Source organism: Calliopsis andreniformis, unplaced genomic scaffold (assembly GCF_051401765.1).
Source record: "Calliopsis andreniformis isolate RMS-2024a unplaced genomic scaffold, iyCalAndr_principal scaffold0015, whole genome shotgun sequence".
In the NCBI taxonomy this organism is placed as follows: domain Eukaryota; kingdom Metazoa; phylum Arthropoda; class Insecta; order Hymenoptera; family Andrenidae; genus Calliopsis; species Calliopsis andreniformis.
In genome coordinates this window covers 865606-937694 of record NW_027480428.1, presented here as the reverse complement: position 1 = coordinate 937694, position 72089 = coordinate 865606, and positions in this window count along the sequence as shown.

Here is a 72089-nt window from a genome sequence, read left to right as displayed (position 1 = left end):
GTTAGGGCCTTAGAAGTCAACGCCCGAAGCATAAAATACAAAATAAATAGTACAGTTTTTCCATTGTATAAAACATATAATTGCTACCGGTGTGAAAGTTATGGTCATTTCTACGTTCCGGGCAACCTAGGCTTCACCCTAGGTCGTTGTTCCACCAGATGGAATTGTTAGTGCCTTAGAAGTCAACGCCCGAAGTATAAAATACAAAATAAATAGAACAGTTTTTCCATCGTATGAAACTAGTAATTTCAACCAGTGTGAAAGTAATGGGCATTTCTACGTTCCGGAAAACCTAGGCTTCACCCTAGGGCGTTGCTCCAACAGATTGAATAGGTAGGGCCTTAGAAGTCAACGCCCGATGCATAAAATACAAAATAAATAGAACAGCTTTTCCATCGTGTAAAACGAATAATTGCTACCGGTGTGAAAATTATGGTCATTTCTACTTTCCGGTCAACCTAGGCTTCACCATAGGGCGTTACTCCACCAGGTCAAACAGTTAGGGCCTTAGAAGTCAACGCCAGAATCATAAAATACAATGAAGATGCAACAGCTTTTCCATCGTATTAAACGAATAATTTCAACCAGTGTGAATGTTATGGTCATTTCTACATTCCGAGCAACCTAGGCTTCACTCTAGGGCGTTGATCCAACAGATTGAATAGTTAGGGCCTTAGCTGTCAACGCCCGAAGCATAAAATACAATATAAATACAACAGCTTTTCCATCGTATAACAGGAATAATTGCAACCAGTTTGAAAGTGATGGTCATTTCTACGTTCCGGACAACCTAGGCTTCACTCTAGGGCGTTGCTCCACCAGATCGAATAGTTAGTGCCTTAGAAGTCAACGCCAGAAGCATAAAATACAATATAAATACAGCAGTTTTTCCAACGTATAAAACGAATAATTGCAACCAGTATGAAAGTTATGGTCATTTCTACGTTCGGGGCAACCTAGGCTTCACTCTATGGCGTCCTTCCACTACATCGAATAGCAACGGCCTCAGAAGTCAACGCCTGAAGCATAAAATACAATAAAAATACAACAGTCTTTCCGTCCTATAACAGGAATAATTGCAACCCGTGTGAAAGTGATGGTCATTTGGACGTTCCAGGCAACCTAATCTTCACTCTAGGGCGTTGTTCCACCAGATCGAATTTTTAGGGCCCAAGAAGTCAACGCCAGAAGCATAAGATACAATATAAAGGTAACAGATTTTCCATCGTATAGAACGAATAATAGCAACCAGTGTGAAAGTTATGGTCACTTCTACGTTCCGGGCAACCTAGGCTTCACTCTAGGGCGTTGCTCCACCAGATCAAACAGTTAGGGCCTTAGCAGTCAACGACCGAAGCATAAAATACAAAATAAATAGAACAGTTTTTCCATTGTATAAAACGAATAATAGCAACCAGTGTGAAAGTTATGGTCATTTCTACGTTCGGGCAACCTGGGCTTCAGTCTAGGGCGTTGCTCCACCAGATCAAACAGCTACGGCCTTAGAAGTCAACGCCCGAAGCATAAAATACAATATAAATATAACAGTTTTTCCATCGTATAGAACGAATAATAGCAACCAGTGTGAAAGTTAACGTCATTTCTACTTTCCGGGCAACCTAGGCTTCACCGTAGGGCGTTACTCCAACAGATTGAATAGTTAAGGCGTTAGAAGTCAACGCCCGATGCATAAAATACAAAATAAATAGAACAGTTTTTCCATCGTGTAAAACGAATAATTGCTACCGGTGTGAAAATTATGGTCATTTCTACGTTCCGGTCAACCTAGGCTTCACCATAGGGCGTTACTCCACCAGTTCGAATAGTTAGGGCCTAAGATGTGAACCCCAGAAGCATAAAATACAATATAAATACAACAGTTTTTCCATCATACAAAACGAATAATTGCAACCAGTATGAAAGCTAGGGTCATTTCTACTTTACGGGCAACCTAGGCTACACCCTAGGGCGTTGCTCTTACAGTTTGAATAGTTAGGGCCTTAGAAGTTAATGCCCGAAGCATAAAATGCAATAAAAATACAACAGTTTTTCCATCGTATAAAAGGAATAATTGCAACCAGTTTGAAAGTGATGGTCATTTCTACGTTCCGGGCAACCTAGCCTTCACTCTAGGGCGTTGCTCCACCAGATCGAATAGCTAGGGCCTTAGAAGTCAACGCCCGAAGCATAAAATACAAAATAAGGAGTACAGTTTTTCCATTGTATAAAACGTATAATTGCTACCGGTGTGAAAGTTATGGTCATTTCTACGTTCCGGGCAACCTAGGCTTCACCCTAGGTCCTTGTTCCTCCAGATGGAATAGTTAGGGCCATAGAAGTCAACGCCCGAAGTATAAAATACAAAATAAATAGAACAGTTTTTCCATCGTATAAAACTAATAATTTCAACCAGTGAAAAAGTAATGGGCATTTCTACGTTCCGGACAACCTAGGCTTCACTCTAGGGCGTTGCTCCACCACATCGAATAGCTACGGCCTTAGAAGTCAACGCCAGAAGCATAAAATACAATAAATATACAAGAGTTTTTCCATCGTATATCAGGAATAATTGCAACCAGTGTGAAAGTGATGGTCATTTCTACGTTCCGGGCAACGTAGGCTTCACACTAGGGCGTTGTTCCAACAGATCGAGCACTTAGGGCCTTAGAAGTCAACGCCCGACGCATAAAATGCAATAAAAGTGCAACAGCTTTTCCATCGTATAAAACGAATAATTGCTACCGGTGTGAAAATTATGGTCATTTCTACGTTCCGGTCAACCTAGGCTTCACCATAGGGCGTTACTCCACCAGATCGAATAGTTAGGGCCTAAGAAGTGGACCCCAGAAGCATAAAATACAATATAAATACAACAGTTTTTCCATCATACAAAACGAATAATTGCAACCAGTATGAAAGCTAGGGTCATTTCTACTTTACGGGCAACCTAGGCTACACCATAGGGCGTTGCTCTTACAGATTGAATAGTTAGGGCCTTAGAAGTTATTGCCCGAAGCATAAAATGCAATAAAAATACAACAGTTTTTCCATCGTATAAAAGGATTAATTGCAACCAGTTTGAAAGTTAACGTCATTTCTACTTTCCGGGCAACCTAGGCTTCACTCTACGGCGTTGTTCCACCAGATCGAATAGTTAGGGCCTAAGAAGTCAGCGCCAGAAGCATAAAATACAATATAAATATAACAGTTTTTCAATCGTATAAAACGGGTAATCGCAACCAGTACGAAAGTTAACGTCATTTCTACGTTCCGGACAACCTAGGCTTCAGCCTAGGGCGTTGTCCCAACAGATTGAATAGTTAGTGCCTTAGAAGTCAACGGCCGAAGCATAAAATACAAAATAAATAGAACTGTTTTTCCATCGTATAAAACGAATAATTGCTAACGGTGTGAAAGTTATTTCCATTTCTACGTTCCGGGCAACCTAGGCTTCACCCTAGGGCGTTGTTCCACCAGATGGAATAGTTAGGGCATAAGAAGTCAACGCCAGAAGCATAAAAGACGATATAAGTACAACAGTTTATCCATCGTATAAAATGTATAATTGCAAACATTGCGAAAGTAATGGTCATTCCTACGTTCCGGGCAGCCTAGGTGTCACTCTAGTGCGTTGCTCCACCACATCTAATAGCTACGGCCTTAGACGTCAACGACAGAAGCATAAAATACAATATAAATACAACAGTTTTTCCATCATATAAAACGAATAATTGCAACCAGTATGAAAGATAACGTCATTTCTACTTTCCGGGCAACCTAGGCGTCACCTAGGGCGTTGCTCCAACAGATTGAATAGTTAGGGCCTTAGAAGTCAACGCCAGAAGCATAAAATACAATATAAATACAACAGTTTTTCCATCGTATAAAAGGATTAATTGCAAACAGTTTGAAAGTGATGGTCACTTCTACGTTCCGGGCAACCTAGGCTTTACTCTAGGGCGTTGCTCCACCAGATCGAATAGTTAGTGCCTTAGAAGTCAACGCCAGAAGCATAAAATACAATATAAACACAACAGTTTTTCCATCGTATAAAACGAATAATTGCTACCAGTATGGAAGTGATGGTCATTTCTACGTTCCGGGCAACCTAGGCCTCACTCTAGGGCGTTGTTCCACCAGGTCGAATTGTTAGGGCCTAAGAAGTCAACGCCAGAAGCATAAGATACAATATAAATATAACAGTTTTTCCATCGTATAAAACGAATAATTGCTACCAGTATGGAAGTGATGGTCATTTCTACGTTCCGGGCAACCTAGGCTTCACTCTAGGGCGTTGCTCCACCAGATCGAATAGTTAGGGACTTAGAAGTCAACGCCATAATCATAAAATACAATGAAGATGCAACAGCTTTTCCATCGTATTAAACGAATAATTTCAACCAGTGTGAATGTTATGGTCATTTCTACATTCCGAGCAACCTAGGCTTCACTCTAGGGCGTTGATCCAACAGATTGAATAGTTAGGGCCTTAGCAGTCAACGCCCGAAGCATAAAATACAGTATAAATACAACAGTTTTTCCATCATATAGCAGGAATAATTGCAACCAGTTTGAAAGTGATGGTCATTTCTACGTTCCGGGCAACCTAGGCTTCACTCTAGGGCGTTGCTCCACCAGATCGAATAGTTAGTGCCTCAGAAGTCAACGCCAGAAGCATAAAATACGATAAAAATACAACAGTCTTTCCATCCTATAACAGGAATAATTGCAACCCGTGTGGAAGTGATGGTCATTTGTACGTTCCAGGCAACTTAGGCTTCACTCTGGGGCGTTGTTCCACCAGATTGAATTGTTAGGGCCTAAGAAGTCAACGCCAGAAGCATAAGATACAATATAAATATAGCAGTTTTTCCATCGTATAGGACGAATAATAGCATCCAGTGTGAAAGTTATGGTCATTTCTACGTTCCGGGCAACATAGGCTTCACTCTAGGGCGTTGCTCCACCAGATCAAACAGTTAGTTCCTTAGAAGTCAACGCCCGAAGCATAAAATACAAAATAAATAGAACAGTTTTTCCATCGTATAAAACGAATAATAGCAACCAGTGTGAAAGTTATGGTCATTTCTACGTTCCGGGCAACCTAGGGTTCACCACAGGGCGTTGTTCCACCAGATCGAATAGTTAGGGCCTAAGAAGTGAACGCCAGCAGCATAAAATGCAATATAAATACAACAGTTTTTCCATCATATAAAACGAATAATTGCAACCAGTATGAAAGTTATGGTCATTTCTACTTTCCGGGCAACCTAGGCTACACCATAGGGCGTTGCTCCAGCAGTTTGATTAGTTAGGGCCTTAGAAGTCAAGGCCCGAAGCATAAAATGCAATAAAAATACAACAGTTTTTCCATCGTATAAAAGGATTAATTGCAACCAGTTTGAAAGTGATGGTCATTTCTACGTTCCGGGCAACCTAGGCTTCTCTCTAGGGCGTTGCTCCACCAGATCGAATAGTTGGGGCCTTAGAAGTCAACGCCAGAAGCATAAAATACAATAAAGATGCAACAGCTTTTCCATCGTATTAAACGAATAATTTCAACCAGTGTGAATGTTATTGTCATTTCTACATTCCGAGCAACCTAGGCTTCACTCTAGGGCGTTGATCCAACAGATTGAATAGTTAGGGCCTTAGGAGTCAACGCCCGAAGCATAAAATACAATATAAATATAACAGTTTTTCCATCATATAACAGGAATAATTGCAACCAGTTTGAAAGTGATGGTCATTTCTACGTTCCGGGAAACCTCGGCTTCACTCTAGGGCGTTGCTCCGCAAGATCGAATAGTTAGTGCATTAGAAGTCAACGCCAGAAGCATAAAATACAATATAAATACAACAGTTTTTCCATCGTATAAAACGAATAATTGCAACCAGTATGAAAGTTAACGTCATTTCTACTTTCCGGGCAACCTAGGCTTCACACTTGCGCGTTGCTCCAACAGATTGAATAGTTAGGGTCTTAGAAGTCAACGCCGGAAGCATAAAATGCAATAAAAATACAACAGTTTTTCCATCGTATAAAAGGATTAATTGCAACCAGTTTGAAAGTGATGGTCATTTCTACGTTCCGGGCAACCTAGGCTACTCTCTAGGGCGTTGCTCCACCAGATCGAATAGTTGGGGCCTTAGAAGTCAACGCCAGAAGCATAAAATACAATAAAGATGCAACAGCTTTTCCATCGTATTAAACGAACAATTTCAACCAGTGTGAATGTTATTGTCATTTCTACATTCCGAGCAACATAGGCTTCACTCTAGGGCGTTGATCCAACAGATTGAATAGTTAGGGCCTTAGGAGTCAACGCCCGAAGCATAAAATACAATATAAATATAACAGTTTTTCCATCATATAACAGGAATAATTGCAACCAGTTTGAAAGTGATGCTCATTTCTACGTTCCGGGCAACCTAGGCCTCACTCTAGGGCGTTGTTCCTCCAGATTGAATTGTTAGGGCCTAAGAAATCAACGGCAGAAGCATAAAATACAATATAAATATAACTGTTTTTCCATCGTGTAAAACGAATAATTTCAACCAGTGTGAATGTTATGGTCATTTCTACTTTCCGAGCAACCTAGGCCTCACTCTAGGTCGTTGATCCACCAGATAGAATAGTGAGGGCCTTAGAAGTCAACGCCAGAAGCATAAAATTCAATAAAGATGCAACAGTTTTTCCATCATATAAAACGAATATTTGCAACCAGTTTGAAAGTGATGGTCACTTCTACGTTCCGGGCAACCTAGGCTTCACTCTAGGGCGTTGCTCCACCAGATCGAATAGCTAGGGCCTTAGAAGTCAACGCCCGAAGCATAAAATACAAAATAAATAGTACAGTTTTTCCATTGTATAAAACGTATAATTGCTACCGGTGTGAAAGTTATGGTCATTTCTACGTTCCGGGCAACCTAGGCTTCACCCTAGGTCGTTGTTCCACCAGATGGAATAGATAGGGCCTTAGAAGTCGACGCCCGAAGTATAAAATACAAAATAAATAGAATTGTTTTTCCATCGTATAAAACTAATAATTTCAACCAGTGTGAAAGTAATGGGCATTTCTACGTTCCGGACAACCTAGGCTTCACTCTAGGGCGCTGCTCCACCACATCGAATAGCTACGGCCTTAGAAGTCAACGCCAGAAGCATAAAATACAACATAAATACAACAGTTTTTCTATCATATAAAACGAGTAATTGCCACCAGTATGAAGGTTGTGGTCATTTCTACTTTCCGGGCAACCTAGGCTACACCCTAGGGCGTTGCTCCAACAGATTGAATAGTTAGGGCCTTAGAAGTCAACGCCAGAAGCATAAAGTACAATATAAATACAACAGTTTTTCGATCATATAAAACGAGTAAATGCAACCAGTATGAAGGCTGTGGTCATTTCTACCTTCCGGGCAACCTAGGCTACACCCTAGGGCGTTGCTCCAACAGATTGAATAGTTAGGGCCTTAGAAGTGAATGGCCGAAGCATAAAATGCGATAAAAATGCAACAGTTTTTCCATCGTATAAAAGGATTAGTTGCAACCAGCTTGAAAGTGATGGTCATTTCTACGTACCGGGCAACCTAGACTTCACTCTAGGGCGTTGCTCCACCAGATCGAATAGTTAGGGCCTTAGGAGTCAACGCCAGAATCATAAAATACAATGAAGATGCAACAGCTTTTCCATCGTATAAAACGAATAATAGCAATCAGTGTGAAAGTTATGGTCATTTCTAAGTTCCGGGCAACCTAGGCTTCACCCTAGGGCGTCGATCCAACAGATTGAATAGTTAGGGCCTTAGAAGTCAACGCCCGACGCATACAATGCAATAAAAATGCAACAGTTTTTACATCATATAACAGGAGTATTTGCAACCAGTTTGAAAGTGATGGTATTTGCTACGTTCCGGGCAACCTAGGCTTCACTCTAGGGCGTTGCTCCACCAGATCGAATAGTTAATGCCTCAGAAGTCAACGCCAGAAGCATAAAATACAATATAAATACAACAGTTTTTCCAACGTATAAAACGAATAATTGCAACCAGTATGAAAGTTATGGTCATTTCTACGTTCCGAGCAACCTAGGCCTCACTCTAGGGCGTTGTTCCACCAGATTGAATAGTTAGGGCCTTAGAAGTCAACGCCGGAAGCATAAAATGCAATAAAAATACATCAGTTTTTACATCGTATAAAAGGATTAATTGCAAACAGTTTGAAAGTGATGGTCACTTCTACGTTCCGGACAACCTAGGCTTCACCCCAGGGCGCTGTTCCAACAGATTGAATAGTTAGGGCCTTAGAAGTCAACGCCAGAAGCATAAAATACAATATAAATACAACAGTTTTTCTATCATATAAAACGAGTAATTGCAACCAGTATGAAGGTTGTGGTCATTTCTACTTTCTGGGCAACCTATGCTACACCCTAGGGCGTTGCTCCAACAGATTGAATAGTTAGGGCCTTAGAAGTGAATGGCCGAAGCATAAAATGCAATAAAAATGCAACAGTTTTTCCATCGTATAAAAGGATTAGTTGCAACCAGCTTGAAAGTGATGGTCATTTCTACGTTCCGGGCAACCTAGGCTTCACTCTAGGGCGTTGCTCCACCAGATCGAATAGTTAGGGCCTTAGAAGTCAACGCCATAATCATAAAATACAATGAAGATGCAACAGTTTTTCCATCATATAAAACGAATAATTGCAACCAGTATGAAAGCTATGGTCATTTCTACTTTACGGGCAACCTAGGCTACACGCTAGGGCGCTGTTCCTACAGATTGAATAGTTAGGGCCTTAGAAGTCAATGCCCGAAGCATCAAATGCAATAAAAATACAACAGTTTTTCCATCATTTAACAGGAATATTTGCAACCAGTTTGAAGGTGATGGTCACTTCTACGTTCCGGGCAACCTAGGCTTCACTCTAGGGCGTTGCTCCACCAGATCGAATAGCTAGGGCCTTAGAAGTCGACGCCCGAAGTATAAAATACAAAATAAATAGAATTGTTTTTCCATCGTATAAAACTAATAATTTCAACCAGTGTGAAAGTAATGGGCATTTCTACGTTCCGGACAACCTAGGCTTCACTCTAGGGCGCTGCTCCACCACATCGAATAGCTACGGCCTTAGAAGTCAGCGCCAGAAGCATAAAATACAATATAAGTACAACAGTTTTTCCATCGTATAAAATGAATAATTGCAAACATTGCGAAAGTAATGGTCATTCCACGTTCCGGGCAACCTAGGCGTCACTCGAGTGCGTTGCTCCACAACATCTAACAGCTACGGCCTTAGACGTCAACGACAGAAGCATAAAATACAATAAAGATGCAACAGCTTTTCCATCGTATAAAACGAATAATTGCACCCAGTGTGAAAGTTATTGTCATTTCTACTTTCCGCGCAACCTAGGCTTCACCCTAGGGCGTTGCTCCAACAGATTGAATAGTTAGGGCCTTAGAAGTCAACGCCGGAAGCATAAAATGCAATAATAATACATCAGTTTTTCCATCGTATAAAAGGATTAATTGCAAACAGTTTGAAAGTGATGGTCACTTCTACGTTCCGGGCAACCTAGGCTTTACTCTAGGGCGTTGCTCCACCAGATCGAATAGTTAGTGCCTTAGAAGTCAACGCCAGAAGCATAAAATACAATATAAACACAACAGTTTTTCCATCGTATAAAACGAATAATTGCTACCAGTATGGAAGTGATGGTCATTTCTACGTTCCGGGCAACCTAGGCCTCACTCTAGGGCGTTGTTCCACCAGATGGAATAGTTAGGGCCTAATAAATCAACGCCAGAAGCATAAAATACAATATAAATATAACAGTTTTTCCATCGTATAAAACGAATAATTTCAACCAGTGTGAATGTTATGGTCATTTCTACATTCCGAGCAACCTAGGCTACACTCTAGGGCGTTGATCGTCCAGAGAGAATAGTTAGGGCCTTAGAAGTCAACGCCAGAAGCATAAAATTCAATAAAGATGCAACAGTTTTTCCATCGTATAGCAGGAATAATTGCAAGCAGTGTGAAAGTACTGGTCATTTCTACGTTCCGGGTAACCCAGGCTTCACTCTAGGGCGTTGTTCCACCAGATCGAACAGTTAGGGCATACGAAGGCAACGCCAGAAGCATAAAATGCAATATAAATACAACAGTTTTTCCATCATATAAAACGAATAATTGCAACCGGTATGAAAGTTATGGTCATTTCTACGTTCCGGGCAACCTAGGCTTCACTCTATGGCGTTCTTCCACCACATCGAATAGCTACGGCCTCAGAACTCAACGCCTGAAGCATAATATACGATAAAGATACAACAGTCTTTCCATCCTATAACAGGAATAGTTGCAACCCGTGTGGAAGTGATGGTCATTTGTACGTTCCAGGCAACCTAGGCTTCACTCTAGGGCGTTGTTCCACCAGATAGAATTGTTAGGGCCTAAGAAGTCAACGCCAGAAGCATAAGATACAATATAAATATAACAATTTTTCCATCGTATAGAACGAATAATAGCATCCAGTGTGAAAGTTATGGTCATTTCTACGTTCCGGGCAACCTAGGCTTCACTCTAGGGCGTTGCTCCACCAGATCAAACAGTTAGTTCCTTAGAAGTCAACGCCCGAAGCATAAAATACAAAATAAATATAACAGTTTTTCCATCGTATAAAACGAATAATAGCAACCAGTGTGAAAGTTATGGCCATTTCTACGTTCCGGGCAACCTAGGTTTCACCACAGGGCGTTGTTCCACCAGATCGAATAGTTAGGGCCTAAGAAGTGAACGCCAGCAGCATAAAATGCAATATAGATACAACAGTTTTTCCATCATATAAAACGAATAATTGCAAACAGTATGAAAGTTATGGTCATTTCTACTTTCCGGGCAACCTAGGCTACATCACAGGGCGTTGCTCCAGCAGTTTGAATTGTTAGGGCCTTAGAAGTCAATGCCCGAAGCATAAAATGCAATAAAAATACAACAGTTTTTCCATCATATAACAGGAATAATTGCAACCAGTTCGAAAGTGATGGTCATTTCTACGTTCCGGGAAACCTCGGCTTCACTCTAGGGCGTTGCTCCGCCAGATCGAATAGCTAGTGCATTAGAAGTCAACGCCAGAAGCATAAAATACAATATAAATACAACAGTTTTTCCATCGTATAAAACGAATAATTGCAACCAGTATGAAAGTTAACGTCCTTTCTACTTTCCGGGCAACCTAGGCTTCACCCTTGCGCGTTGCTCCAACAGATTGAATAGTTAGGGCCTTAGAAGTCAACGCCGGTAGCATAAAATGCAATAAAAATACAACAGTTTTTCCATCGTACAAAAGGATTACTTGCAACCAGTTTGAAAGTGATGGTCATTTGTACGTTCCAGGCAACCTAGGCTTCACTCTAGGGCGTTGCTCCACCAGATCGAATAGTTGGGGCCTTAGAAGTCAACGCCAGAAGCATAAAATACAATAAAGATGCAACAGCTTTTCCATCGTATTAAACGAATAATTTCAACCAGTGTGAATGTTATTGTCATTTCTACATTCCGAGCAACCTAGGCTTCACTCTAGGGCGTTGATCCAACAGATTGAATAGTTAGGGCCTTAGGAGTCAACGCCCGAAGCATAAAATACAATATAAATGTAACAGTTTTTCCATCATATAGCAGGAATAATTGCACCCAGTTTGAAAGTGATGGTCATTTCTACGTTCCGGGCCACCTAGGCTTCACCCTAGGGCGTTGCTCGACGAGATCGAATAGTTAGTGCCTTAGAAGTCAACGCCAGAAGCATAAAATACAATATAAATACAACAGTTTTTCCATCGTATAAAACGAATAATTGCTTCCAGTATGGAAGTGATGCTCATTTCTACGTTCCGGGCAACCTAGGCCTCACTCTAGGGCGTTGTTCCTCCAGATTGAATAGTTAGGGCCTAAGAAATCAACGGCAGAAGCATAAAATACAATATAAATATAACTGTTTTTCCATCGTGTAAAACGAATAATTTCAACCAGTGTGAATGTTATGGTCATTTCTACATTCCGAGCAACCTAGGCTTCACTCTAGGTCGTTGATCCACCAGATAGAATAGTGAGGGCCTTAGAAGTCAACGCCAGAAGCATAAAATTCAATAAAGATGCAACAGTTTTTCCATCATATAAAACGAATAATTGCAACCAGTATGAAAGCTATGGTCATTTCTACTTTACGGGCAACCTAGGCTACACGATAGGGCGTTGCTCCTACAGATTGAATAGTTAGGGCCTTAGAAGTCAATGCCCGAAGCATCAAATGCAATAAAAATACAACAGTTTTTCCATCATATAACAGGAATATTTGCAACCAGTTTGAAAGTGATGGTCACTTCTACGTACCGGGCAACCTAGGCTTCACTCTAGGGCGTTGCTCCACCAGATCGAATAGCTAGGGCCTTAGAAGTCAACGCCCGAAGCATAAAATACAAAATAAATAGTACAGTTTTTCCATTGTATAAAACGTATAATTGCTACCGGTGTGAAAGTTATGGTCATTTCTACGTTCCGGGCAACCTAGGCTTCACCCTAGGTCGTTGTTCCACCAGATGGAATAGTTAGGGCCTTAGAAGTCGACGCCCGAAGTATAAAATACAAAATAAATAGAATTGTTTTTCCATCGTATAAAACTAATAATTTCAACCAGTGTGAAGGTAATGGTCATTTCTACGTTCCGGGCAACCTAGGCTTCACTCTAGGTCGGTGCTCCACCAGATCGAATAGTTAGGGCCTTAGAAGTCAACGCCCGAAGCATAAAATGCAATAAAAATACAACAGTGTTTCCATCATATAACAGGAATAATTGCAACCAGTTTGAAAGTGATGTCCAATTCTACGTTCCGCGCAACCTAGGCTTTACTCCAGGGCGTTGCTCCACCAGATCGAAAAGTTACGGCCTAAGAAGTCTACGCCAGAAGCATAAAATACGATATAAATACAACAGCTTTTCCATCGTATAAAACGAATAATTGCAACCAGTATGAAAGTTATGGTCATTTCTACGTTCCGGCAAACTAGGCTTCACCCCAGGGCGTTGTTCCACCAGATCGAATAGTTAGGGCCTAAGAAGTGAACGCCAGAAGCATAAAATAAAATATAAATACAACAGTTTTTCCATCGTATAAAACGAATAATTGCTACCAGTATGGAAGTGATGGTCATTTCTACGTTCCGGGCAACCTAGGCTTCACCCCAGGTCGTTGTTCCACCAGATCGAATAGTTAGAGCCTAGGAAGTGAACGCCAGCAGCATAAAATACAATATAAATACAACAGTTCTTCCATCATATAAAACGAATAATTGCAACCAGTATGAAAGTTATGGCAATTTCTACGTTCCGGGCAACCCAGGCTTCACTCTATGGCGTTCTTCCACCACATCGAATAGCTACGGCCACAGAAGTCAACGCCAGAAGCTTAAAATACAATTTAAACACAACAGTTTTTCCATCGTACAAAACGAATAATTGCTACCAGTATGGAAGTGATGGTCATTTCTACGTTCCGGGCAACCTAGGCCTCACTATATGGCGTTGTTCCACCAGATTGAATAGTTAGGGCCTAAGAAATCAACGCCAGAAGCATAAAATACAATATAAATACAACAGTTCTTCCATCATATAAAACGAATAATTTCAACCAGTATGAATGTTATGGTCATTTCTACGTTCCGGGCAACCTAGGCTTCACTCTATGGCGTTCTTCTACCACATCGAATAGCTACGGCCTCAGAAGTCAACGCCTGAAGCATAAAATACAATAAAAATACAACAGTCTTTCCGTCCTATAACAGGAATATTTGCAACCAGTTTGAAAGTGATGGTCACTTCTACGTTCCGGGCAACCTAGGCTTCACTCTAGGGCGTTGCTCCACCAGATCGAATAGCTAGGGCCTTAGAAGTCAACGCCCGAAGCATAAAATACAAAATAAATAGTACAGTTTTTCCATTGTATAAAACGTATAATTGCTACCGGTGTGAAAGTTATGGTCATTTCTACGTTCCGGGCAACCTAGGTTTCACCACAGGGCGTTGTTGCACCAGATCGAATAGTTAGGGCCTAAGAAGTGAACGCCAGCAGCATAAAATGCAATATAGATACAACAGTTTTTCCATCATATAAAACGAATAATTGCAACCAGTATGAAAGTTATGGTCATTTCTACTTTCCGGGCAACCTAGGCTACATCACAGGGCGTTGCTCCAGCAGTTTGAATTGTTAGGGCCTTAGAAGTCAATGCCCGAAGCATAAAATGCAATAAAAATACAACAGTTTTTCCATCATATAACAGGAATAATTGCAACCAGTTCGAAAGTGATGGTCATTTCTTCGTTCCGGGAAACCTCGGCTTCACTCTAGGGCGTTGCTCCGTCAGATCAAATAGCTAGTGCATTAGAAGTCAACGCCAGAAGCATAAAATACAATATAAATACAACAGTTTTTCCATCGTATAAAACGAATAATTGCAACCAGTATGAAAGTTAACGTCCTTTCTACTTTCCGGGCAACCTAGGCTTCACCCTTGCGCGTTGCTCCAACAGATTGAATAGTTAGGGCCTTAGAAGTCAACGCCGGTAGCATAAAATGCAATAAAAATACAACAGTTTTTCCATCGTACAAAAGGATTACTTGCAACCAGTTTGAAAGTGATGGTCATTTCTACGTTCCAGGCAACCTAGGCTTCACTCTAGGGCGTTGATCCAACAGATTGAATAGTTAGGGCCTTAGGAGTCAACGCCCGAAGCATAAAATACAATATAAATGTAACAGTTTTTCCATCATATAGCAGGAATAATTGCACCCAGTTTGAAAGTGATGGTCATTTCTACGTTCCGGGCCACCTAGGCTTCACTCTAGGGCGTTGCTCGACGAGATCGAATAGTTAGTGCCTTAGAAGTCAACGCCAGAAGCATAAAATACAATATAAATACAACAGTTTTTCCATCGTATAAAACGAATAATTGCTACCAGTATGGAAGTGATGCTCATTTCTACGTTCCGGGCAACCTAGGCCTCACTCTAGGGCGTTGTTCCTCCAGATTGAATAGTTAGGGCCTAAGAAATCAACGGCAGAAGCATAAAATACGATATAAATATAACTGTTTTTCCATCGTGTAAAACGAATAATTTCAACCAGTGTGAATGTTATGGTCATTTCTACATTCCGAGCAACCTAGGCTTCACTCTAGGTCGTTGATCCACCAGATAGAATAGTGAGGGCCTTAGAAGTCAACGCCAGAAGCATAAAATTCAATAAAGATGCAACAGTTTTTCCATCATATAAAACGAATAATTGCAACCAGTATGAAAGCTATGGTCATTTCTACTTTACGGGCAACCTAGGCTACACGATAGGGCGTTGCTCCTAGAGATTGAATAGTTAGGGCCTTAGAAGTCAATGCCCGAAGCATCAAATGCAATAAAAATACAACAGTTTTTCCATCATATAACAGGAATATTTGCAACCACTTTGAAAGTGATGGTCACTTCTACGTACCGGGCAACCTAGGCTCCACTCTAGGGCGCTGCTCCACCACATCGAATAGCTACGGCCTTAGAAGTCAACGCCAGAAGCATAAAATACAATAAATATACAAGAGTTTTTCCATCGTATATCAGGAATAATTGCAACCAGTGTGAAAGTGATGGTCACTTCTACGTACCGGGCAACCTAGGCTTCACTCTAGGGCGTTGCTCCACCAGATCGAATAGCTAGGGCCTAGGAAGTGAACGCCAGCAGCATAAAATACAATATAAATACAACAGTTCTTCCATCATATAAAACGAATAATTGCAACCAGTATGAAAGTTATGGCAATTTCTACGTTCCGGGCAACCTATCCCTCACTCTAGGGTGTTGTTCCACCAGATTGAATAGTTAGGGCCTAAGAAGTGAACGCCAGAATCATAAAATACAATATAAATATAACAGTTTTTCCATCGTATAAAACGAATAATTTCAACCAGTGTGAATGTTATGGTCATTTCTACATTCCGAGCAACCTAGGCTACACTCTAGGGCGTTGATCGTCCAGAGAGAATAGTTAGGGCCTTAGAAGTCAACGCCAGAAGCATAAAATTCAATAAAGATGCAACAGTTTTTCCATCGTATAGCAGGAATAATTGCAAACAGTGTGAAAGTACTGGTCATTTCTACGTTCCGGGTAACCCAGGCTTCACTCTAGGGCGTTGTTCCACCAGATCGAACAGTTAGGGCATACGAAGGCAACGCCAGAAGCATAAAATGCAATATAAATACAACAGTTTTTCCATCATATAAAACGAATAATTGCAACCAGTATGAAAGTTATGGTCATTTCTACGTTCCGGGCAACCTAGGCTTCACTCTATGGCGTTCTTCCACCACATCGAATAGCTACGGCCTCAGAAGTCAACGCCTGAAGCATAATATACGATAAAAATACAACAGTCTTTCCATCCTATAACAGGATTAGTTGCAACCCGTGTGGAAGTGATGGTCATTTGTACGTTCCAGGCAACCTAGGCTTCACTCTAGGGCGTTGTTCCACCAGATAGAATTGTTAGGGCCTAAGAAGTCAACGCCAGAAGCATAAGATACAATATAAATATAACAAGTTTTCCATCGTATAGAACGAATAATAGCATCCAGTGTGAAAGTTATGGTCATTTCTACGTTCCGGGCAACCTAGGCTTCACTCTAGGGCGTTGCTCAACCAGATCAAACAGTTAGTTCCTTAGAAGTCAACGCCCGAAGCATAAAATACAAAATAAATATAACAGTTTTTCCATCGTATAAAACGAATAATAGCAACCAGTGTGAAAGTTATGGTCATTTCTACTTTCCGCGCAACCTAGGCTTCACCCTAGGGCGTTGCTCCAACAGATTGAATAGTTAGGGCCTTAGAAGTCAACGCCGGAAGCATAAAATGCAATAATAATACATCAGTTTTTCCATCGTATAAAAGGATTAATTGCAAACAGTTTGAAAGTGATGGTCACTTCTACGTTCCGGGCAACCTAGGCTTCACTCTAGGTCGTTGCTCCACCAGATCGAATAGTTAGGGCCTTAGAAGTCAACGCCAGCAGCATAAAATACAATATAAATACAACAGTTCATCCATCATATAAAACGAATAATTGCAACCAGTTTGAAAGTGATGATCATGTCTACGTTCCGGGCAACCTAGGCTTCACTCTAGGGCGGTGCTCCACCAGATCGAATAGTTAGGGCCTTAGAAGTCAACGCCCGAAGCATAAAATGCAATTAAAATACAACAGTGTTTCCATCATATAACAGGAATCATTGCAACCAGTTTGAAAGTGATGGTCATTTCTGCGTTCCGGGCAACCTAGGCTTCACCCCGGGTCGTTGTTCCACCAGATCGAATGGTTAAGGCCTAAGAAGTGAACGCCAGCAGCATAAAATACAATATAAATACAACAGTTCATCCATCATATAAAACGAATAATTGCAACCAGTATGAAAGTTATGGTAATTTCTACGTTCCGGGCAACCCAGGCTTCACTCTATGGCGTTCTTCCACCACATCGAATACCTACGGCCACAGAAGTCAACGCCAGAAGCATAAAATGCAATATAAACGCAACAGTTTTTCCATCGTATAAAAGGATTAATTGCAACCAGTTTGAAACTGATGGCCATTTCTACGTTCCGGGCAACCTAGGCTTTACTCCAGGGCGTTGCTCCACCAGATCGAATAGTTAGGGCCTTAGAAGTCAACGCCAGAAGCATAAAATACAATAAAAACACAACAGTTTTTCCATCGTATAAAACGAATAATTGCTACCAGTATGGAAGTGATGGTCATTTCTATGTTCCGGGCAACCTAGGCCTCACTCTAGGGTGTTGTTCCACCAGATTGAATAGTTAGGGCCTAAGAAGTGAACGCCAGAATCATAAAATACAATATAAATACAACAGTTTTTCCATCATACAAAACGAATAATTGCAACCAGTATGAAAGCTAGGGTCATTTCTACTTTACGGGTAACCTAGGCTACACCATAGGGCGTTGCTCTTACAGATTGAATAGTTAGGGCCTTAGAAGCTAATGCCCGAAGCATAAAATGCAATAAAAATCCAACAGTTTTTCCATCATATAACAGGAATATTTGCAACCAGTTTGAAAGGGATGGTAATTGCTACGTTCCGGGCAACTTAGGCTTCACTCTAGGGCGTTGCTCCACCAGATCGAATAGTTAGTGCCTTAGAAGTCAACGCCAGAAGCATAAAATACAATATAAATACAAGAGTTTTTCCATTGTATAAAACGACTAATTGCAACCAGTATGAAAGTTAACGTCATTTCTGCTTTCCGGGCAACCTAGGCTTCACCCTAGGGCGTTGCTCCAACAGATTGAATAGCTAGGGCCTTAGAAGTCAACGCCGGAAACATAAAATGCAATAAAAATACAACAGCTTTTCCATCGTACAAAAGGATTAATTGCAACCAGTTTGAAAGTGATGGTCATTTCTACGTTCCGGGCAACCTAGGCATCACTCTAGGGCGTTGCTCCACCAGATCGAATAACTAGAGCCCTAGAAGTCTACGCCCGAAGCATAAAATACAATATAAATAGAACAGTTTTTCCATCGTATAAAACGAATAATTGCTACCGGTGTGAAAGTTATGGTCATTTCTACGTTGCGGGCAGCCTAGGCTTCACCATAGGTCGTTGTTCCACCAGACGGAATAGTTAGGGCATAAGAAGTGAACGCCAGCAGCATAAAATACAATATAAATACAACAGTTCTTCCATCATATAAAACGAATAATTGCAACCAGTATGAAAGCTAGGGTCATTTCTACTTTACGGGCAACCTAGGCTACAACCTAGGGCGTTGCTCTTACAGATTGAATAGTTAGGGCCTTAGAAGTTAATGCCCGAAGCATAAAATGCAATAAAAATACAACAGTTTTTCCATCGTATAAAAGGATTAATTGCAACCAGTTTTAAAGTGATGGTCATTTCTACGTTCCGGGCAACCTAGGCTTCACTCTAGGTCGTTGCTCCACCAGATCGAATAGTTAGGGCCTTAGAAGTCAACGCCAGAAGCATAAAATATAGTATAAGTACAACAGTTTTTCCATCGTATAAAACGAATAATTGCACCCAGTGTGATAGTTGTTGTCATTTCTACTTTCCGCGCAAGCTAGGCTTCACCCTAGGGCGTTGCTCCAACAGATTGAATAGTTAGGACCTTAGAAGTCAATGCCCGAAGCATAAAATACAATATAAATGCAACTGTTTTTCCATCGTATAAAACGAATAATTGCAACCAGTATGAAATTTATGGTCATTTCTACTTTCCGGGCAACCTAGGTTTCACCCTAGGGCGTTGCTTCAACAGATTGAATAGTTAGGGCCTTAGAAGTCAACACCCGAAGCATAAAATACAAAATAAATAGAACAGTTTTTCCATCGTATAAAACGAATAATTGCTACCGGTGTGAAAGTTATGGTCATTTCTACGTTGCGGGCAACCTAGGCTTCACCATAGGTCGTTGTTCCACCAGATGGTATAGTTAGGGCATAAGAAGTCAACGCCAGAAGCATAAAATACAATATAGATACAACAGTGTTTCAATCGTATAAAACGAGTAATTGCAAACAGTATGAAAGTTAACGTCAATTCTACGTTCCGAGCAACCTAGGCTTCACCCTAGGGCGTCGCTCCAACAGATTGAATAGTTAGGGCCTTAGAAGTCAACGCCCGAAGCATAAAATACAAAATAAATACAACAGTTTTTCCATCGTATAAAAGGATTAATTGCAACCAGTTTGAAAGTGATGGTCACTTCTACGTTCCGGGCAACCTAGGCTTCACTCTATGGCGTTCTTCCACCACATCGAATAGCTACGGCCTCAGAAGTCAACGCCTGAAGCATAATATACGATAAAAATACAACAGTCTTTCCATCCTATAACAGGAATAGTTGCAACCCGTGTGGAAGTGATGGTCATTTGTACGTTCCAGGCAACCTAGGCTTCACTCTAGGGCGTTGTTCCACCAGATAGAATTGTTAGGGCCGAAGAAGTCAACGCCAGAAGCATAAGATACAATATAAATATAACAATTTTTCCATCGTATAGAACGAATAATAGCATCCAGTGTGAAAGTTATGGTCATTTCTACGTTCCGGGCAACCTAGGCTTCACTCTAGGGCGTTGCTCCACCAGATCAAACAGTTAGTTCCTTAGAAGTCAACGCCCGAAGCATAAAATACAAAATAAATATAACAGTTTTTCCATCGTATAAAACGAATAATAGCAACCAGTGCGAAAGTTATGGTCATTTCTACGTTCCGGGCAACCTAGGTTTCACCACAGGGCGTTGTTCCACCAGATCGAATAGTTAGGGCCTAAGAAGTGAACGCCAGCAGCATAAAATGCAATATAGATACAACAGTTTTTCCATCATATAAAACGAATAATTGCAACCAGTATGAAAGTTATGGTCATTTCTACTTTGCGGGCAACCTAGGCTACATCACAGGGCGTTGCTCCAGCAGTTTGAATTGATAGGGCCTTAGAAGTCAATGCCCGAAGCATAAGATGCAATAAAAATACAACAGTTTTTCCATCATATAACAGGAATAATTGCAACCAGTTCGAAAGTGATGGTCATTTCTACGTTCCGGGAAACCTCGGCTTCACTCTAGGGCGTTGTTCCACCAGATCGAAGAGTTAGGGCATACGAAGGCAACGCCAGAAGCATAAAATGCAATATAAATACAACAGTTTTTCCATCATATAAAACGAATAATTGCAACCAGTATGAAAGTTATGGTCATTTCTACGTTCCGGGCAACCTAGGCTTCACTCTATGGCGTTCTTCCACCACATCGAATAGCTACGGCCTCAGAAGTCAACGCCTGAAGCATAATATACGATAAAAATACAACAGTCTTTCCATCCTATAACAGGATTAGTTGCAACCCGTGTGGAAGTGATGGTCATTTGTACGTTCCAGGCAACCTAGGCTTCACTCTAGGGCGTTGTTCCACCAGATAGAATTGTTAGGGCCTAAGAAGTCAACGCCAGAAGCATAAGATACAATATAAATATAACAAGTTTTCCATCGTATAGAACGAATAATAGCATCCAGTGTGAAAGTTATGGTCATTTCTACGTTCCGGGCAACCTAGGCCTCACTCTAGGGCGTTGTTCCTCCAGATTGAATAGTTAGGGCCTAAGAAATCAACGGCAGAAGCATAAAATACAATATAAATATAACTGTTTTTCCATCGTGTAAAACGAATAATTTCAACCAGTGTGAATGTTATGGTCATTTCTACATTCCGAGCAACCTAGGCTTCACTCTAGGTCGTTGATCCACCAGATAGAATAGTGAGGGCCTTAGAAGTCAACGCCAGAAGCATAAAATTCAATAAAGATGCAACAGTTTTTCCATCATATAAAACGAATAATTGCAACCAGTATGAAAGCTATGGTCATTTCTACTTTACGGGCAACCTAGGCTACACGATAGGGCGTTGCTCCTACAGATTGAATAGTTAGGGCCTTAGAAGTCAATGCCCGAAGCATCAAATGCAATAAAAATACAACAGTTTTTCCATCATATAACAGGAATATTTGCAACCAGTTTGAAAGTGATGGTCACTTCTACGTACCGGGCAACCTAGGCTTCACTCTAGGGCGTTGCTCCACCAGATCGAATAGCTAGGGCCTTAGAAGTCGACGCCCGAAGTATAAAATACAAAATAAATAGAATTGTTTTTCCATCGTATAAAACTAATAATTTCAACCAGTGTGAAAGTAATGGTCATTTCTACGTTCCGGGCAACCTAGGCTTCACTCTAGGGCGGTGCTCCACCAGATCGAATAGTTAGGGCCTTAGAAGTCAACGCCCGAAGCATAAAATGCAATAAAAATACAACAGTGTTTCCATCATATAACAGGAATAATTGCAACCAGTTTGAAAGTGATGTCCAATTTTACGTTCCGCGCAACCTAGGCTTTACTCCAGGGCGTTGCTCCACCAGATCGAAAAGTTACGGCCTAAGAAGTCTACGCCAGAAGCATAAAATACGATATAAATACAACAGTTTTTCCATCGTATAAAACGAATAATTGCTACCAGTATGGAAGTGATGGTCATTTCTACGTTCCGGGCAACCTAGGCTTCACCCCAGGTCGTTGTTCCACCAGATCGAATAGTTAGGGCCTAGGAAGTGAACGCCAGCAGCATAAAATACAATATAAATGCAACAGTTCTTCCATCATATAAAACGAATAATTGCAACCAGTATGAAAGTTATGGCAATTTCTACGTTCCGGGCAACCCAGGCTTCACTCTATGGCGTTCTTCCACCACATCGAATAGCTACGGCCACAGAAGTCAACGCCAGAAGCTTAAAATACAATTTAAACACAACAGTTTTTCCATCGTATAAAACGAATAATTGCTACCAGTATGGAAGTGATGGTCATTTCTACGTTCCGGGCAACCTAGGCCTCACTATATGGCGTTGTTCCACCAGATTGAATAGTTAGGGCCTAAGAAATCAACGCCAGAAGCATAAAATACAATATAAATACAACAGCCTTTACACCGTATAAAACGAATAATTGCAACCTGTGTGATGTTTATGGTCATATCTACGTTCCGGGCAACCTAGGCTTCACTGTAGGGCGTTGCTCCACCAGATCGAAGTGTTAGGGCCTAAGAAGTCAACGCCCGAAGCGTAAAATACGATATAAATACAACAGCTTTTCCATCGTATTAAATGAGTAATTGCAAACAGTGTGAAAGTTGTGGTCATTTTTACGTTCCGAGCATCCTAGGCTTCACTCTAGGGCGGTGCTCCACCAGATCGAATAGCTAGGGCCTTAGAAGTCAACGCCAGAAGCATGAAATACAATATAAATACAACAGTTTTTCCATCGTATAAAACGAATAATTGCAACCAGTATGAGACTTATGGTCATTTCTACATTCCGAGCAACCTATGCTTCACTCTAGGGCGTTGGTCCAACAGATTGAATATTTAGGGCCTTAGAAGTCAGCGCCCGAAGCATAAAATACAATATAAATATAACAGTTTTTCCATCATATAACAGGAATAATTGCAACCAGTTTGAAAGTGATGGTCATTTCTACGTTCCGGGCAACCTAGGCTTCACCCTAGGGCGTTGCTCCACCAGATGGAATAGTTAGTGCCTTAGAAGTCAACGCCAGAAGCATAAAATACAATACAAATATAACAGTTTTTCCATCATATAACAGGAATAATTGCAACCAGTTTGAAAGTGATGGTCATTTCTACGTTCCGGGCAACCTAGGCTTCACTCTAGAGCGTTGTTCCACCAGATGGAATAGTTAGTGCCTTAGAAGTCAACGCCAGAAGCATAAAATACAATGTAAATACAACTGTTTTATCATCGTATAAAACGAATAATTGCTACCAGTATGGAAGTGATGGTCATTTCTACGTTCCGGCCAACCTAGGCCTCACTCTAGGGCGTTGTTACACCAGATTGAATAGTTAGGGCCTATGAAATCAACGGCAGAAGCATAAAATACAATATAAATATAACAGTTTTTCCATCGTATAAAACGAATAATTTCAACCAGTGTGAATGTTATGGTCATTTCTACATTCCGAGCAACGTAGGCTTCACTCTAGGGCGTTGATCCACCAGATAGAATAGGTAGGGCCATAGAAGTCTATGCCCGAAGCATAAAATACAATAAATATACAAGGGTTTTTCCATCGTATATCAGGAATAATTGCACCCAGTGTGAAAGTGATGATCATTTATACGTTCCCGGCAACGTAGGCTTCACGGTAGGGCGTTGTTCCACCAGATCGAACACTTAGGGCCTAAGAAGTCACCACCAGAAGCATAAAATACAATATAAATATAACAGTTTTTCCATCGTATCAAACGAATAATAGCAATCAGTGTGAAAGTTATGGTCATTTCTAAGTTCCGGGCAACCTAGGCTTCACGCCAGGGCGTTGCTCCAACAGATTGAATAGTTAGGGCCTTAGAAGTCAACGCCCGAAGCATAAAATGCAATAAAAATGCAACAGTTTTTCCATCGTATAAAAGGATTAATTGCAACCAGTTTGAAAGTTATGGTCATTTCTACGTTCCGGGCAACCTAGGCGTCACTCTAGTGCGTTGCTCCACCACATCTAATAGCTACGGTCTTAGACGTCAACGACAGAAGCATAAAATACAATAAAGATGCAACAGCTTTTCCTACGTATAAAACGAATAATTGCAACCAGTGTGAAAGTTATTGTCATTTCTACTTTCCGGGCAACCTAGGCTTCACCCTAGGTCGTTGCTCCACCAGATCGAATAGCTAGGGCCTTAGAAGTCAACGCCAGAGGCATGAAATACAATATAAATACAACAGTTTTTCCATCGTATAAAACGAATAATTGCTACCGGTGTGAAAGTTATGGTCATTTCAACGTTCCGGGCAACCTAGGCTTCACTCTAGGGCGTTGATCCAACAGATTGAATAGTTAGGGCCTTAGAAGTCAGCACCCGAAGCATAAAATGCAATAAAAATGCAACAGTTTTTCCATCGTATAAAACGAATAATTGCAACCAGTATGAAAGTTAACGTCACTTCTACTTTCCGGGCAACCTAAACTTCACCCTAGGGCGTTGCTCTAACAGATTGAATAGTTAGGGCCTTAGAAGTCAGCGCCGGAAGCATAAAATGCAATACAAATACAACAGTTTTTCCATCGTATAAAAGGATTAATTGCAACCAGCTTGAAAGTGATGGTCATTTCTACGTTCCGGGCAACCTAGGCATCACTCTAGGGCTATGCTCCACCGGATCGAATAGCTAGGTCCTTAGAGGTCAACGCTAGAAGCATAAAATACAATATAAGTACAACAGTTTTTCCATCGTATAAAATGAATAATTGCAAACATTGCGAAAGTAATGGTCATTCCACGTTCCGGGCAACCTAGGCGTCACTCTAGTGCGATGCTCCACCACATCTAATAGCTACGGCCTTAGACGTCAACGACAGAAGCATAAATTACAATAAAGATGCAACAGCTTTTCCATCGTATAAAACGAATAATTGCACCCAGTGTGAAAGTTATAGTCATTTCTACTTTCCGCGCAACCTAGGCTTCACCCTAGGGCGATGCTCCAACAGATTGAATAGTTAATACCTTAGAAGTCAATGCCCGAAGCATAAAACACAATATAAATACAACAGTTTTTCCGTCGTATAAAACGAATAATTGCAACCAGTATGAAAGTTAACGTCATTTCTACCTTCCGGGCAACCTAGGCTTCACCCTAGGGCGCTGCTCCAACAGATTGAATAGTTAGGGCCTTAGAAGTCAACGCCGGAAGCATAAAATGCAATAAAAATACAACAGTCTTTCCATCATATAACAGGAATAATAGCAACCAGTTTGAAAGTGATGGTCATTTCTACGTTCCGGGCAGCCTAGGCTTCACTCTAGAGCGTCGTTCCACCAGATCGAATAGCTAGGGCCTAAGAAGTCAACGCCAGAAGCATAAAATACAATATAAATATAACACATTTTCCATCGTATAAAACGAATAATTGCAACAAGTATGAAAGTTGTGGTTATTTCTACTTTCCAGGCAACCTAGGCTTCACCCTAGGGCGTTGCTCCAACAGATTGAATAGTTAGGGCCTCAGAAGTCGACGCCCGAAGCATAATATACAAAACAAGTAGAACAGTTTTTCCATCGTATAAAAGGATCAATAGCAACCAGTTTGAAAGTGATGGTCATTTCTACGTTCCGGGCAACCTAGGCTTCACTCTAGGGCGTTGCTCCACCAGATCGAATAACTAGGGCCTTAGAAGTCAACGCCAGAAGCATAAAATACAATATAAATACAACAGTTTTTCCATCGTAAAAACGAATAATTGCAACCAGTATGAAAGTTATGGACATTTCTACTTTCCGGGCAACCTAGGCTTCACTCTAGGGCGTTGCTTCAACAGATTGAATAGTTAGGGCCTTAGAAGTCAACGCCCGAAGCATAAAATACAAAATAAATAGAACAGTTTTTCCATTGTATAAAACGAATAATTGCAACCTGTGTGAAAGTAACGGGCATTTCTACCTTCCGGGCAACCTAGGCTTCACTCTAGGGCGTTCCTCCACCACATCTAATAGCTACGGCCTTAGAAGCCAACGCCAGAGGCATAAAATACAATATAAATACAACAGCCTTTACACCGTATAAAACGAATAATTGCAACCTGTGTGAAGTTTATGGTCATATCTACGTTCCGGGCAACCTAGGCTTCACTCTAGGGCGTTGCTCCACCAGATGTAATAGTTAGTGCCTTAGAAGTCAACGCCAGAAGCATAAAATACAATGTAAATACAACTGTTTTTCCATCGTATAAAACGAATAATTGCTACCAGTATGGAAGTGATGGTCATTTCTACGCTCCGGGCAACCTAGGCTTCACTCTAGGGCGTTGCTCCACCAGATGGAATAGTTAGTGCCTTAGAAGTCAACGCCAGAAGCATAAAATACAATGTAAATACAACTGTTTTTCCATCGTATAAAACGAATAATTGCTACCAGTATGGAAGTGATGGTCATTTCTACGTTCCGGGCAACCTAGGCCTCACTCTAGGGCGTTGTTCCACCAGATTGAATAGTTAGGGCCTATGAAATCAACGGCAGAAGCATAAAATACAATATAAATATAACAGTTTTTCCATCGTATAAAACGAATAATTTCAACCAGTGTGAATGTTATGGTCATTTCTACATTCCGAGCAACGTAGGCTTCACTCTAGGGCGTCGATCCACCAGATAGAATAGGTAGGGCCATAGAAGTCTACGTCCGAAGCATAAAATACAATAAATATACAAGGGTTTTTCCATCGTATATCAGGAATAATTGCACCCAGTGTGAAAGTGATGATCATTTATACGTTCCGGGCAACGTGGGCTTCACGGTAGGGCGTTGTTCCACCAGATCGAACACTTGGGGCCTAAGAAGTCACCACCAGAAGCATAAAATACAATATAAATATAACAGTTTTTCCATCGTATCAAACGAATAATAGCAATCAGTGTGAAAGTTATGGTCATTTCTAAGTTCCGGGCAACCTAGGCTTCACGCTAGGGCGTTGCTCCAACAGATTGAATAGTTAGGGCCTTAGAAGTCAACGCCCGAAGCATAAAATGCAATAAAAATGCAACAGTTTTTCCATCATATAACAGGAATAATTGCAACCAGTTTGAAAGTGATGGTCATTTCTACGGTCCGGGCAACCTAGGCTTCACCCTAGGCCGTTATTCCACCAGATCGAATAGTTAGGGCCTAAGAAGTGAACGCCAGAAGCATAAAATGCAATAAGAATACAACTGTTTTTCCATCGTATAACAGGATTAATTGCAACCAGTATGAAAGTTAACGTCATTTCTACGTTCCGGGCAACGTAGGCTTCACTCTAGGGCGTTGCTCCACCAGATCGAATAGTTAGGGCCTTAGAAGTCAACGCCAGAATCATAAAATACAATAAAGATGCAACAGCTTTTCCATCGTATTAAACGAATAATTTCATCCAGTGTGAATGTTATGGTCATTTCTACATTCCGAGCAACCTAGGCTTCACTCTAGGGCGTTGATCCAACAGATTGAATAGTTAGGGCCTTAGCAGTCAACGCCCGAAGCATAAAATACAATATAAATACAACAGTCTTTCCATCATATAACAGGAATAATAGCAACCAGTTTGAAAGTGATGGTCATTTCTACGTTCCGGGCAGCCTAGGCTTCACTCTAGAGCGTCGTTCCACCAGATCGAATAGCTAGGGCCTAAGAAGTCAACGCCAGAAGCATAAAATACAATATAAATATAACACATTTTCCATCGTATAAAACGAATAATTGCAACAAGTATGAAAGTTGTGGTTATTTCTACTTTCCAGGCAACCTAGGCTTCACCCTAGGGCGTTGCTCCAACAGATTGAATAGTTAGGGCCTTAGAAGTCGACGCCCGAAGCATAAAATACAAAACAAGTAGAACAGTTTTTCCATCGTATAAAACGAATAATTGCTGCCGGTGTGAAAGTTATGGTCATTTCTACGTTCCGGGCAACCCAGGCTTCACCCTAGGTCGTTGTTCCACCAGATGGAATAGTTAGGGCATAAGAAGTCAACGCCAGAAGCATAAAATACGGTATCAATACAACACCTTCTCTATCGTATAAAACAAATAATTGCAACCAGTATGAATGGTATGGTCATTTCTACTTTCCGGGCAACCTAGGCTTCACCAGAGGGCCTTGCTCCAACAGATTGAATAGTTAGGGCCTTAGAAGTCAACGCCCGAAGCACAAAATACAAAATAAATAGAACAGTTTTTCCATCGTATAAAACGAATAATTGAAACCAGTGTAAAAGTAATGGTCATTTCTACGTTCCGGGCAACCTAGGCTTCACCCCAGGGCGCTCCTCCACCAGATCGTATAGTTAGTGTCCTAGAAGTCAGCGCCAGAAGCATAAAATACAATATAAATACAACAGTTTTTCCATCATATAAAACGAGTAATTGCAACCAGTATGAAAGCTGTCGTCATTTCTACTTTCCGGGCAACCTAGGCTTGACTGTAGGGTGTTGCTCCACCAGATCGAATAGGTAGGGACATAGAAGTAAACGCCCGAAGCATAAAATACAAGATAAATAGAACAGTTTTTCCATTGTATAAAACGAATAATTGCAACCAGTGTGAAAGTTATGTTCATTTCTACGTTCCGGGCAACCTAGGCTTGACTGTAGGGCGTTGCTCCACCAGATCGAATAGTTAGGGCCTTAGAAGTCAACGCCAGCAGCATAAAATACAATATAAATACAACAGTTCATCCATCATATAAAACGAATAATTGCAACCAGTTTGAAAGTGATGATCATGTCTACGTTCCGGGCAACCTAGGCTTCACTCTAGGGCGGTGCTCCACCAGATCGAATAGTTAGGGCCTTAGAAGTCAACGCCCGAAGCATAAAATGCAATTAAAATACAACAGTGTTTCCATCATATAACAGGAATCATTGCAACCAGTTTGAAAGTGATGGTCATTTCTGCGTTCCGGGCAACCTAGGCTTCACCCCGGGTCGTTGTTCCACCAGATCGAATGGTTAAGGCCTAAGAAGTGAACGCCAGCAGCATAAAATACAATATAAATACAACAGTTCATCCATCATATAAAACGAATAATTGCAACCAGTATGAAAGTTATGGTAATTTCTACGTTCCGGGCAACCCAGGCTTCACTCTATGGCGTTCTTCCACCACATCGAATACCTACGGCCACAGAAGTCAACGCCAGAAGCATAAAATGCAATATAAACGCAACAGTTTTTCCATCGTATAAAAGGATTAATTGCAACCAGTTTGAAACTGATGGCCATTTCTACGTTCCGGGCAACCTAGGCTTTACTCCAGGGCGTTGCTCCACCAGATCGAATAGTTAGGGCCTTAGAAGTCAACGCCAGAAGCATAAAATACAATAAAAACACAACAGTTTTTCCATCGTATAAAACGAATAATTGCTACCAGTATGGAAGTGATGGTCATTTCTATGTTCCGGGCAACCTAGGCCTCACTCTAGGGTGTTGTTCCACCAGATTGAATAGTTAGGGCCTAAGAAGTGAACGCCAGAATCATAAAATACAATATAAATACAACAGTTTTTCCATCATACAAAACGAATAATTGCAACCAGTATGAAAGCTAGGGTCATTTCTACTTTACGGGTAACCTAGGCTACACCATAGGGCGTTGCTCTTACAGATTGAATAGTTAGGGCCTTAGAAGCTAATGCCCGAAGCATAAAATGCAATAAAAATCCAACAGTTTTTCCATCATATAACAGGAATATTTGCAACCAGTTTGAAAGGGATGGTAATTGCTACGTTCCGGGCAACTTAGGCTTCACTCTAGGGCGTTGCTCCACCAGATCGAATAGTTAGTGCCTTAGAAGTCAACGCCAGAAGCATAAAATACAATATAAATACAAGAGTTTTTCCATTGTATAAAACGACTAATTGCAACCAGTATGAAAGTTAACGTCATTTCTGCTTTCCGGGCAACCTAGGCTTCACCCTAGGGCGTTGCTCCAACAGATTGAATAGCTAGGGCCTTAGAAGTCAACGCCGGAAACATAAAATGCAATAAAAATACAACAGCTTTTCCATCGTACAAAAGGATTAATTGCAACCAGTTTGAAAGTGATGGTCATTTCTACGTTCCGGGCAACCTAGGCATCACTCTAGGGCGTTGCTCCACCAGATCGAATAACTAGAGCCCTAGAAGTCTACGCCCGAAGCATAAAATACAATATAAATAGAACAGTTTTTCCATCGTATAAAACGAATAATTGCTACCGGTGTGAAAGTTATGGTCATTTCTACGTTGCGGGCAGCCTAGGCTTCACCATAGGTCGTTGTTCCACCAGACGGAATAGTTAGGGCATAAGAAGTGAACGCCAGCAGCATAAAATACAATATAAATACAACAGTTCTTCCATCATATAAAACGAATAATTGCAACCAGTATGAAAGCTAGGGTCATTTCTACTTTACGGGCAACCTAGGCTACAACCTAGGGCGTTGCTCTTACAGATTGAATAGTTAGGGCCTTAGAAGTTAATGCCCGAAGCATAAAATGCAATAAAAATACAACAGTTTTTCCATCGTATAAAAGGATTAATTGCAACCAGTTTTAAAGTGATGGTCATTTCTACGTTCCGGGCAACCTAGGCTTCACTCTAGGTCGTTGCTCCACCAGATCGAATAGTTAGGGCCTTAGAAGTCAACGCCAGAAGCATAAAATATAGTATAAGTACAACAGTTTTTCCATCGTATAAAACGAATAATTGCACCCAGTGTGATAGTTGTTGTCATTTCTACTTTCCGCGCAAGCTAGGCTTCACCCTAGGGCGTTGCTCCAACAGATTGAATAGTTAGGACCTTAGAAGTCAATGCCCGAAGCATAAAATACAATATAAATGCAACTGTTTTTCCATCGTATAAAACGAATAATTGCAACCAGTATGAAATTTATGGTCATTTCTACTTTCCGGGCAACCTAGGTTTCACCCTAGGGCGTTGCTTCAACAGATTGAATAGTTAGGGCCTTAGAAGTCAACACCCGAAGCATAAAATACAAAATAAATAGAACAGTTTTTCCATCGTATAAAACGAATAATTGCTACCGGTGTGAAAGTTATGGTCATTTCTACGTTGCGGGCAACCTAGGCTTCACCATAGGTCGTTGTTCCACCAGATGGTATAGTTAGGGCATAAGAAGTCAACGCCAGAAGCATAAAATACAATATAGATACAACAGTGTTTCAATCGTATAAAACGAGTAATTGCAAACAGTATGAAAGTTAACGTCAATTCTACGTTCCGAGCAACCTAGGCTTCACCCTAGGGCGTCGCTCCAACAGATTGAATAGTTAGGGCCTTAGAAGTCAACGCCCGAAGCATAAAATACAAAATAAATACAACAGTTTTTCCATCGTATAAAAGGATTAATTGCAACCAGTTTGAAAGTGATGGTCACTTCTACGTTCCGGGCAACCTAGGCTTCACTCTATGGCGTTCTTCCACCACATCGAATAGCTACGGCCTCAGAAGTCAACGCCTGAAGCATAATATACGATAAAAATACAACAGTCTTTCCATCCTATAACAGGAATAGTTGCAACCCGTGTGGAAGTGATGGTCATTTGTACGTTCCAGGCAACCTAGGCTTCACTCTAGGGCGTTGTTCCACCAGATAGAATTGTTAGGGCCGAAGAAGTCAACGCCAGAAGCATAAGATACAATATAAATATAACAATTTTTCCATCGTATAGAACGAATAATAGCATCCAGTGTGAAAGTTATGGTCATTTCTACGTTCCGGGCAACCTAGGCTTCACTCTAGGGCGTTGCTCCACCAGATCAAACAGTTAGTTCCTTAGAAGTCAACGCCCGAAGCATAAAATACAAAATAAATATAACAGTTTTTCCATCGTATAAAACGAATAATAGCAACCAGTGCGAAAGTTATGGTCATTTCTACGTTCCGGGCAACCTAGGTTTCACCACAGGGCGTTGTTCCACCAGATCGAATAGTTAGGGCCTAAGAAGTGAACGCCAGCAGCATAAAATGCAATATAGATACAACAGTTTTTCCATCATATAAAACGAATAATTGCAACCAGTATGAAAGTTATGGTCATTTCTACTTTGCGGGCAACCTAGGCTACATCACAGGGCGTTGCTCCAGCAGTTTGAATTGATAGGGCCTTAGAAGTCAATGCCCGAAGCATAAAATGCAATAAAAATACAACAGTTTTTCCATCATATAACAGGAATAATTGCAACCAGTTCGAAAGTGATGGTCATTTCTACGTTCCGGGAAACCTCGGCTTCACTCTAGGGCGTTGTTCCACCAGATCGAACAGTTAGGGCATACGAAGGCAACGCCAGAAGCATAAAATGCAATATAAATACAACAGTTTTTCCATCATATAAAACGAATAATTGCAACCAGTATGAAAGTTATGGTCATTTCTACGTTCCGGGCAACCTAGGCTTCACTCTATGGCGTTCTTCCACAACATCGAATAGCTACGGCCTCAGAAGTCAACGCCTGAAGCATAATATACGATAAAAATACAACAGTCTTTCCATCCTATAACAGGATTAGTTGCAACCCGTGTGGAAGTGATGGTCATTTGTACGTTCCAGGCAACCTAGGCTTCACTCTAGGGCGTTGTTCCACCAGATAGAATTGTTAGGGCCTAAGAAGTCAACGCCAGAAGCATAAGATACAATATAAATATAACAAGTTTTCCATCGTATAGAACGAATAATAGCATCCAGTGTGAAAGTTATGGTCATTTCTACGTTCCGGGCAACCTAGGCCTCACTCTAGGGCGTTGTTCCTCCAGATTGAATAGTTAGGGCCTAAGAAATCAACGGCAGAAGCATAAAATACAATATAAATATAACTGTTTTTCCATCGTGTAAAACGAATAATTTCAACCAGTGTGAATGTTATGGTCATTTCTACATTCCGAGCAACCTAGGCTTCACTCTAGGTCGTTGATCCACCAGATAGAATAGTGAGGGCCTTAGAAGTCAACGCCAGAAGCATAAAATTCAATAAAGATGCAACAGTTTTTCCATCATATAAAACGAATAATTGCAACCAGTATGAAAGCTATGGTCATTTCTACTTTACGGGCAACCTAGGCTACACGATAGGGCGTTGCTCCTACAGATTGAATAGTTAGGGCCTTAGAAGTCAATGCCCGAAGCATCAAATGCAATAAAAATACAACAGTTTTTCCATCATATAACAGGAATATTTGCAACCAGTTTGAAAGTGATGGTCACTTCTACGTACCGGGCAACCTAGGCTTCACTCTAGGGCGTTGCTCCACCAGATCGAATAGCTAGGGCCTTAGAAGTCGACGCCCGAAGTATAAAATACAAAATAAATAGAATTGTTTTTCCATCGTATAAAACTAATAATTTCAACCAGTGTGAAAGTAATGGTCATTTCTACGTTCCGGGCAACCTAGGCTTCACTCTAGGGCGGTGCTCCACCAGATCGAATAGTTAGGGCCTTAGAAGTCAACGCCCGAAGCATAAAATGCAATAAAAATACAACAGTGTTTCCATCATATAACAGGAATAATTGCAACCAGTTTGAAAGTGATGTCCAATTTTACGTTCCGCGCAACCTAGGCTTTACTCCAGGGCGTTGCTCCACCAGATCGAAAAGTTACGGCCTAAGAAGTCTACGCCAGAAGCATAAAATACGATATAAATACAACAGTTTTTCCATCGTATAAAACGAATAATTGCTACCAGTATGGAAGTGATGGTCATTTCTACGTTCCGGGCAACCTAGGCTTCACCCCAGGTCGTTGTTCCACCAGATCGAATAGTTAGGGCCTAGGAAGTGAACGCCAGCAGCATAAAATACAATATAAATGCAACAGTTCTTCCATCATATAAAACGAATAATTGCAACCAGTATGAAAGTTATGGCAATTTCTACGTTCCGGGCAACCCAGGCTTCACTCTATGGCGTTCTTCCACCACATCGAATAGCTACGGCCACAGAAGTCAACGCCAGAAGCTTAAAATACAATTTAAACACAACAGTTTTTCCATCGTATAAAACGAATAATTGCTACCAGTATGGAAGTGATGGTCATTTCTACGTTCCGGGCAACCTAGGCCTCACTATATGGCGTTGTTCCACCAGATTGAATAGTTAGGGCCTAAGAAATCAACGCCAGAAGCATAAAATACAATATAAATACAACAGCCTTTACACCGTATAAAACGAATAATTGCAACCTGTGTGATGTTTATGGTCATATCTACGTTCCGGGCAACCTAGGCTTCACTGTAGGGCGTTGCTCCACCAGATCGAAGTGTTAGGGCCTAAGAAGTCAACGCCCGAAGCGTAAAATACGATATAAATACAACAGCTTTTCCATCGTATTAAATGAGTAATTGCAAACAGTGTGAAAGTTGTGGTCATTTTTACGTTCCGAGCATCCTAGGCTTCACTCTAGGGCGGTGCTCCACCAGATCGAATAGCTAGGGCCTTAGAAGTCAACGCCAGAAGCATGAAATACAATATAAATACAACAGTTTTTCCATCGTATAAAACGAATAATTGCAACCAGTATGAGACTTATGGTCATTTCTACATTCCGAGCAACCTATGCTTCACTCTAGGGCGTTGGTCCAACAGATTGAATATTTAGGGCCTTAGAAGTCAGCGCCCGAAGCATAAAATACAATATAAATATAACAGTTTTTCCATCATATAACAGGAATAATTGCAACCAGTTTGAAAGTGATGGTCATTTCTACGTTCCGGGCAACCTAGGCTTCACCCTAGGGCGTTGCTCCACCAGATGGAATAGTTAGTGCCTTAGAAGTCAACGCCAGAAGCATAAAATACAATACAAATATAACAGTTTTTCCATCATATAACAGGAATAATTGCAACCAGTTTGAAAGTGATGGTCATTTCTACGTTCCGGGCAACCTAGGCTTCACTCTAGAGCGTTGTTCCACCAGATGGAATAGTTAGTGCCTTAGAAGTCAACGCCAGAAGCATAAAATACAATGTAAATACAACTGTTTTATCATCGTATAAAACGAATAATTGCTACCAGTATGGAAGTGATGGTCATTTCTACGTTCCGGCCAACCTAGGCCTCACTCTAGGGCGTTGTTACACCAGATTGAATAGTTAGGGCCTATGAAATCAACGGCAGAAGCATAAAATACAATATAAATATAACAGTTTTTCCATCGTATAAAACGAATAATTTCAACCAGTGTGAATGTTATGGTCATTTCTACATTCCGAGCAACGTAGGCTTCACTCTAGGGCGTTGATCCACCAGATAGAATAGGTAGGGCCATAGAAGTCTATGCCCGAAGCATAAAATACAATAAATATACAAGGGTTTTTCCATCGTATATCAGGAATAATTGCACCCAGTGTGAAAGTGATGATCATTTATACGTTCCCGGCAACGTAGGCTTCACGGTAGGGCGTTGTTCCACTAGATCGAACACTTAGGGCCTAAGAAGTCACCACCAGAAGCATAAAATACAATATAAATATAACAGTTTTTCCATCGTATCAAACGAATAATAGCAATCAGTGTGAAAGTTATGGTCATTTCTAAGTTCCGGGCAACCTAGGCTTCACGCCAGGGCGTTGCTCCAACAGATTGAATAGTTAGGGCCTTAGAAGTCAACGCCCGAAGCATAAAATGCAATAAAAATGCAACAGTTTTTCCATCGTATAAAAGGATTAATTGCAACCAGTTTGAAAGTTATGGTCATTTCTACGTTCCGGGCAACCTAGGCGTCACTCTAGTGCGTTGCTCCACCACATCTAATAGCTACGGTCTTAGACGTCAACGACAGAAGCATAAAATACAATAAAGATGCAACAGCTTTTCCTACGTATAAAACGAATAATTGCAACCAGTGTGAAAGTTATTGTCATTTCTACTTTCCGGGCAACCTAGGCTTCACCCTAGGTCGTTGCTCCACCAGATCGAATAGCTAGGGCCTTAGAAGTCAACGCCAGAGGCATGAAATACAATATAAATACAACAGTTTTTCCATCGTATAAAACGAATAATTGCTACCGGTGTGAAAGTTATGGTCATTTCAACGTTCCGGGCAACCTAGGCTTCACTCTAGGGCGTTGATCCAACAGATTGAATAGTTAGGGCCTTAGAAGTCAGCACCCGAAGCATAAAATGCAATAAAAATGCAACAGTTTTTCCATCGTATAAAACGAATAATTGCAACCAGTATGAAAGTTAACGTCACTTCTACTTTCCGGGCAACCTAAACTTCACCCTAGGGCGTTGCTCTAACAGATTGAATAGTTAGGGCCTTAGAAGTCAGCGCCGGAAGCATAAAATGCAATACAAATACAACAGTTTTTCCATCGTATAAAAGGATTAATTGCAACCAGCTTGAAAGTGATGGTCATTTCTACGTTCCGGGCAACCTAGGCATCACTCTAGGGCTATGCTCCACCGGATCGAATAGCTAGGTCCTTAGAGGTCAACGCTAGAAGCATAAAATACAATATAAGTACAACAGTTTTTCCATCGTATAAAATGAATAATTGCAAACATTGCGAAAGTAATGGTCATTCCACGTTCCGGGCAACCTAGGCGTCACTCTAGTGCGATGCTCCACCACATCTAATAGCTACGGCCTTAGACGTCAACGACAGAAGCATAAATTACAATAAAGATGCAACAGCTTTTCCATCGTATAAAACGAATAATTGCACCCAGTGTGAAAGTTATAGTCATTTCTACTTTCCGCGCAACCTAGGCTTCACCCTAGGGCGATGCTCCAACAGATTGAATAGTTAATACCTTAGAAGTCAATGCCCGAAGCATAAAACACAATATAAATACAACAGTTTTTCCGTCGTATAAAACGAATAATTGCAACCAGTATGAAAGTTAACGTCATTTCTACCTTCCGGGCAACCTAGGCTTCACCCTAGGGCGCTGCTCCAACAGATTGAATAGTTAGGGCCTTAGAAGTCAACGCCGGAAGCATAAAATGCAATAAAAATACAACAGTCTTTCCATCATATAACAGGAATAATAGCAACCAGTTTGAAAGTGATGGTCATTTCTACGTTCCGGGCAGCCTAGGCTTCACTCTAGAGCGTCGTTCCACCAGATCGAATAGCTAGGGCCTAAGAAGTCAACGCCAGAAGCATAAAATACAATATAAATATAACACATTTTCCATCGTATAAAACGAATAATTGCAACAAGTATGAAAGTTGTGGTTATTTCTACTTTCCAGGCAACCTAGGCTTCACCCTAGGGCGTTGCTCCAACAGATTGAATAGTTAGGGCCTCAGAAGTCGACGCCCGAAGCATAATATACAAAACAAGTAGAACAGTTTTTCCATCGTATAAAAGGATCAATAGCAACCAGTTTGAAAGTGATGGTCATTTCTACGTTCCGGGCAAACTAGGCTTCACTGTAGGGCGCTGCTCCACCAGATCAAATAGGTAGGGCCATGGAAGTCAACGCCCGAAGCATAAAATACAAAATAAGTAGAACAGTTTTTCCATTGTATATAACGAATAATTGCTACCAGTGTGAAAGTTATGGTTATTGCTACGTTCCGGCAACCTAGGTGTCACCCTAGGGCGTTGCTCCACCAGATCGAATAGTTAGGGCCTAACAAGTTAACGACAGAAGCATAAAATACAATATAAATACAATAGTTTTTCCATCCTATGAAACGAATAATTGCGACCAGTACGAAAGTTATGGTCATTTCAACTTTCCGGGCAACCTAGGCTTATCGCTAGGGCGTTGGCCCAACAGGTTGAATAGTTAGGGCCTTAGAAGTCAACGCCCAAAGCATAAAATGCAATAAAAATACAACAGCTTTTCCATCGTATAAAACGAATAATTGCTACCAGTGTGAAAGTTCTGGTCATTTCTACGTTCCGGGCAACCTAGGTTTCACTCTAGGGCGCTGCTCCACCAGATCGTATAGTTAGTGCCCTAGAAGTCAGCGCCAGAAGCATAAAATACAAGATAAATAGAACAGTTTTTCCATTGTATAAAACGAATAATTGCAACCAGTGTGAAAGTTATGTTCATTTCTACGTTCCGGGCAACCTAGGCTTGACTGTAGGGCGTTGCTCCACCAGATCGAATAGGTAGGGCCATAGAAGTCAACGCCCGAAGCATAAAATACATTAAATATACAAGAGCTTTTCCATCGTATAACAGGAATAATTGCAACCACTGTGAAAGTGATGGTCATTTCTACGTTCCGGGCAACCTAGGCTTCACTCTAGGGCGTTGTTCCACCAGATCGAACAGTTAGGGCCTAAGAAGGCAACGCCAGAAGCATAAAATACAATAAAGATGCAACAGCTTTTCCATCGTATAAAACGAATAATAGCAATCAGTATGAAAGTTATGGTCATTTCTACGTTCCGGGCAACCTACGTTTCACTCTTGGGCGTTGCTCCAGCAGATCGAATAGCAAGGGACTTGGAATTCAACGCCAGAAGAATAAAACACAGTATAACTACAACCGTTTTTCCATTGTATAAAATGAATAATTGCAAACATTGTGAAATTAATGGTCATTTCTACGTTCCGGTCAACCTATGCGTCACTGTAGGGCGTTGCTCCACCACAGCTAATAGCTACGACCTTAGAAGTCAACGCCAGAAGCATAAAATACAATATCAATGCAACAGCTTTTCGACCGTATAAAATGAATAATTGCAAACAGTGTGATAGTACTGGTCATTTCTACGTTCCGGGTAACCTAGGCTTCACTCTAGGGCGTTGTTCCACCAGATCGAACAGTTAGGGCCTAAGATGGCAACGCCAGAAGCATAAAATACAATAAAGATGCAACAGCTTTTCCATCGTATAAAACGAATAATTTCAACCAGTGTGAATGTTATGGTCATTTCTACATTCCGAGCAACCTTGGCTTCACTCTAGGGCGTTGATCCAACACATTGAATAGTTAGGGCCTTAGAAGTCAACGCCCGAAGTATAAAATACAATATAAATACAACAGCTTTTCCATCGTACTAAACGAATAATTGCAACCGGTGTGAATGTTATGGTCATTTCTACGTTCCGGGCAACCTACGTTTCACTCTTGGGCGTTGCTCCACCAGATCGAAGAGTTAGGGCCTTAGAAGTCAACGCCAGAAGCATAAACTACAAAATAAATACAACAGCCTTTACATCGTATAAATACGAATAACTGCAACCTGTGTGAAGGTTAAGGTCATATCTACGTTCCGGGCAAACTAGGCTTCACTGTAGGGCGCTGCTCCACCAGATCAAATAGGTAGGGCCATGGAAGTCAACGCCCGAAGCATAAAATACAAAATAAGTAGAACAGTTTTTCCATTGTATATAACGAATAATTGCTACCAGTGTGAAAGTTATGGTTATTGCTACGTTCCGGCAACCTAGGTGTCACCCTAGGGCGTTGCTCCACCAGATCGAATAGTTAGGGCCTAACAAGTTAACGACAGAAGCATAAAATACAATATAAATACAATAGTTTTTCCATCCTATGAAACGAATAATTGCGACCAGTACGAAAGTTATGGTCATTTCAACTTTCCGGGCAACCTAGGCTTATCGCTAGGGCGTTGGCCCAACAGGTTGAATAGTTAGGGCCTTAGAAGTCAACGCCCAAAGCATAAAATGCAATAAAAATACAACAGCTTTTCCATCGTATAAAACGAATAATTGCTACCAGTGTGAAAGTTCTGGTCATTTCTACGTTCCGGGCAACCTAGGTTTCACTCTAGGGCGCTGCTCCACCAGATCGTATAGTTAGTGCCCTAGAAGTCAGCGCCAGAAGCATAAAATACAATATAAGTACAACAGTTTTTCCATCGTATAAAACGAATAATTGCTACCAGTGTGAAAGTTATGTTCATTTCTACGTTCCGGGCAACCTAGGCTTGACTGTAGGGCGTTGCTCCACCAGATCGAATAGGTAGGGCCATAGAAGTCAACGCCCGAAGCATAAAATACATTAAATATACAAGAGCTTTTCCATCGTATAACAGGAATAATTGCAACCAGTGTGAAAGTGATGGTCATTTCTACGTTCCGGGCAACCTAGGCCTCACTCTAGGGCGTTGTTCCACCAGATCGAACAGTTAGGGCCTAAGAAGGCAACGCCAGAAGCATAAAGTACAATATAAATATAACAGTTTCTCCATCGTATAAAACGAATAATAGCGACCAGTGTGAAAGTTATGGTCATTTCTACGTTCCCGGCAACCTATACTTCACCCGAGGGCGTTGTTCCACCAGATCGAATCGTTAGGGCCTAAGAAGTGAACTCCAGCAGCATAAAAAACAGTATAAATACAACAGTTTTTCCATCGTATAAAACTAATAATTGCAACAAGTATGAAAGTTGTGGTTATTTCTACGTTCCGGGCAACCTACGTTTCACTCTAGGGCGTTGCTCCACCAGATCGAATAGTGAGGGCCTTAGAAGTAAACGCCCGAAGCATAACATACGATACAAAATACAACAGCTTTTCCATCGTATAAAACGAATAATTGGGACCAGTGTGAAAGTTAAAGTCATTTCAACGTTCCGAGCAACCTAGGTTTCACTCTAGGGCGTTGCTCCACCAGATCGAATAGCTAGGGACTTGGAGTTCAACGCCAGAAGAATAAAACACAATATAAGTACAACCGTTTTTCCATTGTATAAAATGAATAATTGCAAACATTGTGAAATTAATGGTCATTTCTACGTTCCGGGCAACCTATGCGTCACTGTAGGGCGTTGCTCCACCACAGCTAATAGCTACGGCCTTAGAAGTCAACGCCAGAAGCATAAAATACAATATCAATACAACAGCTTTTCCACCGTATAAAATGAATAATTGCAACCAGTGTGATAGTACTGGTCATTTCTACGTTCCGGGTAACCTAGGCTTCACTCTAGAGCGTTGTTCCACCAGATCGAACAGTTAGGGCCTAAGATGGCAACGCCAGAAGCATAAAATACAATATAAATATAACAGTTTTTCCATCGTATAAAACGAATAATAGCAACCAGCGTGAAAGTTATGGTCATTTCTACGTTCCGGGCAACCTAGGCTTCACCACAGGGCGTTGTTCCACCAGATGGAATAGTTAGGGTCTAAGAAGTGAACGCCAGAAGCATAAAATACAATATAAATACAACAGTTTTTCCATCATATAAAACGAGTAATTGCAACCAGTATGAAAGCTGTGGTCATTTCTACTTTCCGGGCAACCTAGGCTTGACTGTAGGGTGTTGCTCCACCAGATCGAATAGGTAGGGACATAGAAGTAAACGCCCGAAGCATAAAATACAAGATAAATAGAACAGTTTTTCCATTGTATGAAACGTATAATTGCAACCAGTGTGAAAGTTATGTTCATTTCTACGTTCCGGGCAACCTAGGCTTGACTGTAGGGCGTTGCTCCACCAGATCGAATAGGTAGGGCCATAGAAGTCAACGCCCGAAGCATAAAATACATTAAATATACAAGAGCCTTTCCATCGTATAACAGGAATAATTGCAACCAGTGTGAAAGTGATGGTCATTTCTACGTTCCGGGCAACCTAGGCTTCACTCTAGGGCGTTGTTCCACCAGATCGAACAGTTAGGGCCTAAGAAGGCAACGCCAGAAGCATAAAATACAATAAAGATGCAACAGCTTTTCCATCGTATAAAACGAATAATTTCAACCAGTGTGAATGTTATGGTCATTTCTACATTCCGAGCAACCTTGGCTTCACTCTAGGGCGTTGATCCAACACATTGAATAGTAAGGGCCTTAGAAGTCAACGCCCGAAGTATAAAATACAATATAAATACAACAGTCTTTCCATCGTATAAAACGAATAATTGCAAGCAGTATGAAAGTTATGGTCATTTCTACGTTCCGGGCAACCTAGGCTTCACTCTAGGGCGTTGCTCCACCAGATCGTATAGTTAGGGCCTTAGAAGTCAACGGCCGAAGCATGAAATGCAATATTAATACAACAGCTTTTCCATCGTACTAAACGAATAATTGCAACCGGTGTGAATGTTATGGTCATTTCTACGTTCCGGGCAACCTACGTTTCACTCTTGGGCGTTGCTCCACCAGATCGAATAGCAAGGGACTTGGAATTCAACGCCAGAAGAATAAAACACAGTATTACTACAACCGTTTTTCCATTGTATAAAATGAATAATTGCAAACATTGTGAAATTAATGGTCATTTCTACGTTCCGGGCAACCTATGCGTCACTGTAGGGCGTTGCTCCACCACAGCTAATAGCTACGACCTTAGAAGTCAACGCCAGAAGCATAAAATACAATATCAATGCAACAGCTTTTCCACCGTATAAAATGAATAATTGCAAACAGTGTGATAGTACTGGTCATTTCTACGTTCCGGGTAACCTAGGCTTCACTCTAGGGCGTTGTTCCACCAGATCGAACAGTTAGGGCCTTAGAAGTCAACGCCCGAAGCATAAAATACAATAAAAATACAACAGTCTTTCCATCCTATAACAGGAATAATTGCAACCCGTGTGAATGTGATGGTCATTTGTACGTTCCAGGCAACCTAGGCTTCACTCTAGGGCGTTGTTCCACCAGATCGAATTGTTAGGGCCTAAGAAGTCAACGCCAGAAGCATAAGATACAATCTAAATATAACAGTTTTTCCATCGTATAGAACGAATAATAGCAACCAGTGTGAAAGTTATGGTCATTTCTACGATCCGGGCGACCTAGGCTTGACTGTAGGGTGTTGCTCCACCAGATCGAATAGGTAGGGACATAGAAGTCAACGCCCGAAGCATAAAATACAATATAAATATAACAGGCTTTCCATCGTATAAAACTAATAATTGCAACCAGTGTGAAAGTAATGGGCGTTTCTGCGTTCCGGGCAACCTAGGCTTCACTCTAGGGCGTTGCTCCACCACATCGAATAGCTACGGCCTTAGAAGTCAACGCCAGAAGCATAAAATACAGTATAAATACAACAGCTTTTCAATCGTATAACAGGAATAATTGCAACCAGTGTGAAAGTAAAGGTCATTTCTACGTTCCGGGCAACCTATGCTTCACTCTAGGGCGTTGCTCCACCAGATCGAGTAGTTAGGGCCTTAGAAGTCCACGGCCGAAGCATAAAATACAAAATAAATAGAACAGTTTTTCCATTGTATCAAGCGAATAATTGCTGCTAGTGTGAAAGTTATGTTTATTTCTACGTTCCGGGAAACCTAGGCTTAACTGTAGGGTGTTATTCCAACAGATCGATTGGGTAGGGCCATAGAAGTCAATGCCCGGAGCATAAAATACAATAAATATACAAGAGTTTTTCCATCGTATAACAGGAATAATTGCAACAAGTGTGAAAGTGATGATCATTTCTACGTTCCGGGCAACCTAGGCTTCACTCTAGGGCGTTGCTCCACCAGATCGAATAGTTAGGTCCTTAGAAATCAACGCCAGAAGCATAAAATACGATATAAATACAACAGCTGTTCCATCGTATAAAAGGAATAATTGCAAACAGTGTGAAAGTAATGGTCATTTCTACGTTCCGGGCAACCTAGGCTTCACTCTACGGCGTTGTTCCACCAGATCGAATAGTTAGGGCCGTAGAAGTCAACGCCCGATGCATTAAATACAATAAAAATACAACAGACTTTCCATCCTATAACAGGAATAATTGCAACCCGTGTGAAAGTGATGGTCATTTCTACGTTCCAGGCAACCTAGGCTTCACTCTAGGGCGTTGCTCCACCAGATCAACAGTTAGGGCCTTAGAAGTCAACGCCAGAAGCATTAAATACAAAATAAATACAACAGCTTTTCCATCGTATAAAAGGAATAATTGCGACCAGTGTGAAAGTTATGGTCATTTCTACGTTCCGCGCAACCTGGGCTTTACTCTAGGGCGTTGTTCCATCAGATGGAATAGTTAGGGCCTAAGAAGGCCACACCTGAAGCATAAAATACAATAAAAATACAACAGTCTTTTCATCGTATGACAGGAATAATTGGAACAAGCGTGAAAGTAATGATCATTTCGGCGTTTCGGGTATCCTAGACTTAACTCTGAGGCATTGCTCCACCAGATCGAATAGTTAGGGCCTAAGAAGTCAACGCCAGAAGCATAAAATAAAATATAAATACAACAGCTTTGCCGTCGTATAAAATGAATAATTGCGAACAGTGTGAAAGATATGGACATTTCTACGTTCCGGGCTACCAAGGCTTCACTCTATGGCGTTCTTCCACCACATCGAATAGCTACGGCCTCAGAAGTCAACGCCTGAAGTATAAAGTACAATAAAAATACAACAGTCTTTCCATCCTATAACAGGAATAATTGCAACCCGTGTGAACGCGATGGTCATTTCTACGTTCCAGGCAACCTAGGCTTCACTCTAGGGCGTTGCTCCACCAGATCGAATAGTTACGGCCTAAGAAGTCAACGCCAGAAGCATAAAATAAAATATAAATACAACAGCTTTGCCATCGTATAAAATGAATAATTGCGAACAGTGTGAAAGATATGGACATTTCTACGTTCCGGGCTACCTAGGCTTCACTCTATGGCGTTCTTCCACCACATCGAATAGCTACGGCCTCAGAAGTCAACGCCTGAAGTATAAAGTACAATAAAAATACAACAGTCTTTCCATCCTATAACGGGAATAATTGCAACCCGTGTGAACGTGATGGTCATTTCTACGTTCCAGGCAACCTAGGCTTCACTCTAGGGCGTTGCTCCACCAGATCGAATAGTTACGGCCTAAGAAGTCAACGCCAGAAGCATAAAATACGATAAAGATGCAACAGTTCTTCCATCGTATAAAACGAATAATTGCAATCAGTGTGAAAGTTATGGTCATTTCTACGTTCCGGGCAACCTAGGCTTCACTCTAGGGCGTTGCTCCACCAGATCGAATAGCTATGGCCTTAGAAGGCCACACCTGAAGCATAAAATACAATAAAAATACAACAGTCTTTTCATCGTATGACAGGAATAATTGCAACAAGCGTGAAAGTAATGATCATTTCGGCGTTTCGGGTATCCTAGACTTAACTCTGAGGCATTGCTCCACCAGATCGAATAGTTAGGGCCTAAGAAGTCAACGCCAGAAGCATAAAATAAAATATAAATACAACAGCTTTGCCATCGTATAAAATGAATAATTGCGAACAGTGTGAAAGATATGGACATTTCTACGTTCCGGGCTACCTAGGCTTCACTCTATGGCGTTCTTCCACCACATCGAATAGCTACGGCCTCAGAAGTCAACGCCTGAAGTATAAAGTACAATAAAAATACAACAGTCTTTCCATCCTATAACAGGAATAATTGCAACCCGTGTGAACGTGATGGTCATTTCTACGTTCCAGGCAACCTAGGCTTCACTCTAGGGCGTTGCTCCACCAGATCGAATAGCTAGCGACTTAGAATTCAACGCCATAAGAATAAAATACAATATAAGTACCACAGTTTTTCCATCGTATAAAATGAATAATTGCAACGAGTGTGAAAGTTATGGTCATTTCTGCATTTCGAGCAACCTAGGCTTCACTCTAGGGCGTTGCTCCACCTGATCGAATAGTTAGGGCCTTAGAAGTCAACGCCCGAAGCATTAAATACAATAAAAATACAACAGTCTTTCCATCCTATAACAGGAGTAATTGCAACCCGTGTGAAAGTGATGGTCATTTCTACGTACCAGGCAACCTAGGCTTCACTCTAGGGCGTTGCTCCACCAGATCAACAGTTAGGGCCTTAGAAGTCAACGCCAGAAGCATTAAATACAAAATAAATAGAACAGTTTTTCCATTGTATAAAACGAATAATTGCGACCAGTGTGAAAGTTATGGTCATTTCTACGTTCCGCGCAACCTGGGCTTTACTCTAGGGCGTTGTTCCACCAGATGGAATAGTTAGGGCCTAAGAAGTCAACGCCAGAAGCATAAAATACGATATAAATACAACAGCTTTTCCATTGTATAAAACAAATAATTGCAACCAGTGTGAACGTTATGGTCATTTCTACGTTGCGGGCAACCTAGGCTTCACCCTAGGCCGTTGTTCCACCATATCGAATAGCTAGGGCCTAAGAAGTGAACGAGAGAAGCATAAAATGCAATGAAAATGCAGCAGTTTTTCCATCGAATAGCAGGAATAACTTGCAAACAGTGTGATAGTAGTGGTCATTTCTACGTTCCGTGCAACCCAGGTTTCACTCCAGGGCGTTGCACCACCAGATCGAATAGTTACGGCCTAAGAAGTAAATGCCAGAAGCATAAAATACGATAAAGATGCAACAGTTTTTCCATCGTGTAAAACGAATAATTGCAACCAGTGTGTAAGTTACGGTCATTTCTACATTCCGAGCAACCTAGGCCACACTCTAGGGAGTTGCTCCACCAGATCGAATAGTTGGGTCCTTAGAAGTCAACGCCAGAAGCATAAAATACAGTATAAATACAACAGCTTTTCAATCGTATAAAAGGAATAATTGCAAACAGTGTGAAAGTAATGGTCATTTCTACGTTCCGGGCATCCTAGGCTTCACTCTAGGGCGTTGCTCCACTAGATCGAATAGCTATGGCCTTAGAAGGCCACACCTGAAGCATAAAATACAATAAAAATACAACAGTCTTTTCATCGTATGACAGGAATAATTGGAACAAGCGTGAAAGTAATGATCATTTCGGCGTTTCGGGTATCCTAGACTTAACTCTGAGGCATTGCTCCACCAGATCGAATATTTAGGGCCTAAGAAGTCAACGCCAGAAGCATAAAATAAAATATAAATACAACAGCTTTGCCGTCGTATAAAATGAATAATTGCGAACAGTGTGAAAGATATGGACATTTCTACGTTCCGGGCTACCAAGGCTTCACTCTATGTCGTTCTTCCACCACATCGAATAGCTACGGCCTCAGAAGTCAACGCCTGAAGTATAAAGTACAATAAAAATACAACAGTCTTTCCATCCTATAACAGGAATAATTGCAACCCGTGTGAACGCGATGGTCATTTCTACGTTCCAGGCAACCTAGGCTTCACTCTAGGGCGTTGCTCCACCAGATCGAATAGTTACGGCCTAAGAAGTCAACGCCAGAAGCATAAAATAAAATATAAATACAACAGCTTTGCCATCGTATAAAATGAATAATTGCGAACAGTGTGAAAGATATGGACATTTCTACGTTCCGGGCTACCTAGGCTTCACTCTATGGCGTTCTTCCACCACATCGAATAGCTACGGCCTCAGAAGTCAACGCCTGAAGTATAAAGTACAATAAAAATACAACAGTCTTTCCATCCTATAACGGGAATAATTGCAACCCGTGTGAACGTGATGGTCATTTCTACGTTCCAGGCAACCTAGGCTTCACTCTAGGGCGTTGCTCCACCAGATCGAATAGTTACGGCCTAAGAAGTCAACGCCAGAAGCATAAAATACGATAAAGATGCAACAGTTCTTCCATCGTATAAAACGAATAATTGCAATCAGTGTGAAAGTTATGGTCATTTCTACGTTCCGGGCAACCTAGGCTTCACTCTAGGGCGTTGCTCCACCAGATCGAATAGCTATGGCCTTAGAAGGCCACACCTGAAGCATAAAATACAATAAAAATACAACAGTCTTTTCATCGTATGACAGGAATAATTGCAACAAGCGTGAAAGTAATGATCATTTCGGCGTTTCGGGTATCCTAGACTTAACTCTGAGGCATTGCTCCACCAGATCGAATAGTTAGGGCCTAAGAAGTCAACGCCAGAAGCATAAAATAAAATATAAATACAACAGCTTTGCCATCGTATAAAATGAATAATTGCGAACAGTGTGAAAGATATGGACATTTCTACGTTCCGGGCTACCTAGGCTTCACTCTATGGCGTTCTTCCACCACATCGAATAGCTACGGCCTCAGAAGTCAACGCCTGAAGTATAAAGTACAATAAAAATACAACAGTCTTTCCATCCTATAACAGGAATAATTGCAACCCGTGTGAACGTGATGGTCATTTCTACGTTCCAGGCAACCTAGGCTTCACTCTAGGGCGTTGCTCCACCAGATCGAATAGCTAGCGACTTAGAATTCAACGCCATAAGAATAAAATACAATATAAGTACCACAGTTTTTCCATCGTATAAAATGAATAATTGCAACGAGTGTGAAAGTTATGGTCATTTCTGCATTTCGAGCAACCTAGGCTTCACTCTAGGGCGTTGCTCCACCTGATCGAATAGTTAGGGCCTTAGAAGTCAACGCCCGAAGCATTAAATACAATAAAAATACAACAGTCTTTCCATCCTATAACAGGAGTAATTGCAACCCGTGTGAAAGTGATGGTCATTTCTACGTACCAGGCAACCTAGGCTTCACTCTAGGGCGTTGCTCCACCAGATCAACAGTTAGGGCCTTAGAAGTCAACGCCAGAAGCATTAAATACAAAATAAATAGAACAGTTTTTCCATTGTATAAAACGAATAATTGCGACCAGTGTGAAAGTTATGGTCATTTCTACGTTCCGCGCAACCTGGGCTTTACTCTAGGGCGTTGTTCCACCAGATGGAATAGTTAGGGCCTAAGAAGTCAACGCCAGAAGCATAAAATACGATATAAATACAACAGCTTTTCCATTGTATAAAACAAATAATTGCAACCAGTGTGAACGTTATGGTCATTTCTACGTTGCGGGCAACCTAGGCTTCACCCTAGGCCGTTGTTCCACCATATCGAATAGCTAGGGCCTAAGAAGTGAACGAGAGAAGCATAAAATGCAATGAAAATGCAGCAGTTTTTCCATCGAATAGCAGGAATAACTTGCAAACAGTGTGATAGTAGTGGTCATTTCTACGTTCCGTGCAACCCAGGTTTCACTCCAGGGCGTTGCACCACCAGATCGAATAGTTACGGCCTAAGAAGTAAATGCCAGAAGCATAAAATACGATAAAGATGCAACAGTTTTTCCATCGTGTAAAACGAATAATTGCAACCAGTGTGTAAGTTACGGTCATTTCTACATTCCGAGCAACCTAGGCCACACTCTAGGGAGTTGCTCCACCAGATCGAATAGTTGGGTCCTTAGAAGTCAACGCCAGAAGCATAAAATACAGTATAAATACAACAGCTTTTCAATCGTATAAAAGGAATAATTGCAAACAGTGTGAAAGTAATGGTCATTTCTACGTTCCGGGCATCCTAGGCTTCACTCTAGGGCGTTGCTCCACTAGATCGAATAGCTATGGCCTTAGAAGGCCACACCTGAAGCATAAAATACAATAAAAATACAACAGTCTTTTCATCGTATGACAGGAATAATTGGAACAAGCGTGAAAGTAATGATCATTTCGGCGTTTCGGGTATCCTAGACTTAACTCTGAGGCATTGCTCCACCAGATCGAATATTTAGGGCCTAAGAAGTCAACGCCAGAAGCATAAAATAAAATATAAATACAACAGCTTTGCCGTCGTATAAAATGAATAATTGCGAACAGTGTGAAAGATATGGACATTTCTACGTTCCGGGCTACCAAGGCTTCACTCTATGTCGTTCTTCCACCACATCGAATAGCTACGGCCTCAGAAGTCAACGCCTGAAGTATAAAGTACAATAAAAATACAACAGTCTTTCCATCCTATAACAGGAATAATTGCAACCCGTGTGAACGCGATGGTCATTTCTACGTTCCAGGCAACCTAGGCTTCACTCTAGGGCGTTGCTCCACCAGATCGAATAGTTACGGCCTAAGAAGTCAACGCCAGAAGCATAAAATAAAATATAAATACAACAGCTTTGCCATCGTATAAAATGAATAATTGCGAACAGTGTGAAAGATATGGACATTTCTACGTTCCGGGCTACCTAGGCTTCACTCTATGGCGTTCTTCCACCACATCGAATAGCTACGGCCTCAGAAGTCAACGCCTGAAGTATAAAGTACAATAAAAATACAACAGTCTTTCCATCCTATAACGGGAATAATTGCAACCCGTGTGAACGTGATGGTCATTTCTACGTTCCAGGCAACCTAGGCTTCACTCTAGGGCGTTGCTCCACCAGATCGAATAGTTACGGCCTAAGAAGTCAACGCCAGAAGCATAAAATACGATAAAGATGCAACAGTTCTTCCATCGTATAAAACGAATAATTGCAATCAGTGTGAAAGTTATGGTCATTTCTACGTTCCGGGCAACCTAGGCTTCACTCTAGGGCGTTGCTCCACCAGATCGAATAGCTATGGCCTTAGAAGGCCACACCTGAAGCATAAAATACAATAAAAATACAACAGTCTTTTCATCGTATGACAGGAATAATTGCAACAAGCGTGAAAGTAATGATCATTTCGGCGTTTCGGGTATCCTAGACTTAACTCTGAGGCATTGCTCCACCAGATCGAATAGTTAGGGCCTAAGAAGTCAACGCCAGAAGCATAAAATAAAATATAAATACAACAGCTTTGCCATCGTATAAAATGAATAATTGCGAACAGTGTGAAAGATATGGACATTTCTACGTTCCGGGCTACCTAGGCTTCACTCTATGGCGTTCTTCCACCACATCGAATAGCTACGGCCTCAGAAGTCAACGCCTGAAGTATAAAGTACAATAAAAATACAACAGTCTTTCCATCCTATAACAGGAATAATTGCAACCCGTGTGAACGTGATGGTCATTTCTACGTTCCAGGCAACCTAGGCTTCACTCTAGGGCGTTGCTCCACCAGATCGAATAGCTAGCGACTTAGAATTCAACGCCATAAGAATAAAATACAATATAAGTACCACAGTTTTTCCATCGTATAAAATGAATAATTGCAACGAGTGTGAAAGTTATGGTCATTTCTGCATTTCGAGCAACCTAGGCTTCACTCTAGGGCGTTGCTCCACCTGATCGAATAGTTAGGGCCTTAGAAGTCAACGCCCGAAGCATTAAATACAATAAAAATACAACAGTCTTTCCATCCTATAACAGGAGTAATTGCAACCCGTGTGAAAGTGATGGTCATTTCTACGTACCAGGCAACCTAGGCTTCACTCTAGGGCGTTGCTCCACCAGATCAACAGTTAGGGCCTTAGAAGTCAACGCCAGAAGCATTAAATACAAAATAAATAGAACAGTTTTTCCATTGTATAAAACGAATAATTGCGACCAGTGTGAAAGTTATGGTCATTTCTACGTTCCGCGCAACCTGGGCTTTACTCTAGGGCGTTGTTCCACCAGATGGAATAGTTAGGGCCTAAGAAGTCAACGCCAGAAGCATAAAATACGATATAAATACAACAGCTTTTCCATTGTATAAAACAAATAATTGCAACCAGTGTGAACGTTATGGTCATTTCTACGTTGCGGGCAACCTAGGCTTCACCCTAGGCCGTTGTTCCACCATATCGAATAGCTAGGGCCTAAGAAGTGAACGAGAGAAGCATAAAATGCAATGAAAATGCAGCAGTTTTTCCATCGAATAGCAGGAATAACTTGCAAACAGTGTGATAGTAGTGGTCATTTCTACGTTCCGTGCAACCCAGGTTTCACTCCAGGGCGTTGCACCACCAGATCGAATAGTTACGGCCTAAGAAGTAAATGCCAGAAGCATAAAATACGATAAAGATGCAACAGTTTTTCCATCGTGTAAAACGAATAATTGCAACCAGTGTGTAAGTTACGGTCATTTCTACATTCCGAGCAACCTAGGCCACACTCTAGGGAGTTGCTCCACCAGATCGAATAGTTGGGTCCTTAGAAGTCAACGCCAGAAGCATAAAATACAGTATAAATACAACAGCTTTTCAATCGTATAAAAGGAATAATTGCAAACAGTGTGAAAGTAATGGTCATTTCTACGTTCCGGGCATCCTAGGCTTCACTCTAGGGCGTTGCTCCACTAGATCGAATAGCTATGGCCTTAGAAGGCCACACCTGAAGCATAAAATACAATAAAAATACAACAGTCTTTTCATCGTATGACAGGAATAATTGGAACAAGCGTGAAAGTAATGATCATTTCGGCGTTTCGGGTATCCTAGACTTAACTCTGAGGCATTGCTCCACCAGATCGAATATTTAGGGCCTAAGAAGTCAACGCCAGAAGCATAAAATAAAATATAAATACAACAGCTTTGCCGTCGTATAAAATGAATAATTGCGAACAGTGTGAAAGATATGGACATTTCTACGTTCCGGGCTACCAAGGCTTCACTCTATGTCGTTCTTCCACCACATCGAATAGCTACGGCCTCAGAAGTCAACGCCTGAAGTATAAAGTACAATAAAAATACAACAGTCTTTCCATCCTATAACAGGAATAATTGCAACCCGTGTGAACGCGATGGCCATTTCTACGTTCCAGGCAACCTAGGCTTCACTCTAGGGCGTTGCTCCACCAGATCGAATAGTTACGGCCTAAGAAGTCAACGCCAGAAGCATAAAATAAAATATAAATACAACAGCTTTGCCATCGTATAAAATGAGTAATTGCGAACAGTGTGAAAGATATGGATATTTCTACGTTCCGGGCTACCTAGGCTTCACTCTATGGCGTTCTTCCACCACATCGAATAGCTACGGCCTCAGAAGTCAACGCCTGAAGTATAAAGTACAATAAAAATACAACAGTCTTTCCATCCTATAACAGGAATAATTGCAACCCGTGTGAACGTGATGGTCATTTCTACGTTCCAGGCAACCTAGGCTTCACTCTAGGGCGTTACTCCACCAGATCGAATAGTTACGGCCTAAGAAGTCAACGCCAGAAGCATAAAATACGATAAAGATGCAACAGTTCTTCCATCGTATAAAACGAATAATTGCAATCAGTGTGAAAGTTATGGTCATTTCTACGTTCCGGGCAACCTAGGCTTCACTCTAGGGCGTTGCTCCACCAGATCGAATAGCTATGGCCTTAGAAGGCCACACCTGAAGCATAAAATACAATAAAAATACAACAGTCTTTTCATCGTATGACAGGAATAATTGCAACAAGCGTGAAAGTAATGATCATTTCGGCGTTTCGGGTATCCTAGACTTAACTCTGAGGCATTGCTCCACCAGATCGAATAGTTAGGGCCTAAGAAGTCAACGCCAGAAGCATAAAATAAAATATAAATACAACAGCTTTGCCATCGTATAAAATGAATAATTGCGAACAGTGTGAAAGATATGGACCTTTCTACGTTCCGGGCTACCTATGCTTCACTCTATGGCGTTCTTCCACCACATCGAATAGCTACGGCCTCAGAAGTCAACGCCTGAAGTATAAAGTACGATAAAAATACAACAGTCTTTCCATCCTATAACAGGAATAATTGCAACCCGTGTGAACGTGATGGTCATTTCTACGTTCCAGGCAACCTAGGCTTCACTCTAGGGCGTTGCTCCACCAGATCGAATAGTTACGGCCTAAGAAGTCAACGCCAGAAGCATAAAATACGATAAAGATGCAACAGTTCTTCCATCGTATAAAACGAATAATTGCAATCAGTGCGAAAGTTATATTCATTCCTACATTCCGAGCAACCTATGCTTCACTCTAGGGCGTTACTCCACCAGATCGAATAGTTAGGTCCTTAGAAATCAACGCCAGAAGCATAAAATACGATATAAATACAACAGCTGTTCCATCGTATAAAAGGAATAATTGCAAACAGTGTGAAAGTAATGGTCATTTCTACGTTCGGGGCAACCTAGCCTTCACTCTACGGCGTTGTTCCACCAGATCGAATACTTAGGGCCTAAGAAGTCAACACCAGAAGAATAAAATACAATAAAAATACAACAGTCTTTCCATCCTATAAGAGGAATAATTGCAACCCGTGTGAAAGTGATGGTCATTTCTACGTTCCAGGCAACCTAGGCTTCACTCTAGGGCGTTGCTCCACCAGATCGAATAGCTAGCGACTTAGAATTCAACGCCATTAGAATAAAATACAATACAAGTACCACAGTTTTTCCATAGTATAAAATGAATAATTGCAACGAGTGCGAAAGTTATGGTCATTTCTACGTTCCGGGCAACCTAGGCTTCACTCTAGGGCGTTGCTCCACTAGATCGAATAGCTATGGCCTTAGAAGGCCACACCTGAAGCATAAAATACAATAAAAATACAACAGTGTTTTCATCGTATGACAGGAATAATTGGAACAAGCGTGAAAGTAATGATCATTTCGGCGTTTCGGGTATCCTAGACTTAACTCTGAGGCATTGCTCCACCAGATCGAATAGTAAGGGCCTTAGAAATCAACGCCAGAAGCATAAAATAAAATATAAATACAACAGCTTTGCCGTCGTATAAAATGAATAATTGCGAACAGTGTGAAAGATATGGACATTTCTACGTTCCGGGCTACCTAGGCTACACTCTATGGCGTTCTTCCACCAGATCGAATAGCTACGGCCTCAGAAGTCAACGCCTGTAGTATAAAGTACAATAAAAATACAACAGTCTTTCCATCCTATAACAGGAATAATTGCAACCCGTGTGAACGCGATGGTCATTTCTACGTTCCAGGCAACCTAGGCTTCACTCTAGGGCGTTGCTCCACCAGATCGAATAGTTACGGCCTAAGAAGTCAACGCCAGAAGCATAAAATAAAATATAAATACAACAGCTTTGCCATCGTATAAAATGAATAATTGCGAACAGTGTGAAAGATATGGACATTTCTACGTTCCGGGCTACCTAGGCTTCACTCTATGGCGTTCTTCCACCACATCAAATAGCTACGGCCTCAGAAGTCAACGCCTGAAGTATAAAGTACAATAAAAATACAACAGTCTTTCCATCCTATAACAGGAATAATTGCAACCCGTGTGAACGTGATGGTCATTTCTACGTTCCAGGCAACCTAGGCTTCACTCTAGGGCGTTGCTCCACCAGATCGAATAGTTACGGCCTAAGAAGTCAACGCCAGAAGCATAAAATACGATAAAGATGCAACAGTTCTTCCATCGTATAAAACGAATAATTGCAATCAGTGTGAAAGTTATGGTCATTTCTACATTCCGAGCAACCTAGGCTTCACTCTAGGGCGTTGCTCCACCAGATCGAATAGTTAGGTCCTTAGAAATCAACGCCAGAAGCATAAAATACGATATAAATACAACAGCTGTTCCATCGTATAAAATGAATAATTGCAAACTGTGTGAAAGTAATGGTCATTTCTACGTTCCGGGCAACCTAGGTTTCACTCTACGGCGTTGTTCCACCAGATCGAATAGTTAGGGCCTAAGAAGTCAACACCAGAAGAATAAAATGCAATAAAAATACAACAGTCTTTCCATCCTATAAGAGGGATAATTGCAACCCGTGTGAAAGTGATGGTCATTTCTACGTTCCAGGCAACCTAGGCTTCACTCTAGGGCGTTGCTCCACCAGATCGAATAGCTAGCGACTTAGAATTCAACGCCATTAGAATAAAATACAATACAAGTACCACAGTTTTTCCATCGTATAAAATGAATAATTGCAACGAGTGCGAAAGTTATGGTCATTTCTGCATTTCGAGCAACCTAGGCTTCACCCTAGGGCGTTGCTCCACCTGATCGAATGGTTAGGGCCTTAGAAGTCAACGCCCGAAGCATTAAATACAATAAAAATACAACAGTCTTTCCATCCTATAACAGGAATAATTGCAACCCGTGTGAAAGTGATGGTCATTTCTACGTACCAGGCAACCTAGGCTTCACTCTAGGGCGTTCCTCCACCAGATCAAACAATTAGGGCCTTAGAAGTCAACGCCAGAAGCATTAAATAAAAAATAAATAGAACAGTTTTTCCATTGTATAAAACGAATAATTGCGACCAGTGTGAAAGTTATGGTCATTTCTACGTTCCGCGCAACCTCGGCTTTACTCTAGGGCGTTGTTCCACCAGATGGAATAGTTAGGGCCTAAGAAGTCAACGCCACAAGCATAAAATACGATATAAATACAACAGCTTTTCCATTGTATAAAATGAATAATTGCAAACAGTGTGAAAGATATGGACATTTCTACGTTCCGGGCTACCTAGGCTTCACTCTATGGCGTTCTTCCACCACATCGAATAGCTACGGCCTCAGAAGTCAACGCCTGAAGTATAAAGTACAATAAAAATACAACAGTCTTTCCATCCTATAACAGGAATAATTGCAACCCGTGTGAACGTGATGGTCATTTCTACGTTCCAGGCAACCTAGGCTTCACTCTAGGGCGTTGCTCCACCCGATCGAATAGTTACGGCCTAAGAAGTCAACGCCAGAAGCATAAAATACGATAAAGATGCAACAGTTCTTCCATCGTATAAAACGAATAATTGCAATCAGTGCGAAAGTTATATTCATTCCTACATTCCGAGCAACCTATGCTTCACTCTAGGGCGTTACTCCACCAGATCGAATAGTTAGGTCCTTAGAAATCAACGCCAGAAGCATAAAATACGATATAAATACAACAGCTGTTCCATCGTATAAAAGGAATAATTGCAAACAGTGTGAAAGTAATGGTCATTTCTACGTTCGGGGCAACCTAGCCTTCACTCTACGGCGTTGTTCCACCAGATCGAATAGTTAGGGCCTAAGAAGTCAACACCAGAAGAATAAAATACAATAAAAATACAACAGTCTTTCCATCCTATAAGAGGAATAATTGCAACCCGTGTGAAAGTGATGGTCATTTCTACGTTCCAGGCAACCTAGGCTTCACTCTAGGGCGTTGCTCCACCAGATCGAATAGCTAGCGACTTAGAATTCAACGCCATTAGAATAAAATACAATACAAGTACCACAGTTTTTCCATAGTATAAAATGAATAATTGCAACGAGTGCGAAAGTTATGGTCATTTCTACGTTCCGGGCAACCTAGGCTTCACTCTAGGGCGTTGCTCCACTAGATCGAATAGCTATGGCCTTAGAAGGCCACACCTAAAGCATAAAATACAATAAAAATACAACAGTGTTTTCATCGTATGACAGGAATAATTGGAACAAGCGTGAAAGTAATGATCATTTCGGCGTTTCGGGTATCCTAGACTTAACTCTGAGGCATTGCTCCACCAGATCGAATAGTTAGGGCCTTAGAAGTCAACGCCAGAAGCATAAAATAAAATATAAATACAACAGCTTTGCCGTCGTATAAAATGAATAATTGCGAACAGTGTGAAAGATATGGACATTTCTACGTTCCGGGCTACCTAGGCTTCACTCTATGGCGTTCTTCCACCACATCGAATAGCTACGGCCTCAGAAGTCAACGCCTGTAGTATAAAGTACAATAAAAATACAACAGTCTTTCCATCCTATAACAGGAATAATTGCAACCCGTGTGAACGCGATGGTCATTTCTACGTTCCAGGCAACCTAGGCTTCACTCTAGGGCGTTGCTCCACCAGATCGAATAGTTACGGCCTAAGAAGTCAACGCCAGAAGCATAAAATAAAATATAAATACAACAGCTTTGCCATCGTATAAAATGAATAATTGCGAACAGTGTGAAAGATATGGACATTTCTACGTTCCGGGCTACCTAGGCTTCACTCTATGGCGTTCTTCCACCACATCAAATAGCTACGGCCTCAGAAGTCAACGCCTGAAGTATAAAGTACAATAAAAATACAACAGTCTTTCCATCCTATAACAGGAATAATTGCAACCCGTGTGAACGTGATGGTCATTTCTACGTTCCAGGCAACCTAGGCTTCACTCTAGGGCGTTGCTCCACCAGATCGAATAGTTACGGCCTAAGAAGTCAACGCCAGAAGCATAAAATACGATAAAGATGCAACAGTTCTTCCATCGTATAAAACGAATAATTGCAATCAGTGTGAAAGTTATGGTCATTTCTACATTCCGAGCAACCTAGGCTTCACTCTAGGGCGTTGCTCCACCAGATCGAATAGTTAGGTCCTTAGAAATCAACGCCAGAAGCATAAAATACGATATAAATACAACAGCTGTTCCATCGTATAAAATGAATAATTGCAAACTGTGTGAAAGTAATGGTCATTTCTACGTTCCGGGCAACCTAGGTTTCACTCTACGGCGTTGTTCCACCAGATCGAATAGTTAGGGCCTAAGAAGTCAACACCAGAAGAATAAAATGCAATAAAAATACAACAGTCTTTCCATCCTATAAGAGGGATAATTGCAACCCGTGTGAAAGTGATGGTCATTTCTACGTTCCAGGCAACCTAGGCTTCACTCTAGGGCGTTGCTCCACCAGATCGAATAGCTAGCGACTTAGAATTCAACGCCATTAGAATAAAATACAATACAAGAACCACAGTTTTTCCATCGTATAAAATGAATAATTGCAACGAGTGCGAAAGTTATGGTCATTTCTGCATTTCGAGCAACCTAGGCTTCACCCTAGGGCGTTGCTCCACCTGATCGAATGGTTAGGGCCTTAGAAGTCAACGCCCGAAGCATTAAATACAATAAAAATACAACAGTCTTTCCATCCTATAACAGGAATAATTGCAACCCGTGTGAAAGTGATGGTCATTTCTACGTACCAGGCAACCTAGGCTTCACTCTAGGGCGTTGCTCCACCAGATCAAACAATTAGGGCCTTAGAAGTCAACGCCAGAAGCATTAAATAAAAAATAAATAGAACAGTTTTTCCATTGTATAAAACGAATAATTGCGACCAGTGTGAAAGTTATGGTCATTTCTACGTTCCGCGCAACCTCGGCTTTACTCTAGGGCGTTGTTCCACCAGATGGAATAGTTAGGGCCTAAGAAGTCAACGCCAGAAGCATAAAATACGATATAAATACAACAGCTTTTCCATTGTATAAAATGAATAATTGCAAACAGTGTGAAAGATATGGACATTTCTACGTTCCGGGCTACCTAGGCTTCACTCTATGGCGTTCTTCCACCACATCGAATAGCTACGGCCTCAGAAGTCAACGCCTGAAGTATAAAGTACAATAAAAATACAACAGTCTTTCCATCCTATAACAGGAATAATTGCAACCCGTGTGAACGTGATGGTCATTTCTACGTTCCAGGCAACCTAGGCTTCACTCTAGGGCGTTGCTCCACCAGATCGAATAGTTACGGCCTAAGAAGTCAACGCCAGAAGCATAAAATACGATAAAGATGCAACAGTTCTTCCATCGTATAAAACGAATAATTGCAACCAGTGTGGAAGTTATGGTCATTTCTACGTTCCGGGCAACCTAGGCTTCACTCTAGGGCGTTGCTCCACCAGATCAATCAGTTAGGGCCTTAGAAGTCAACGCCAGAAGCATAAAAGACAATATAAATATAACAGTCTTTCCATCGTAAAAAACGAAAGATAGCAACCAGTGTGAAAGTTATGGTCACTTCTACGTTCCGGGCAACCTAGGCTTCACTCTAGGTCGTTGCTCCACCAGATCGAATAGTTAGGGCCTCAGAAGGCAACGCCCGAAGCATAAAATACAAAATAAATAAAACAGTTTTTCCATCGTATAAAACGAATAATTGCTACCAGTGTGAAAGCTATGGTCATTTCTACGTTCCGCGCAACCAGGGCTTTACCCTAGGGCGTTGTTCCACCAGATGGAATAGTTAGGGCCTAAGAAGTCAACGCCAGAAGCATAAAATACGATATAAATACAACAGCTTTTCCATCGTATATCAGGATTAATTGCAACCAGTTTGAAAGTGATGGTCATTTCTACGTTCCGGGCAACCTAGGCTTCACTCTAGGGCGTTGCTCCACTAGATCGAATAGCTAGAGCCTTAGAAGTCAACGCCAGAAGCATAAAATACGATATAAATACAACAGCTTTTCCATCGTATAATAGGAATAATTGCAAACAGTGTGAAAGTAGTGGTCATTTCTACGTTCCGTGCAACCTAGGCTTCACTGTATGGCGCTCTTCCGCCACATTGAATAGGTACGGCCTCAGAAGTCAACGCCAGAAATCTTAAAATACAATATAAATATAACAGTTTTTCCATCGTATAAAACGAATAATTGCTACCAGCGTGAAAGTTATGGTCATTTCTACTTTCCGGGCAACCTACGCTTCCCCCTACGGCGTCGATCCACCAGATTGAATAGTCAGGCCCTAAGAAGTCAACGCCAGAAGCATAAAATACGATATAAATACAACAGTTTTTCTATCGTATAAAACGAATAATTGCAACCAGTGTGGAAGTTATGGTCATTTCTACATATCGAGCAACCTAGGCTTCACTCTAGGGCGTTGCTCCACCTGATCGGATAGCTAGGGCCTTAGAAGTCCACGCCCGCAGCATTAAATACAAAATAAATAGAACAGCTTTTCCATCGTATAAAACTAATAATTGCAACCAGTGTGAAAGTTATGGTCATTTCTACGTTCCGGGCAACCTAGGCTTCACTGTATGGTGTTCTTCCACCACAACGAACAGATACGGCCTCAGAAGTCAACGCCTGAAGTATAAAATACAATAAAACTACAACAGTCTTTCCATCCTATAACAGGAATAATTGCAACCCGTGTGAAAGTGATGGTCATTTCTACGTTCCAGGCAACCTAGGCTGCACTCTAGGGCGTTGCTCCACCACAACTAATAGCTACGGCCTTAGACGTCAACGACAGAAGCATAAAATACAATAAAGATGCAACAGCTTTTCCATCGTATACAACGAATAATTGCAACCAGTATGAAAGTTATGGTCATTTCTACGTTCCGCGCAATCTTGGCTTTACCCTAGGGCGTTGTTCCACCAGATGGAATAGTTAGGGCCTAAGAAGTCAACGCCAGAAGCATAAAATACGATATAAATACAACAGCTTTTCCATCGCATAAAACGAATAATTGCAACCAATGTGAAAGTTATGGTCATTTCTACACTTCGAGCAACCTAGGCTGCACTCTAGGGCGTTGCTCCACCTGATCGAATAGTTAGGGCCTTAGAAGTCAACGCCAGAATAATAAAATACAATATAAATACAACAGTTTTTCCACCATATAAAACGAATAATTGCAACCAGTATGAAAGTTACGGTCGTTTCTACTTTCCGGGCAACCTAGGCTTCTCTCTACGGCGTTGTTCACCCAGATCGAATAGTTAGGGCATAAGAAATCAACACCAGAAGAATAAAATACAAAATAAGTACAACAGCCTTTACTCCGTATAAAACGAATAATTGCAACCTGTGTGAAGGTTATGGTCATATCTACGTTCCGGGCAACCTAGGCTTCACTGTAGGGCGTTGCTCCACCAGATCGAAATGTTAGGGCCTATGAAGTCAACGCCCGAAGCATAAAATACGATATAAATACAACAGCTTTTCCATCGTATAAAATGAATAATTGCTGCCAGTGTAAAAGTTATGGTCATTTCTACGTTCCGGGCAACCTAGGCTTCACCCTAGCGCGTTGTACCAGCAGATCGAATTGTTAGGGCCTAAGAAGTGAACGCCAGAAGCATAAAATACGATATAAATACAACAGCTTTTACATCGTATAAAACGAATAATTGCAACCAGTGTGGAAGTTATGGTCATTTCTACGTTCCGGGAAACCTAGGCTTCATTCTAGGGCGTTGCTCGACCAGACCGAATAGCTAGGGCCTTAGAAGTCAACGCCAGAAGCATAAAATACGATATAAATACAACAGCTTTTCCATCGTATAAACCGAATAATTGCAACCAATGTGAAAGTTATGGTCATTTCTACGTTCCGGGCAACCTAGGCTTCCCCCTAGGGCGTTGCTCCAACAGATTGCATAGTTAGGGCCTTAGAAGTCAATGCCCGAAGCATAACATGCAGTAAAAATACAACAGCTTTTCCATCGTATAGCAGGAATAATTTGCAACCAGTGTGAAGGTTATGGTCGTATCTACGTTCCTGGCAACCTAGGCATCACTGTAGGGCGTTGCTCCACCAGATCGAATAGTTTGGTCCTTAGAAGTCAACGCCAGAAGCATAAAATACGATATAAATACAACAGCTTTTCAATCGTATAAAAGGAATAATTGCAAACAGTGTGAAAGTAATGGTCATTCCTACGTTCCGGGCAACATAGGCTTCTCTCAACGGCGTTGTTCACCCAGATCGATTAGTTAGGGCCTAAGAAATCAACACCAGAAGAATAAAATACAAAATAAGTACAACAGCCTTTACACCGTATAAAACGAATAATTGCAACCTGTGTGAAGGTTATGGTCATATCTACGTTCCGGGCAACCTAGGCTTCACTGTAGGGCGTTGCTCCACCAGATAGAAATGTTAGGGCCTAAGAAGTCAACGCCCGAAGCATAAAATACGATATAAATACAACAGCTTTTCCATCGTATAAAATGAATAATTGCAAACAGTGTGAAAGTTATGGTCATTTCTACGTTCCGGGCAACCTAGGCTTCACTCTAGGGCGTTGCTCCAACAGGTTGAATAGATAGGGCCTTAGAAGTCAACGCCCGAAGCATAAAATGCAATAAAAATACAACAGTTTTTCCATCGTATATCAGGATTAATTGCAACCAGTTTGAAAGTGATGGTCATTTCTACTTTCCGGGCAACCTAGGCTTCACTCTAGGGCGTTGCTCCACTAGATCGAATAGCTGGAGCCTTAGAAGTCAACGCCAGAAGCATAAAATACGATATAAATACAACAGCTTTTACATCGTATAAAACGAATAATTGCAACCAGTGTGGAAGTTATGGTCATTTCTACGTTCCGGGCAACCTAGGCTTCACTCTAGGGCGTTGCTCGACCAGATCGAATAGCTAGGGCCTTAGAAGTCAACGCCCGAAGCATAAAATACAAAATAAATAGAACAGCTTTTCCATCGTATAAAACGAATAATTGCTACCAGTGTGAAAGTTATGGTCATTGCTACGTTCCGCGCATCCTACCCTTCACCATAGGGCGTTGCTCCACCAGATCGAATAGCCACGGCCTTAGAAGTCAGCGCCAGAAGCATAAAATACAATAAAGATGCAACAGCTTTCCACCGTTTAACAGGAATAACTGCAACCAGTGTGAATGTACTGGCCATTTCTACGTTCCGGATAACCTAGGTTTCACTCTAGGGCGTTGCTCTACCAGATCGAATAGATAGGGACTTAGAACTCAACGCCAGAAGGATAAAATACAATATAAGTCCAACAGTTATTCCATCGTATAAAACGAATAGTTGCAAACATTTTAAAAGTAATGGTCACTTCTACGTTCCGGGCAACCTAGGCGTCACTATAGGGCGTTGCTCCACCACATCTAAGAGCTACGGCCTTAGAAGTCAACGCCAGAGGCATAAAATACAATATAAATACAACAGCTTTTCCATCGTACAAAATGAATAATAGCAAACAGTGTGAAAGTAATTGTCATTTCGACGTTCCGGGCAACCTAGGTTTCACTCTACGTCGTTGCTCCACCTGATCAAATAGCTAGCGACATAGAATTAAACGCCAGAAGCATAGAATACAATAAAAATACATCAGTTTTTCCATCGTATAACAGGAATAATTGCAACCAGTGTGAATGTAATGGTCATTTCTACGTTCCGGGCAACCTAGGTTTCACTCTAGGGCGTTGCTCCACCAGGTCGAATAGTTAGGTCCTAAGAAGTCAACGCCAGAAGCATAAAATACGATATAAATAAAACAGATTTTACATCGTATAAAACGAATAATAGCAACCAGTGTGAAAGTTATGGTCATTTCAACGTTCCGGGCAATCTAGGCTTCACTCTAGGGCGTTGCTCCACCAGATCAATCAGTTAGGGCCTTAGAAGTCAACGCCAGAAGCATAAAATACAATATAAATATAACAGTCTTTCCATCGTAAAAAACGAAAGATATCAACCAGTGTGAAAGTTATGGTCAATTCTACGTTCCGGGCAACCTAGGTTTCACTCTACGTCGTTGCTCCACCTGATCAAATAGCTAGCGACATAGAATTAAACGCCAGAAGCATAGAATACAATAAAAATATATCAGTTTTTCCATCGTATAACAGGAATAATTGCAACCAGTGTGAATGTAATGGTCATTTCTACGTTCCGGGCAACATAGGCTTCACTCTAGGGCGTTGCTCGACCAGATCGAATAGCTAGGGCCTTAGAAGTCAACGCCAGAAGCATAAAATACGATACAAATACAACTGCTTTTCCATCGTATAAACCGAATAATTGCAACCAGTGAGAAAGTTATGGTCATTTCTACGTTCCGGGCAACCTAGGCTTCCCCCTAGGGCGTTGCTCCAACAGATTGCATAGTTAGGGCCTTAGAAGTCAATGCCCGAAAATAACATGCAGTAAAAATACAACAGCTTTTCCATCGTATAGCAGGAATAATTTGCAACCAGTGTGAAGGTTATGGTCGTATCTACGTTCCGGGCACCCTAGGCATCACTGTAGGGCGTTGCTCCACCAGATCGAATAGTTTGGTCCTTAGAAGTCAACGCCAGAAGCATAAAATACGATATAAATACAACAGCTTTTCAATCGTATAAAAGGAATAATTGCAAACAGTGTGAAAGTAATGGTCATTCCTACGTTCCGGGCAACATAGGCTTCTCTCAACGGCGTTGTTCACCCAGATCGAATAGTTAGGGCCTAAGAAATCAACACCAGAAGAATAAAATACAAAATAAGTACAACAGCCTTTACACCGTATAAAACGAATAATTGCAACCTGTGTGAAAGTTATGGTCATATCTACGTTCCGGGCAACCTAGGCTTCACTGTAGGGCGTTGCTCCACCAGATCGAAATGTTAGGGCCTAAGAAGTCAACGCCCGAAGCATAAAATACGATATAAATACAACAGCTTTTCCATCGTATAAAATGAATAATTGCAAACAGTGTGAAAGTTATGGTTATTTCTACGTTCCGGGCAACCTAGGCTTCACCCTAGGGCGTTGTTCCACCAGATCGAATAGTTAGGGCCTAAGAAGTGAACGCCAGAAGCATAAAATACCATATAAATGCAACAGTTTTTCCATCGTATAAAACGAATAATTGCAACCAGTGTGAAAGCTATGGTCATTTCTACATTCCGATCAACCTAGGCTTTACTCTAGGGCGTTGCTCCAACAGGTTGAATAGATAGCGCCTTAGAAGTCAACGCCCGAAGCATAAAATGCAATAAAAATACAACAGTTTTTCCATCGTATATCAGGATTAATTGCAACCAGTTTGAAAGTGATGGTCATTTCTACGTTCCGGGCAACCTAGGCTTCACTCTAGGGCGTTGCTCCACTAGATCGAATAGCTAGAGCCTTAGAAGTCAACGCCAGAAGCATAAAATACGATATAAATACAACAGCTTTTCCATCGTATAATAGGAATAATTGCAAACAGTGTGAAAGTAGTGGTCATTTCTACGTTCCGGGCAACCTAGGTTTCACTCCAGGGCGTTGCTCCACCACGTCGGATAGTTACGGCCTAAGAAGTCAACGCCAGAAGCATAAAATACGAAAAAGATGCAACAGTTTTTCCATCGTATAAAACGAATAATTGCAACCAGTGTGAAAGTGATGGTCATTTCTACATTCCGAGCAACCTAGTCTTCACTCTAGGGCGTTGTTCCACCGGATCGAATAGTTAGGGCCTAAGAAGTGAACGCCAGAAGCATAAAATACGATATAAATACAACAGCTTTTACATCGTATAAAACGAATAATTGCAACCAGTGTGGAAGTTATGGTCATTTCTACGTTCCGGGCAACCTAGGCTTCACTCTAGGGCGTTGGTCGACCAGATCGAATAGCTAGGGCCTTAGAAGTCAACGCCCGAAGCATAAAATACAAAATAAATAGAACAGCTTTTCCATCGTATAAAACGAATAATTGCTACCAGTGTGAAAGTTATGGTCATTGTTACGTTCCGCGCATCCTACCCTTCACCATAGGGCGTTGCTCCACCAGATCGAATAGACACGGCCTTAGAAGTCAGCGCCAGAAGCATAAAATACAATAAAGATGCAACAGCTTTCCATCGTTTAACAGGAATAACTGCAACCAGTGTGAATGTACTGGCCATTTCTAGGTTCCGGATAAGCTAGGTTTCACTCTAGGGCGTTGCTCTACCAGATCGAATAGATAGGGACTTAGAATTCAACGCCAGAAGGATAAAATACAATATTGGCCATTTCTACGTTCCGGATAACCTAGGTTTCACTCTAGGGCGTTGCTCTACCAGATCGAATAGATAGGGACTTAGAATTCAACGCCAGAAGTATAAAATACAATATAAGTACAACAGTTATTCCATCGTATAAAACGAATAGTTGCAAACATTTTAAAAGTAATGGTCACTTCTACGTTCCGGGCAACCTAGGCGTCACTATAGGGCGTTGCTCCACCACATCTAAGAGCTACGGCCTTAGAAGTCAACGCCAGAGGCATAAAATACAATATAAATACAACAGCTTTTCCATCGTACAAAATGAATAATAGCAAACAGTGTGAAAGTAATTGTCATTTCTACGTTCCGGGCAACCTAGGCTTCACTCTAGGGCGTTGCTCCACCAGACCAAATAGTTAGGGCCTAAGAAGTCAACGCCAGAAGCATAAATTACAATATAAGTACAACAGCTTTCCCATCGTATGTTATGTATATTTGCAAACAGTGTGGAACTAATGGTCATTTCTACATTCCGGGCTACCTAGGCTTCACTCTATGGCGTTCTTCCACCACATCGAATAGCTACGGCCTCAGAAGTCAACGCCTGTAGTATAAAGTACAATAAAAATACAACAGTCTTTCCATCCTATAACAGGAATAATTGCAACCCGTGTGAACGCGATGGTCATTTCTACGTTCCAGGCAACCTAGGCTTCACTCTAGGGCGTTGCTCCACCAGATCGAATAGTTACGGCCTAAGAAGTCAACGCCAGAAGCATAAAATAAAATATAAATACAACAGCTTTGCCATCGTATAAAATGAATAATTGCGAACAGTGTGAAAGATATGGACATTTCTACATTCCGGGCTACCTAGGCTTCACTCTATGGCGTTCTTCCACCACATCAAATAGCTACGGCCTCAGAAGTCAACGCCTGAAGTATAAAGTACAATAAAAATACAACAGTCTTTCCATCCTATAACAGGAATATTTGCAACCCGTGTGAACGTGATGGTCATTTCTACGTTCCAGGCAACCTAGGCTTCACTCTAGGGCGTTGCTCCACCAGATCGAATAGTTACGGCCTAAGAAGTCAACGCCAGAAGCATAAAATACGATAAAGATGCAACAGTTCTTCCATCGTATAAAACGAATAATTGCAATCAGTGTGAAAGTTATGGTCATTTCTACATTCCGAGCAACCTAGGCTTCACTCTAGGGCGTTGCTCCACCAGATCGAATAGTTAGGTCCTTAGAAATCAACGCCAGAAGCATAAAATACGATATAAATACAACAGCTGTTCCATCGTATAAAATGAATAATTGCAAACTGTGTGAAAGTAATGGTCATTTCTACGTTCCGGGCAACCTAGGTTTCACTCTACGGCGTTGTTCCACCAGATCGAATAGTTAGGGCCTAAGAAGTCAACACCAGAAGAATAAAATGCAATAAAAATACAACAGTCTTTCCATCCTATAAGAGGGATAATTGCAACCCGTGTGAAAGTGATGGTCATTTCTACGTTCCAGGCAACCTAGGCTTCACTCTAGGGCGTTGCTCCACCAGATCGAATAGCTAGCGACTTAGAATTCAACGCCATTAGAATAAAATACAATACAAGTACCACAGTTTTTCCATCGTATAAAATGAATAATTGCAACGAGTGCGAAAGTTATGGTCATTTCTGCATTTCGAGCAACCTAGGCTTCACCCTAGGGCGTTGCTCCACCTGATCGAATGGTTAGGGCCTTAGAAGTCAACGCCCGAAGCATTAAATACAATAAAAATACAACAGTCTTTCCATCCTATAACAGGAATAATTGCAACCCGTGTGAAAGTGATGGTCATTTCTACGTACCAGGCAACCTAGGCTTCACTCTAGGGCGTTGCTCCACCAGATCAAACAATTAGGGCCTTAGAAGTCAACGCCAGAAGCATTAAATAAAAAATAAATAGAACAGTTTTTCCATTGTATAAAACGAATAATTGCGACCAGTGTGAAAGTTATGGTCATTTCTACGTTCCGCGCAACCTCGGCTTTACTCTAGGGCGTTGTTCCACCAGATGGAATAGTTAGGGCCTAAGAAGTCAACGCCAGAAGCATAAAATACGATATAAATACAACAGCTTTTCCATTGTATAAAATGAATAATTGCAAACAGTGTGAAAGATATGGACATTTCTACGTTCCGGGCTACCTAGGCTTCACTCTATGGCGTTCTTCCACCACATCGAATAGCTACGGCCTCAGAAGTCAACGCCTGAAGTATAAAGTACAATAAAAATACAACAGTCTTTCCATCCTATAACAGGAATAATTGCAACCCGTGTGAACGTGATGGTCATTTCTACGTTCCAGGCAACCTAGGCTTCACTCTAGGGCGTTGCTCCACCAGATCGAATAGTTACGGCCTAAGAAGTCAACGCCAGAAGCATAAAATACGATAAAGATGCAACAGTTCTTCCATCGTATAAAACGAATAATTGCAACCAGTGTGGAAGTTATGGTCATTTCTACGTTCCGGGCAACCTAGGCTTCACTCTAGGGCGTTGCTCCACCAGATCAATCAGTTAGGGCCTTAGAAGTCAACGCCAGAAGCATAAAAGACAATATAAATATAACAGTCTTTCCATCGTAAAAAACGAAAGATAGCAACCAGTGTGAAAGTTATGGTCACTTCTACGTTCCGGGCAACCTAGGCTTCACTCTAGGGCGTTGCTCCACCAGATCGAATAGTTAGGGCCTCAGAAGGCAACGCCCGAAGCATAAAATACAAAATAAATAAAACAGTTTTTCCATCGTATAAAACGAATAATTGCTACCAGTGTGAAAGCTATGGTCATTTCTACGTTCCGCGCAACCAGGGCTTTACCCTAGGGCGTTGTTCCACCAGATGGAATAGTTAGGGCCTAAGAAGTCAACGCCAGAAGCATAAAATACGATATAAATACAACAGCTTTTCCATCGTATAAAACAAATAATTGCAGCCAGTGTGAAAGTTATGGTCATTTCTACGTTCCGGGCAACCTAGGCTTCCCTCTAGGGCGTTGCTCCACCAGATCAAACAGTTAGGGCCTTAGAAGTCAACGCCCGAAGCATTAAATACAAAATAAATAAAACAGTTTTTCCATTGTATAAAACGAATAATTGCTACCAGTGTAAAAGGTATGGTCATTTCTACGTTCCGGGCAACCTAGGCTTCACCCTAGGCCGTTGTTCGACCAGATCGAATAGTTGAGGGCCTTAGAAGTCAACGCCAGAAGCATAAAGTACGATATAAATACAACAGCTTTTCCATCGTATAAAACGAATAATAGCAACCAGTGTGAAAGGTATGGTCATTTCTACGTTCCGGGCAACCTAGGTTTCACTCCAGGGCGTTGCTCCACCAGGTCGGATAGTTACGGCCTAAGAAGTCAACGCCAGAAGCATAAAATACGATATAAATACAACAGCTTTTCCATCGTATAAAACAAATAATTGCAGCCAGTGTGAAAGTTATGGTCATTTCTACGTTCCGGGCAACCTAGGCTTCCCTCTAGGGCGTTGCTCCACCAGATCAAACAGTTAGGGCCTTAGAAGTCAACGCCCGAAGCATTAAATACAAAATAAATAAAACAGTTTTTCCATCGTATAAAACGAATAATTGCTACCAGCGTGAAAGTTATGGTCATTTCTACTTTCCGGGCAACCTACGCTTCCCCCTACGGCGTCGATCCACCAGATTGAATAGTCAGGCCCTAAGAAGTCAACGCCAGAAGCATAAAATACGATATAAATACAACAGCTTTTCCATCGTATAAAACGAATAATTGCAACCAATGTGAAAGTTATGGTCATTTCTACACTTCGAGCAACCTAGGCTGCACTCTAGGGCGTTGCTCCACCTGATCGAATAGTTAGGGCCTTAGAAGTCAACGCCAGAATAATAAAATACAATATAAATACAACAGTTTTTCCACCATATAAAACGAATAATTGCAACCAGTATGAAAGTTACGGTCGTTTCTACTTTCCGGGCAACCTAGGCTTCTCTCTACGGCGTTGTTCACCCAGATCGAATAGTTAGGGCCTAAGAAATCAACACCAGAAGAATAAAATACAAAATAAGTACAACAGCCTTTACTCCGTATAAAACGAATAATTGCAACCTGTGTGAAGGTTATGGTCATATCTACGTTCCGGGCAACCTAGGCTTCACTGTAGGGCGTTGCTCCACCAGATCGAAATGTTAGGGCCTATGAAGTCAACGCCCGAAGCATAAAATACGATATAAATACAACAGCTTTTCCATCGTATAAAATGAATAATTGCTGCCAGTGTAAAAGTTATGGTCATTTCTACGTTCCGGGCAACCTAGGCTTCACCCTAGCGCGTTGTACCAGCAGATCGAATAGTTAGGGCCTAAGAAGTGAACGCCAGAAGCATAAAATACGATATAAATACAACAGCTTTTACATCGTATAAAACGAATAATTGCAACCAGTGTGGAAGTTATGGTCATTTCTACGTTCCGGGAAACCTAGGCTTCATTCTAGGGCGTTGCTCGACCAGACCGAATAGCTAGGGCCTTAGAAGTCAACGCCAGAAGCATAAAATACGATATAAATACAACAGGTTTTCCATCGTATAAACCGAATAATTGCAACCAATGTGAAAGTTATGGTCATTTCTACGTTCCGGGCAACCTAGGCTTCCCCCTAGGGCGTTGCTCCAACAGATTGCATAGTTAGGGCCTTAGAAGTCAATGCCCGAAGCATAACATGCAGTAAAAATACAACAGCTTTTCCATCGTATAGCAGGAATAATTTGCAACCAGTGTGAAGGTTATGGTCGTATCTACGTTCCTGGCAACCTAGGCATCACTGTAGGGCGTTGCTCCACCAGATCGAATAGTTTGGTCCTTAGAAGTCAACGCCAGAAGCATAAAATACGATATAAATACAACAGCTTTTCAATCGTATAAAAGGAATAATTGCAAACAGTGTGAAAGTAATGGTCATTCCTACGTTCCGGGCAACATAGGCTTCTCTCAACGGCGTTGTTCACCCAGATCGATTAGTTAGGGCCTAAGAAATCAACACCAGAAGAATAAAATACAAAATAAGTACAACAGCCTTTACACCGTATAAAACGAATAATTGCAACCTGTGTGAAGGTTATGGTCATATCTACGTTCCGGGCAACCTAGGCTTCACTGTAGGGCGTTGCTCCACCAGATAGAAATGTTAGGGCCTAAGAAGTCAACGCCCGAAGCATAAAATACGATATAAATACAACAGCTTTTCCATCGTATAAAATGAATAATTGCAAACAGTGTGAAAGTTATGGTCATTTCTACGTTCCGGGCAACCTAGGCTTCACTCTAGGGCGTTGCTCCAACAGGTTGAATAGATAGGGCCTTAGAAGTCAACGCCCGAAGCATAAAATGCAATAAAAATACAACAGTTTTTCCATCGTATATCAGGATTAATTGCAACCAGTTTGATAGTGATGGTCATTTCTACGTTCCGGGCAACCTAGGCTTCACTCTAGGGCGTTGCTCCACTAGATCGAATAGCTGGAGCCTTAGAAGTCAACGCCAGAAGCATAAAATACGATATAAATACAACAGCTTTTACATCGTATAAAACGAATAATTGCAACCAGTGTGGAAGTTATGGTCATTTCTACGTTCCGGGCAACCTAGGCTTCACTCTAGGGCGTTGCTCGACCAGATCGAATAGCTAGGGCCTTAGAAGTCAACGCCCGAAGCATAAAATACAAAATAAATAGAACAGCTTTTCCATCGTATAAAACGAATAATTGCTACCAGTGTGAAAGTTATGGTCAT